The 63,330-nt window shown below is 41.0% G+C and overlaps 1 protein-coding gene and 1 pseudogene across 1 annotated transcript; both read left to right on the plus strand.

Moving 5' to 3' along the window:
• Positions 1-15,273: 15,273 nt before the first annotated feature.
• LOC132214657 (probable ribosome biogenesis protein RLP24) lies at positions 15,274-44,105 on the plus strand (annotated as a pseudogene).
• Positions 44,106-52,405: 8,300 nt separating this feature from the next.
• Positions 52,406-52,610, plus strand: LOC132214545 (large ribosomal subunit protein eL39-like). Its single transcript, XM_059661915.1, has one exon. The coding sequence runs from the start codon at positions 52,455-52,457 to the stop codon at positions 52,608-52,610; it is 156 nt and encodes a 51-aa protein (XP_059517898.1). The 5' UTR covers positions 52,406-52,454.
• Positions 52,611-63,330: the final 10,720 nt, after the last annotated feature.

The following is a 63,330-nucleotide window of genomic DNA, read 5'->3' on the forward strand; positions in this document are numbered from 1 at the left end:
TTTTTAAATATATTTTATTGATTTCAGAGAGGAAGGGAGAGGGAGAGATAGAAACATCAATGATGAGAGAGAACCACTGATCGGCTGCCTCCTGCCTCCTGCATGCCCCCAATGGGGATCAAGTCCGCAACCTGGGCATGTGCCCCGACGGGGAATCGAGTCATGACCTCCTGGTTCATAGGTCGATGCTCAACCATTGAGCCACACTGGCCGGGCATGAGCATCTTGTTTTTAATGCGCTCCCCAGGGGGTTCCTGTGCACAGCAGGGTTTGGGAATCCCATTGGTTTAGGTCATGGGAACTAGAAGAGATTAGAGGAGATGAATTGGCAACGCACATCAGGTTCACCCACGTCCCACTGGAGGTCGAAATAGGTGGTGTCCCAGCTTTTTCTAGCTGTGCCCATGGGTGAGTCTGAACATCTCAAAGCCTCAGTTACCTTATCCCTAAAATGGGACTGATGGCGGGACCTTGGAGCACTCATGTGAAGGTTAAATAGACAATGCCCGCAGAGCACTTGGCAGGGTCTGGGCACAGAGTGAGCATTTAACGAATGTCATTGTCATTATGGTCACTGTTAAGACTTGTAAAGAGGCGTGAAGGCTCCCTGACAAGGGTGTCAGGGACTAGCCCTATCCCACAGAGTCTTTCTCAGAGGAGGCCAGTAGACCTTATTCTGTCTTAGAAAAAGAAATTTTTAAAAAGAGAAAGAAGAGCTAGATTTTGGGTTGGGCCTGGGAATTCTAAAAAGGCAGAAGGAGGTTCAGGCAGCAGCTAGAGACCTGTGGGCCGCTGGTGGAATGGAAGGGCCACGGAGAGGCCGTCAGGAGACATGAGTCTAGGGTGGCTCTGCGTGTGCCAGGCTGTGGGTAAGTCACTTGACCACTCCTGGCCTTCTTTCCTCCCCCATTTGTAGAGAGGGGTTGCCCTCGATGACATCATCGAAACTCGGTTCACTGGATAATTTTCCCTGAGGCCCCTGAGGAATCACACTTCCAACACATTTTACAAAGACAGCTCACGGAATTCGGCTAAAAAATGTTAATATTTATTCAGTCTGGGAGATGAATACATAAATGGCTGTTGGAATATTTCTTCAATTTCCTGTACTTTTGAAATCTTTAACAGCAACAACAAGCTGGTGCCAGCTGATCGGTTCATGCTAATCCCAGCTGGCATGACCCCGATCAGAATGGGGAAGCAGGCAAAATAGCCTTTAGTAGCCTTCCCGCTGGGGGACTGCAACCCCTCTTGCCTTTGCGATCCCCCTGACTCTGCCAAGTTCTTCAGCCATCCACGTCCGCTCTTCAGGGGCTGCCTTCTCCAGGGTTGCCGATCTCACCGTGAGCCTGGTTGGAGCTGAGGTGTGAACCGCTGATGGTGGCTTAATTTCAATTCCTGCTTCTGCTCATAAACCAAAAGGCATGCGTGTCAGGCTCAGGCCCATGAGGGGAGAGGCTGGTGTGGACATTTTCCTGGAGGATGAAGGTGGCACACTGCCCCTGAGACTGCCCCGGGGACAGGGCTGCTCCCTCGTTGCAGGGAGAAGGTCAGTCCTGGCTCCTTGTCATGATATTCTGTCCTGCACAGAGCAGCTCGGAATGATGCCAAAACAACTGCTCACTTCAGGCATCTCTGTGTGTGTGTGTGTGTGTGTGTGTGTGTGTGTGTTGCCTGTCAGTCAGTTGGATGAAAAAAAAAGAAAGATGAGATGCCTTTCTGAAAACAAAATAGTTTATTGAGAGAGATTTTTCTATCATTTAACCAGTTTTCTTTCTATCAACTCACAAGATAAAAATCATCGTTAAAGGGAACTTGAAATTATGATCATAAGTGGGAAACTAGTATTACTTGCTGTAAATGGAAAACAACTATAAAAATAAATACAATGGAAAATGAAACGATGTTTCTAAATTCTAGCTGAATTCCCTAGTAAGAATCTCAGTCTAAAACTTGTTTCTCTATGTTTAAAAAAAGGAAGTGGCAATTTTAAAGCACATTAGCACCAAATTCAGATCCCCTCCCCCCCGGATTTAAATTTTAATGACCAATCTTGAACTGAAAAGCTAATAACCTGTTCTTTCAGCGAACACTTGTGAATGCCTACAGCAATCCTTTATACCACAGGTAGATACGTCCCACACTTGGGAGCTCTGGACGCTTGCAGATGGTCTTCTCATCAGATTACCTGATTCTATCCTGGCCTTAACTCTGACGCCCAAGCCACCCCCTCCCTTGTTAGCTTTGAGTGTCTTATCTCTCCCAAGGCCTTTGTATCTTGCCTCACCCTCCACTTCTTCAAGTCTGCACAGAGGTAAATTTTGCCCAGGGAGTAGTTTTCCTAACCCCTACCTCCAAATAATTCCAAGGAAGGCCGACAGGGTAGACTCTGGTAGCCTCCATTTCCTCATCTGGGAATGGAGGAAGTGCAATCACACTGATCTCACAGACTGTTGCAAGGATTCAATGATCCAATGAAGAGAATGTGCCTTGCACAATGGCTATAACAATGGCTATAGAAGCCGTAGCAATAATGTTAGCCATTAAGACATGAAGTCTGATCCCAGTGCCACCTACTCTCAAACACTCAGCTCTTAAGCCACCCCCTTAACCCTTGTGACATGCATTTACTGGCTCTTACAAATGCCAACAAGCGATTGGTTCACTTAAATTCTTGGTCAGTGATGGTTGACTGTCTGGAATGCCATTTGTGTTTGCATGGTACATCTCAGACCTGAATTAGCCCCCAAAGTCAAGTAGCTCGGAAAAGGAGTGTGATTGGAGGGCACGACCTAGTGTTCCCACCTGAGAGGCTCATAGCTTCCTGGGGAGACCTTTGTTTTTCCCCAATAGAGGATACGAATAGAGGGGCAGCTTCTAAGAAGGGATATGGCCTTTAGCCCTCAAGGGGCTTTGGAGTGGCCCTGTCATCCTGAGCAGTAGGCAATGCATTCATGGTGAGTTCAGAGTCTGTGTGAGTCTTTCTTTGCCTTCCACACTAGATTCTTGAAGCTAGGCTCATCCTCGTCTAAAAGGAAGCCAGGCAGAGTCATACAGTAAAGGGCGGTAAACATTCTTTTCCACTAATTTATCAATTTAACACAGCATGGTGGTGTTGGGTTGCAAGGTCAATAGCCAGCAGTCACATTCCTCAGTTGTTTGATTGGCGAAATGCATGAACAAACAGCCAGTGAAACTCCTTCTGATTAATCATGTTGATAAGTTTTTTGTAGGGCACTACCAGCTCTTTTAATTGAACCTGCTTGGACAGCAGCCCATTCTGGTGAAGTGTCCTGACTTATCTAAAGAGGCATTGATGAGAAGGCTACTGGGCCTGGAACTTTATTGTGAGAGCACATAATCATTAACGCATGTGGCTACTGCTTCCCTGCGTTTTGGTTCCTTGCTTGAAACGAAGAGAGTGTTTTTCGGGTGAGGGCATAAGGTAAGCGAGGATGATCCCCAGAAACGTGAACGAAAAGGAAGATGCTGTTATTAGCTGTATCTGAAAACATTGTCTTATTGTCAGGATTAAAAGTATTTGAAAACACTATTAATAACTTCAGTGGACACTCATCTCTTACAGGCAAAGGGAGACAAGTATGCATTTCTCTCAAAATGTGAAAATTCAGAACAGGGTTCTTAATCCAGCCACTATTGGCATTTGAGTTGGGCAATTCTTTGTTGTGGGAAACTGTCCTGTGCATAGTCAGATGCTCAGCTTCTACCCAGTAGATGCTAATAGTCCGCACCCCCCGCCCCCATCCTTTTGTGGCAACCAAAAAGGTCTTCAGTTGAGACCATTCTTCTAGAAGTAAAGTTCTAAAATCTCAAATAACCTATTATGACTCTCTGCTAATCCCATTCCATCATATTATTGAAGACAAATCTAAGCATTTAATTCTTCCAGGGCGCTCTTCTCTCCGGGACTGGTCTTCATCTGGTCTCTCTACACTGAGACCTGCAGTCTGTGTGTCTCCTCCTTCTGCTCCTCCTTCGCTTCTTCCTCTTCCTCCTTCTCCTCCATACACAGAACCCTGTTCTAAGCTGATATTCAATAGCAGCAGGCTAATTAACCAGGGAAATACTTATTTATTTGTTTGTTTATATAAGCAGTGCATTCTTTCTCCCTTAGGTTTGTGACCCTTCAGAGGCAGCCCATACAAAAATCCCTCAAATTATCCAGAGATAAAATGAAGATTCTTTCATTCAAAATAGGCATCCAGTGACAGCATTTTACTGGGGGGAGAGACAGCAGGAAGAAGTGGCAGAATTACTGAAATTAAAAATAGCTCACATCTATGCAACGCTGACTAGGTGCCACACACAGTGTCTGATTTAATTCAGGTGTTATGCCCATTTCACGGATGAGGAAATAGAGATTTGGTGAAGTGCTTTGTTTTCAATCCCCAGAGCTGAAGTGGCAGCATGTGGATTTGAACGCAGGCGGCATGACTCTGGGCTGGCACTCAGCCCCTATTTAAACAGCTGCGGTCCTGAAGGGTGGAGGTCACTGAGTGGGGACCAGGCCGAGGGGCGGCTTTTCAGGAGCTTCGAGAACAAGAGGGCTGAATTCTAGAGGCCCCAGCGTTCCGTGTCTGGGCCTATGCAAATCTTCAAGTGAATGTGGTCCCATTTCTTTGTTTCCATCTGTCTTAGTGAAACTGCCTCTGCTTAGCGGTGTGGAGTATTGCTTTCCCAGTTTAGAAAGTTAATTTATAAAGGCAGCTGAAGTGAAGAATATGGTTCAAGAGGGTGCCCCAGCTAGCAGGTGTTGGGGGAACAGGGTGGGGGCAGTGATCATAGGGCGGAGAATCGAGAAATAAATTGAAACTTAGACCTTTGAAGAATGTGGGAGGGGGGAAAAGTATGAACAGAGGGCCAAAGCCTGGGCAACATCTATCCCTAAAAAAATACACCCTACCAGTACTTCTGCTCATTTTGTATTTCTGATACAAAAGCACAAAGAGATAGTTGTAGTTTCCAGGCTCTTGGTGGCAAAATTGTATGCAAACATTGAAAAACATTTCCCTATGCCCTTCTATACCATAAAAGTAAACATGTTTACTGCAGAAAATTTAGAAACAAGAAAGAATAAAAATATAACTGACAATCCTATCACATAACAAAATCCACTGTTTACGTGTTATGAACCGTACTCTTGAGAGGCAAAAAGAAAGTCTTCAAGTGAATTGTAATCAAATGATTGGGGGCGGGGGGGGGGGAGGGGAGTGGGGAGCAGGGGAAGGGGGAGAAGAGGCCCTAGTGAAGGCAACATTAACAAAATCACCCCCTTTTGTCAGCTGCATCTGACTGCTGTAAGAAGCCTCATACACTTCAGGGAGCAGGGTGTCACTTCCTAAAGATGGGGCATCGGTGAGGCCCCCACTTCTCTACTGACCAGAGGCATCGCCTCCACTTTGCTGTACTCGCCCTCCCCAGCCTGGACCAAGGCTTCTTGAGATTCCTCAAAACCCCTGCACCCCTAGAGAGCCCTTCAGGAGCGAGTCACCTGTGTGCGCCTGCACAGGCTCCCCTGGCACTCTCTCCTGCCCGGTGCTCCAAGAGCCACTGCCTTACAAGTCTCTCAAACCCCTGCGTTCTCTCTGGAAACCACCCTGCTGGGCCTTCAGGAGGCTGTACCCCTGGAAGGCAGGGGCAGATGAAGTCCAGCAGTCACTGGGGGGCTTTGATTTGGGCTGAGATCTGAGATTCTGCTCTATTGCTGCTACATAACGCAAGGTTGTGTGTGTATGCACCCGTGCACACATCCATGGGTGTGCTCATGATGTGTGATCTAGATATTTTTTTCCTTTGAGGATGTGTTTTTAATAGTTATTATTATTAAAAATTATTATTATTATTTTTTTGTTAATCCTCACTAGAGGATATTTTCTCCATTGCTTTTCAGAGAGAGTGGAAGAGAGGGAGTGAGGGGGAGCGAGCAAGAGAGAAACATCTATGTGAGAGAGACACATCGACTGGTTGCCTCCCACACTCATCCCAACTGGAGCAGGGAGCAAACTTGCAACCTAGGTATGTGGCCTTGACTGGGAATTGAACATGCAATGCTTTGGTGCCAGGGCCAATGATCTAACCACTGACTCACACCAGCTAGGGCTAGACATTATTATTTTAAGAAACAATTTATTTATTGATTTTTAGAAAGAGAGAGGAAGGGAGGGGGGCGGTGAGGGAGAGAGGGAGGGACGGAGGGAGGGACATTGATTTGTTGTCCCACTTATTTATGCATTCGTTGGCTGTTTGTTGTATGAGCCCTGATGGGGATTGAACCCACAGCCTTGGCATATTGGGACGACACTCTAATCAACTGAGCTACCCAGCCAGGATAATAGATAATTTTTTAAAGCAATTTTAGGTTCACAGCAAAACTGAATAGACGGTACAGAGATTTTCCATATACCTACTCCCCCCCCCCCCCCCACACACACCCATGACCTCCCCATTATCAACATCCCAGGAGAGTGGTACATTCATTACAGCTGATGAACCTACATTAGCACATCATCATCACCCAAAGCCCCTAAGGTTTTGATGGCAGTAAGAACGCAAGTACTGGTTCAACACAGGAAAAGTGCATGGGGCTAAAAGCACAAGCTTCAGAGTATGCATTAAGAAACTGCCTGCCAGCCTGTACCTGGAAATAACAGGAAGAATTGCTGATACTTCTGAGTGGTTCATTTCTTAGACTTAATTTCTAGCGTTAAGTTGATATTTCATCACAATGATGAAGAAAATAATAACAACCACATAGCCCTCTATGAATAAACCCAGGATTTTTCCACTTGGAACACCTTCATCTCTGATGGACACTTAAATTGTTTCCATATTTTGGCTGTCATGGGTAATGCTGCAGTAAGCATGGGAGTGCATATATCTCTTGCATATCCTGTTTTCATTTCCTTTGGATACATACCTGGATGTGGAATTGCCCGATCCCATGATGGTTCTTTTAAGTTTTTGAGGAGCCTCCGTACGGCTTTCCATAGTGGCCCAACCAATTTACATTCCCAGGAACAGTGCACAAAACTTCTCTTTACTCCACATCCACGTCAACACTTATCTCTCGTCTTCTTGATTATAACCATTCTAACAGGTGTGAGGTGCTATCTCATTGTGGTTTTAATTTGCATTTCCCTAATGATTAGTGAGGTTGAGCTTTTTTTTTTTTTTTATGTACTTGTTGGCCATTTGGATTTTTTGGGGAAAAATATCTATTTAGTTCGTTTGCTTATATTTTAATGAGGTTGCTATTGTTTTGTTATTGAGTTGTATGGGTTCTATATCTATTTTGGATAATACCCCCTTGTCTGAGTTTATCTTGTATAATAGTATTAATAAATTTAATTTAGTGAGCACACCTGTGTGCAGGACATTGTATTGAGAATTTCTCCCATGTTGTTTTATTTAATTCTCTTCATAGTCCTATAAAATAGGTGTTATTATATCAGATTTTGACGTAGGGACAGTGACATTTATTTGACTTACCCAAGATTATATAACAAAGAAGTGGTAAAAGTGGGGCTTGAACCCTGCTCTATTTGTTTCTAGAACCTACACATATAACCACTATCTTATGTTTTGGGAGGAGAAGTCTCTTCAGTTTTGAGGTCTCTATCCTGACGTGGGCATCCATTGCACACATTGCAGACTTCCATAAAATACTTCTAGTCTCAAAACAAAACAAAACAAAACAAAACTTCCAAACTTGGAGGAGATTAAAAGTTCTCAGGTTTCCCTTTGTTAATACCGGTTGCCTTCAAGTATAACCGACAATCATTAATCCTTCTTGGGTAGGGTGGCCAACTGACCATTCCTTCTTAGTATAACTGCAATTCACACTTCTGTCACAAGCCCCAAACCAACCACGGTCTTTTATCTCTGCCAACCTCATTGCTCAGCTGAACAGCTGATATAAGAATATACAATAGCTGACATATGTTATACTTTCAACAATAAAGAATTATTAAAAAAATATACAAAAGCTCATAAGAATTTTTGTGTTTGACACATAGCTGTTCATAAGAGAGGACTAAGACAAGAAAATTGTATGTAATGGAATTTAAGGGGGATCAAAGATACTTCAGTTTAACAGGATGAAGAATGTAATTCTGTAGGAAGATGGAGCAAGAGATGGTGTAGTGAGAGATGGTTTTCTTGGTCCTAAGATCACAAGTATGATCAGGAGTTGATTTTTATTATTTTTTGCGTTGGATTCAAGTAAGATAGTTGGTTTGGAATTCTTGGTCAGGATGGTATTATATTTCACCTTTGAATCTCAGGATCCATATTTTTTTAAAGACAAAATCACCAGTAATAATAACTCATATTTGTCTTGCCTTTACCCTTGACTGTCTTAGGCACTTTTTGGATCTTCTTTCATTTAATCCTCACAATCATCCTGTGAGGGAGGTACTATCATTACCACATTTTACAGATGACAAGAAGGAGACCCAGGAAGGATAAATAACTTGCTCAAGGTTACAGAGCCAGAAAGTTGCAGAGCCTGGACTCTTAACCACTGTTTGATGTGTCCTCTAAATTCTTGTGGGGAAATTAAGAATGCTTATGCAATCCATTTTGTGTACAGAGTTTGTTAGGCAGTTTAGAATGCTTCTTGCTTACTTTTTATTTCTAACTAGAGGCCCAATGGATGAAATTTGTGCAAGAGTAGGCCTTCCTTCCCCCAGCTGCTGGCACTGGCTTCCCCCTGGCACCCTGGACCTACGCTTCCCTTGTAGCCCCAGCTCCGCCTGGAAGGTTGCCTGGAAGAACGTCTGGTCTAATTAGCATATTATGCTTTTATTAGTATAGACTAGAGGCCTGGTGCATGACATTTGTGCACTGAGGGGGAGGGGGTGTCCCTCAGCCCAGCCTGTGCCCTCTCACAGTCCAAGACCCCTCGGGGGGATGTCTGCCTGTGGGGTTAGCACTGCAGCAGAGGTGGGAGAGGCTCCTGCCACTGCCGCTGCTCTCGCTATCTGTGAGCCCAGCTTCTGGCTGAGTGCAACTCCTGCATTGAGCGTCTGCCCCCTGGTGGTCAGTGCGTGTCATAGCAACCGGTCATTCAGCTGTTTGGTTGATTTGCATATTAGGGTTTTATTATACCTTTTATTATAAAGGATAATAGGTTTCCCATCAGAACGCTCTTGGCTTCTGTCCCACCTTCACTCCTCTTCTAGGAAGATTGAATAAATTACCTGAGTGGAAGAGAAAAGGAAGCTGCATGGCCTTTCTTCTTTCTCTCATTCCCTCCTTAGGATGGAAAGTGCCTACAGAGATGGCACATTTTTAATCTGTTCTTCCAGGGGTAGAGCTGCCATGTGGGTGGGGGTGGGCAGGCCTTTGGTGGTCCAGTGATCCAGAGTATATAAGTCTGCCTGTATATGGGGTTTGGTATGGAGACTCCTTGCTCCATCTAAGCCACAATCTCCAAATCAGCTTCATAAAGGGGATACTTTGGCCCCCTATTTGATTATTGGTCTTCTTTCTCAGTTGATCTAGAACTGAGATGGAGAAGAGGGTGTTATGCATCCTCACTGCCCCCTCTCCCAAGAGCTCTTGAGGGAAATAAAGGTATACAGGTAAGTATATCACGTGAATTAAAGATTCTTGGTCTAACATCCAAAAAATCCATCCCCTTCCAAGATAACCAGTTCATCAGTTAAGCCAAAGAATGGAAACCTAGCAGGTACCTTGCTTACATGATTTCATTTAACTCCTGTAACATTCAGGTGCGGTGGGATTTATTATCCTGGTGTTATTAATAAGGAAACTGTATTTACTCACTCAATAGATACTGGGTGTGGCCCACAGTCCAGGCTTCGCTCCAGGATGCTCAGCAAGATAATGCGAATTGCTCGAGGAGGCATAGTTGGTCAGCGGTAGAACTAGAAAGTGAATGCAGGTCTGGCCAGTGCCACAGATTGGGCATTCTTGGAGAGAAGGAAGAATGGGAACAAATACAAAAGTGAAAATAAACAGGTACTGATCCCTGATTTTATACCAACGTGTAACTTTACACCATTCAGTGCTTTGTGCATTACCTCATTAAATCCTTGCATCACCCTTATAAAGCAGGTATCGTTTGTTCATTACATACACAAAGAGCCCGAGGTTCAATAATGCTAAATTATTTTCCAAGGCCACAGAATAAGTGGCAGAGTTCCAGTTGTAATCCAGGTTCTTCTCATGCCAAACCTTTAGCTCCTGAGAAGTACTGCCTTTGTTTTTCCAGAGTTTACAAAAGTAATTGAGAGATATAGCCTCTGATATGACATCAGAGCACCTTGAAACCATTAATTAACAAGTGTAGATAAACCTGGTGGGTGTGCATGGCTGTACTGATGTGCAGCGGTAGGGGAGGCCAGAGGAAGAGGTGTAGGTGAGAAAGGGGTGGCAGAATGATAGGTTCCCCCAGGCTTCATGGAGAAAAATTTCCAGCTACATTTCAGCTGATACATGCTTGATGATGGTGAAGAAAAATAATATGGCAAGTTTGAGAATCGGAGATAATTTTTGAAGGGCATGTTTTTGCACATGGGAAGTCAGTTGTAAAAAAATAAACAAAAGCCCACCCCTCTGAAAGTGAGAACTGCCATGGCAAGGTGATAGGCTCCATCCAGGTCTTGAGGATTTTGTTTGGGTGATCAACGCATTCAAGACTCTGAAGGCCCTGGATCTCCCCATGGCTTTCTGTTAACCAACCGATGGCAATGGGGAGTCATTTAATTTTTCTGGACCTTAATATTCTTATCTCTAACACGAGGAAGTAGAATATATGCCCTCCAGACTTCCTTCTAGAAATAATATTTTTTCTCCTCCCTTGCAGGGCAAGGAAGACTACCAGTCTTTCCCAGCATGTCTGGCACATAGATGATGGTCAATAAATTTTTGTTGAACTGAACTAATTAAAGACAATTATACTAATTGTAAAACAGATTCCTCCACATAGTAGGCATGTCCCGTTTGCTATAGTTTTGTTACTTATGTTTTATACTTCATCTCTCTTGCCTCTGAGCTATCAAACTTGTCATTTCCTTGTTGAGGAAACTTCTCCCCACAAACCACTCCGCTTCCCTCATTCTAAACTGCATCTAGAATGGGATCAATTACTGTGTGAACCCCTTGCATTCTTAATTATCCTTACATTGTCACCTAATTATCTAGTCCTTAGCTTCTGCGGAATTGGCTACATGCTCATTCTACATTTTTCATGCAACGGATGTGTGGAGAGTTTCATTTGCTTCTTTGGTAGCTGAACAAATATGTGTATGAGAATGTGAATAAAGCCACATGGTTGAAAGAGCGTCACCAAATGGCAGCATGCTTTAATTGCAGGCTCAGATTTTGAGGTTGATATTTAAAATTAAGTAAGTACAAGTGATAAGAATAACATTCCAAGGAGGAAAGATTCTCCCAATATCTGTTTCAAGCAGATATATTTAGTATTATGTAGATAAAACAACCATGTATTCGATGGAATTTTTCACTTTTCATCCACATGACGTAGCCCTGTGTAAGCAAAGCCTGAATCTGTCTGCTCAAAATTCCAACTTGAAGTAGATCACTTCCACCCAGGCTTCTGAGATTGAGTCAGAACCCTGGAATCCAGTTGACCTGGTTGTTTGGACAGTATTGTGGCAGACACTCCTGGTTGGCCTCCTGACCTCCAGCCTCCTGTTATTTCTCACGAACAGAGCTCCAGTTGTGTGGAGGGCAGCAGTGTGCCCATTTAAGAGCACGCACCTTTCTAGCTTCCCTGGAAGCGAGAGTGGCCACAACCCAGATCTGACCAAAGAGATATAGATGTTTCCCGTGTGGGGCTTCCAGGAAAACCATTGTTTTCTTGATAAAAAAAAAAAGGGATGAGTCCAATTGGCACATGCATTCTGCCTTTTACTCTTTTCCTTCTCTCTGCCTGGAGTATGGATACCATGTTGGAGGGGCGGCAGCCCACCTTTTCAATTCTGAGGAAGAAAGTTAGGCACGAAGTGTGGCAGCGAAAGAAGTTAGAAGGAGCCTGGGATCTTGTTGACTACCTTAAACAGCTGCCTCAGCCCTACCTCAAAATTCTGTCTTGAGAGAAAAAAACACCTCGGTTTGGTGAAGCTCTATGGTCAGTTACTTTCAGCCAAGTGAAATCGTAACTGATACAAATGTAAAATAAAGAAAAATCTGAAAATATTAGGCTTCAAGAAAAAATACATATCCTGAAGAAATTGGCAATCAAATGCACCAGGCCATAAATATATTTTGCTGAACTTTGGTCTATCCATATCTTGTCAGTGATTGCTTGAATCTTTTCCCTCCTCTTTTCTCTCCTTTCCGCCCTCCCTCCCTCCCTCTCTCTCTCCCTCCCTTTCTTTTTCCTTCCTTCCCCTCTTCCTTCCTTCCTCCCTTTTTCCTTATTTATTTTGCTTCTTCCTTCCCTTTTACTAGTAAAACAGATTTTGTTGAGCAGCTCCTATGCTATCTATGTGCTGGAGATAAAATGGTGAGCAAAACAGGCATGATTTCTGCCCTCAAATAACCATGCAAGTATATAATTATAAAACAATACAAATACAGTGAAAAGAAATATAGGGAAGAATGTGAACATAAAAATGAAAAAAACAAACAAACAGATCTGGTCTGGGGAGGTTTGTCTGAGGAGCTGAGTTCTGAGCTGAGACTGGAAGGATGACTAGGAATTTTTTTAAAAATATGTTTTTATTGATTTCAGAGAAGAAGGGAGAGGGAGAGAGAGATAGAAACATCAATGAGGAGAGAGAATCATTGATCGGCGATCTCCTGTACACTCCACACTGGGGACTGAGCCTGCAACCCGGGCATGTGCCCTGACCGGGAATCAAACCATGACATCCTGATTCATAGATTGACACTCTACCACTGATGAACTGACCAAGATGAACAGGAATTTATTAGGCAAAGGGGGTAGATGGAGTGAGAAGAAGAAACAGCGTGTGTAAAGGCCCGAAAGCTGTAGAGAGCACGCACTTTTGAGGAACTGAAAGTAGTCACCTGTGACTAAAATACTGAGAATAAAGACTAGCACAAAATTAGGCTGGAGAGATAAATGGGCCAGATGCTGTAGAGAACTGTAGTCAGTTTATATTAAGGGTTTGGGTCTTCATCCTAAAAGTCATTGAAGATCCTAAATCTTAAGTAACGACCTAGCCATATTGGAGTTTAAAAACCCAAATACCATTCTATCCTGGGGTCTCCTTGCCTCCAGCATGTCCTCTCCAGTGAACCCTAAATGGGAAACCAGAGAAGTCTTCTTCAATCACTGCTGTATCATGTCACTCTCTCTTCCACATACACACAAACTTTAGCTAGTTCTAAAAATGTAAACTATGCATATGGTCAACTCAGCTGTAGCTAAGAACTAGGAAATCAGAAGACCAGGTAAGAATAATTAAGAGTGCAAGGGATTCATAGACTGCAAAGGAGATATGAGGCTTGAGTTGATGTGGGGAGCCTAGTTGGAATACCAGATAGAGTGCAAGGTGAGAGATGATAATAGTCTGGATTCGGAGGGCGGGCAGTGGAGATGGAAGCAAGTTGTGGAGTTTGAATAAGATCTAGAAGGTAAAATCAGCAAATCCTGGTGATAGATTAGACACAGAGGTTGATGGGTGAGAGAGTGCAAGCAGGACTACTAGATTATGGCTTACAGAATTGGATGGCTGGTTGGTGGAGGTGGGGTCAGATGGGGTTGTGATGGTAGCATTTACCAAAAAAAAAGGAAACTTAGAGATGGCTTAAGTTGAGTGGGGGTCATTACAGTGAGTTTCCACTGAACACGTTGAGTGTGAGGAAACTTGAGACATCCATATGGCATGTCACATAGGCAAGTGTGAGTAGAGATCTGACACTCAAAGGAAAGGTCTGGGCTGCGGGCATCAGCCTTGGGATGGTGAATGAAGTTATAGCTCATGAGATTATATAAGGAGAGAGGACAGGGGCGAAAGAGAAGGGCATTGGGACCAAGTTGATATAAAGTTGAATAACCTAGTTCCCAATCTCAGGAAGCTCATGACTTGGTAGAGGTGATGAGCTACACACACATGTAATTATAGTATAGATAGAAAAGGATTTGTATCCTACCAGTACCATAATTGAGGCCTTCAGAGAAAGGAATACTAACCAGTTGAAGGGATCAGAAACTGTTTCATGGAGAAACACTCAAGAGCATCTTTGTTAGGGAGCTAGAATAAAGTGAGGTAGAGGAGGGGAGGAATGGACTTTCAGGTGAAGAGAAGAATGACTTCACAAAAGGTTTGAATGAATCAAAATGATACCAATTTTTTTGTCAGATCAACAAAAAGTATAGTATATATATTTTTTGGTGTGTCACAGAATTTTAGTAATTAGTTTATATGTGCCAGGGGTCCTCAAACTTTTTAAACAAGGGGCCAGTTCACTGTCCCTCAGACCGTTGGAGGGCCGGACTATAGTTTAAAAAAAAACTATGAACAAATTCCTATGCACACTGCACATATCTTATTTTTTTTTAATATATTTTATTGATTTTTTACAGAGAGGAAGGGAGAGAGATAGAGAGTTAGAAACATCGATGAGAGAGAAACATCGATCAGCTGCCTCCTGCACATCTCCTACTGGGGATGTGCCTGCAACCCAGGTACATGCCCTTGACCGGAATCGAACCCGGGACCTTTCAGTCCGCAGGCCGACGCTCTATCCACTGAGCCAAACCGGTTTCGGCACACATATCTTATTTTGAAGTAAAAAAACAAATGTTTTCGGCGGGCCGCATGTAGCCCGCAGGCCGTAGTTTGAGGACCCCTGATATGTGCTGTGAGATAAAAAAAAGTTGAAAATCACTACTCTAAGCCAATCCTTTACCACTGAATTCTGGAGGGATGGGTCCAATTACCCAGTGGACATATTTGGAGATTCACAGGTCTTGTTAAATTTATAGTGTCTCAAATTAAATTTGTCTTTTCCTCAAAGCTACTCCTTGTCCTGAGTTTCCTGTCTCAGAGAGGGGCTCTGTCATCCATCTGGCTCCTCTAACCCACCCTGGAAATTACCCTGAGGCTTTCTCTAGCTTACCATCTCCTACCCACTTTCAGTCACCAAGGCCTGTCAATTCTACTTCTTCCATAGCTATTGCATACCTTGTTTCTCTCCCCCCTTCCCCCTACCATTTCCTTGGCTTAGTTTACATTTCTTTTAACTTGAATTACTATGATTAATAATGACAATAATCTTTCTGCTGTTGAAATGGGCAAGTTTATGAAACCTGGGAAGGTGGTCCTGGACCCAGCTGGACACTACTCCAGACACAAAATGGTCATCATGAAGATCATAGATGATGGCACCTCAGATCCCCACTACAACTATGCTCAGGTGGCTGGAATTGACAGCCGCCATAGGCAAGAAGAAAATTGCCAAGAGGTCAAAGGTCAAGTCTTTTGTGAAAGTCTACAACTACAGTCACCTCATGCCCACAAGGTGCTCTGTGGATATCTCCTTGGACAAAACTATAATCAACAAAGACATCTTCAAAGACCCTGTTCTGAAAGGTAAGGCCTGATGTGAGGCCACAAGAACAAATGGTTTCTCCAGGAGCTATGTTTTTAGATCTTTTTTTTTTGTTTGTTTCAGTCATTAAAAATCCAAAATAAGTAAATAATAATGACAATAACAAGCATTTATTGTGCTTACTGTGTGCCAGGCCCTTCTATAAGATCCTTTCTAGTCTTATTGCTCTAATCCATCCTGATTCCAGAACAACCTTTATAATCACAAATGTAGCAGGTATAAGTACTTAATCCCTAAAATTCATATGATCAAGAATAATATATTTTTTCCTTTATAATTTCACATAATGATTATTTTAAGCTTTCATTTCATTTAATGGCAGAAAACATAATCTCAGATAATTCTGAATAAATAATTCCTACACTGTGCTTTTTCCTTTATAATTTCTTTTTAAATTTAACTTTTTTTTTTTTTTTTTTACTATATTTTTATTGATGTCGGAGAGGAAGGGAGAGGGAAAGAGAGATAGAAACATCAATGATGAGAGAGAATCATTGATTGGCCGCCTCCCGCATGCCCCCCACTGGGGATCGGGCCCACAACCTGGGCGTATGCCCTGATCAGGAATCAAACCCGCGACCTCTTGGTTCCTGGGTCGACGCTCAACGTCTGAGCTACACCCGGCTGGGCCCTTTATAATTTCTTAATATAATTCTTAGTACTACGATTGTTGCTGTTGCTGCTACTTCTACTGCTGCTGCTATTGAGACCATCACCACCATTTTCTTGGCAGCATAGTATTTCAATATATGAATGTATCACATATTTTAGCCAGTTCCCTATTTATGAAACTTTAGATCATTTGCAGTCTTTTGCTATCACAAAATCTTTGTGATACATCTTTGCATAACTGTTCCAGTATAACTGTTGGGTAAATCCCTGAAATGGAAATCCCAGATCAAAGGGTATATACATTTTAAATGTTGATAGTTATTGCTGAGTTGCCCTCCAAAGAGCCTATATTCCCACAAATATGAAAATGCCTGTTTCCCCTCATCAGCACCAACAGTGGGTATTATAAAACTTTTAAGAATTTGCTGTATTTTATCTTAAATGTATTTTTACGCCCCCCCCACTGAGTTTAACATGATCATCTTTTCATTTAAATAAATATTCATTATTCCAGATGTACCTTTGGTTTATTTCTAGTTACAAACCTATAATACCACACTATAATACCACACTATGATCAGACAGGATATTTTTTAAAATAAAATTCAGGTGTTTCTGACAGAATTCTTAGGTGGATTCTCAGCCCTAGAATAAACAAGAAGCCAAGTGTCAAAGCCAAAACAATATAATGTGAACCATAAATGCAAGATACATATGTAATTTTAGATTTTCTAACAGCTACATTAAAAAAAGTGAAAAGAAACAGATAAGTTTAATTCAGTAATATATTTTAACCCAATAGAGTTGAAATAGTATCATTTCAATATATAATCAATATAAAATTATTTTTTTTAAATTAAATCTTTATTGTTCAGATTATTACATTTGTTCCTCTTTTTTCCCCCCCATAACTCCCCTCCTCCCAGTTCCCGCCCCACCCTCCGCCCTCACTCCCCACCTACTGTCCTCATCCATAGGTGCACGATTTTTGTCCAGTCTCTTCCCACATCTCCCACACCCCTTTCCCCCCCAAGAATAGTCAGTCCATTCCCTTTCTATGTCCCTGATTCTATTATAATCAACAGTTCATTCTGTTCATCAGATTATTTATTCACTTGATTCTTAGATTCACTTGTTGATAGATGCATATTTGTTGTTCATAATTTGTATCTTTACCTTTTTCTTCCTCTTCCTCTTCTTAAAGGATACCTTTCAGCATTTCATATAATCCTGGTTTGGTGGTGATGAACTCCTTTAGCTTTTCCTTATCTGTGAAGCTCTTTATCTGACCTTCAATTCTGAATGATAGCTTTGCTGGATAAAGTAATCTTGGTTGTAGGTTCTTGGTATTCATCACTTTGAATATTTCTTGCCACTCCCTTCTGGCCTGCAGAGTTTCTGTTGAGAAATCAGCTGACAGTCGTATGGGTATTCCCTTGTAGGTAACTGAGTTTCTTTCTCTTGCTGTTTTTAAGATTCTCTCTTTATCTTTTGCTCTTGGCATTTTAATTATGATGTGTCTTGGTGTGGTCCTCTTTGGATTCCTTTTGTTTGGGGTTCTCCGCGCTTCTTGGACCTGTAAGTCTATTTCTTTCACCAGGTGGGGGAAGTTTTCTGTCATTATTTCTTCAAATAGGTTTTCAATATCTTGCTCTCTCTCATCTTCTGGCACCCCTATAATTCTGATGTTGGTACGCTTGAAGCTGTCCCAGAGGCTCCTTACACTATCCTCGCATTTTTGGATTCTTTTTTCATTTTGCTTTTCCAGTTGGATGTTTTTTGCTTCCTCGCATTTCAAATCATTGACTTGATTCTTGCGCTCCTCTGGTCTGCTGTCGGGCGTCTGTATAATATTCGTTATTTCAGTCTGTGTATGCTTAATTTCTAGTTGGTCCCCCAATATAAGATCGAGGGTCTTATTAGTTTTCGTGTAGATCTCATTAAGTTTATCGGCAGCTTCTAAACAGTTCTTGAGAGACCTTAAAAGTGTGGTTCTGAACTCTATATCTTCCATTGACAATTTTGTCCTGTTTCTTTGTCTCCGCATTTTGTTATGCTTCCTTGGTGCACCCCCTAGTGGTCTTTGTTCGCAGTCTTATAGTTAAATCTTGATTGTTGTAGCTAATTCCAGGGAGGGTTTGACCTCCAGGCCAAGTGGCTATGAGAGTCAGCTGTGTCAGCAGTGAGAGAACTTCTGTCCTCTAGGGAGGTGCTAATCTAGCCTTTGCCTGAGGCTATCTGGCAAATGCCTCTGTGCAGGGCTTGGGCGGGGCGGGTCGCACAGGATCAACAGGGTGGGCCGGAGAGAGCAGTTATGGCGGCTCTCAGTCCTGTCCCCAGGGGCTCTGCCTCTCTGAGTCCCAGCACCCGCTGCAAAGCTCGGAGAGAAAGCTGCACTCGCTCTGACCGAAGCCAGACAGTCCCGCTTCTCCCGTTTGAGTCTGGGTCCCTAAAGACTCGCCCGGATCTGGAGCTCAGAGTCTGCGACTCCCTCCCGATTGAAAACGCCAACCGCGCCCTCCGCCTCCAGCCCGCTCCGCGCACTCCGCACCTCAGAATTTGACTTCAGCACTGCGCCTCCTCTGAGTGTCCATGTGCGTTTCTCTTTCCTCCTAGTTGTAGGACTTCCACTCAGCCAGTGTTCCCGTGGTTCTGGGTGATGTCCCTTCCGTTTTTTGGTTTCACTTTTGAAGTAGTTGTTCAAAGCAGCAAACTCCAGCGTTAACCTATGCCGCCATCTTGGTTCTCCTCCTATAAAATTATTAATGAGACATTTTACATTCTCTTTTTGTTCTAAGTCTTCTAAACCCAGTGTGTATGCTACACTCACAGCACATCTCAGTTTGACTGGCCACATTTCAAGTGCTCAATTGCCACATGTGGTTAATAGCTACTGTATTGAACAGCACAGACTAGTAGGTGTAAAGAAACTTCCCAGTGCGTAGAAGCTACAACTAACACCCCAATAGCTTAAAATTGCACTTGACAGCCTGCCTAGTTTTGGAGGACAAGTTCAATGCCTCTTAGAAGGTACTCACAGTTTATTTTTCCAATTGAATTATTTTTATTTTTTCAATTGACTGTTTCTACTTGCTTTATGTAGATATGGTCAAAATACCTCATTGTAGCAATGAATTATTTTGTTAGTCATGAGACAAAAAACAATTCATACTTTGTTTCTCAGAAATGAGAGATGTTTTCAGAATGTGTTTTCATAAGATTTGCCAAAATTTTTCATCGCACAATAGCTTTCCCCCCCCTCTTCCTTTTGGACAATTGTTGAGTGGATGAAGCTTTTAAGATAGGTAAGAACAGATGTGTTGACTCAGTTTGGGAAGGTAAAAACAATTCTACTTGAAGAGAAGCCCTCAGAGAAATGACAGTCTCCCAGGGGTGTGTGAGATCCAGTTTTAGGAAATCATGAGCCTTCAGTGGACTCTGTGATTGGATCAGGAGTCAGCAAAGCTTGGGCAAACTCTGACAGTCAGTCCACGCATCACAATGCAGCATTAGGAACAAACTCCCTAACTTGGCATTTCAAAAGAGGATTTACATTTTAATTATTTGCTCAAAATTTGCCCCCACAATTGGCCCTTTAGGTAATTGTTAATCCCATTTACTTCTCTTTAATTTTAATACTCCAAAATCTACCGAATTATGGAAGGAAAGAGAAGTGTTCTGTGAAGTTATGTAAGTGCTTTATAATATGATGTGAGAAATTCCTTCCAGTCTAATGATATTAGTGTTCAACTCAAACCTGGAGGCACTAACACATTAGAAACGGACTTGGAGAATGCTAATTGGAACAGCCCATATGACACCCAATTCATTCCCCTTACAAATTAAAAAAATAGACTCAGAGAGGCAGAGACACTTGCTTAAACCATAGTTGTTCAGAGGTCTAGATTTCAGGCTTTCTGATGCCTGGACCAATAGTATGAATAACAGCATTACAATTTACTGAGCACTTGCCAAGTGCTAAGCTCTGGGCTAAGTGCTTTTCATAAATGCCAACAGTTCACAAAACCCTTGCAATATAAAGTATTTCAAATTTAAGACAAAAAAACCCCACAAAACCCATCACTCTTCTCTGACAATTTTTTTCTTGAAGCTTCTATTTGTTTTCTTAAACAGAAGTTGCTGACGCACAAGCCATTCTCCATCTCTAGAGTCAGGTCTGCAAAGGATGCCTAGGTATACGCCACTGGCTGTGTTTGGATAGTTAAATAAGCAATAAGTTATTCGCAACTGAAGCCCAATATATTTCTTTGAAGGCTGCAGAGAGCATAGCTTTTTTCCTCTTTTCCTTCCTTAGTTGGTTCACTAATGATTTCTTCCCTGCCTTCTTTCCTTCCTCCCATCCTTCCTACTCTAGAAAGTCAGGCGTTAAAGCCATTGTCTGCTGAGGTTCCATACTCTTTTTGATTTGTCTTGGACATGTAGAATGTTGGAAAGGCAAGGGCCTTCGGCATCATCTGAAGAGACGTGGAGGTGAGAGAGGCTGAGGATTTTATCTGCGGTCAGCCAAATGAAACCACACCCAGGTCAGAAGGCTACCACATAGCAGGAGTGCAATCAACCCCAAGTGCCAAGCCATCCGAATAGCAAAGGCACTGGCTGGCCGGCTCTGGAGGTGCCAACCTTTCTTTAAATAACTTAATTCAACCTCAAACCAGCAAGTTCTCCAGCTTCATTTGAAGGAGGTCAGGATCCATTACCAGGAGCCTCAGGATGAAAAGCAAATTTATAATCATACTCTGCACTTCAAAATCCCCTGGAGTTGAAGGTCAGATAGCCAGTGGGGCTTATACAGAATAGCTTGTCAGAGACACAAGGGGTCAGGACCTGGAAATTCGTACAAGAGGAGGAAACCAATTTTATTAACCTGTGCCTTAAAACTCTTTGAAGCCACTTGGTTGTGGAATAAGACCAAGACTAATAAGACTTAAAGAGGGAAAACTTGAAACTGGTTTTGTACTTTGGAAGCCAAGGTTTCCCCATCCTCAGTGACAGGCTGGTGAGGTTCTGAACACCTGGACATTGATTTTTCCATTTGAGTGACTGGGCCAAGGAACCGCCAAAGTCCATTTCTGGGTGTTACTTTCTTCTCTTGTAAAACAAGAGAATCGGTCCATACCTATATGTAAGAACCGTGTGATTATAATCATATTAAAATAATAAAATGACATGTGATTCAACTGCTTGTTAATTTTTCATCACCCTGATTTTTTTCCCCATCCCAGTTTGTGGCTTGGCTGACCTGACTGAACTTAGGGGAATACTACCTTATGCTCCAAATCACTTGTAAGAATTTCATCTCACATTAAAATTTTTTTTATCTTTATTGTTGAAAGTTATACAGATATACCCCTTTTTTCCTCATTGACTTCTAGTCTGCTCCCTTCCCCAACCCCGGGCCTTCACCACACTATTATCTATGTCCATGGGTTATGCATATATTATCTCACAATTTTCCCCAAAGAATGTTAGGGCTGCTGCATTCTCTTTGAGATCCTTGACCAGCAAACCATCTGGAAGCAGAGCACTATTAGAGGTCAGCAGTGTTCATGGAATGTTCCCCAATGTGCTCAGAATAAATCCAAACTCAAGGCCTCGCCTGATCTGGCTCCTCTGTACTTTCCAGGCTTGTATCACACTCTCTTCCTCCTCTTCCTCCCCCTCCTCCTCCTCCTCCTCCTCTTCTTCTTCTTTTAAAAAATATATTTTTTATTGATTTCAGAGAGGGAGAGAAACAATGATGAGAGAGAATCATTGATTGGCTGTCTCCTGTACGCCCCACACTGGGGATTGAACCCATTATCTGGGCATATGGCCTGACAGGGAATCAAACCATGACCTCCTGGTTCATAGGTTGATGCTCAACCACTGAGCCATGCTGGCTGGGCCCTCTCTCTTCTGATTTAATTTATTCTGGCCACACAGGCCTTGCATTAGTTCCTTGAAGGCACTGAGCTCTTCCCCAACTTGGGACCTTGATCTGGGCTGTTTTCTCTGCTGGAGCTCCCCTTTCCTCACTCTTGGTCTGCTTGGATGATCCTGGCCTAAATATCACATCATCAGGGAAGTCTTCCCTGACCACCCCATCTAAACTGAATTCAGGCCACTCTGTGCTTTTCTCCTCACAGCACCCAATATAATTTGTGATTTACATATATTTACATGCTTACTTCAATGTTTACCCTCCTGAATTAGACTGGAAAGAGAAAGTAGGAGCTTTCTTTTTCTTTGTTCACTATTGTATTTCCTAGCACATAGTAGGCACTCAATACATATGTGCTAAATTAGTGAATGAATGAATGCATTCACAGGAAATTCCCAGTACAGTCAGCTCTTATTGGTTGTTTAATTATGACACAATTTATGAGAACACTTAGTGAAATTGTCACTCTGACCCTGTTTTGATTGTGGAAATCCCTATTGGTCCTTCCGTAAATTGGCAACTATTCTGATAGTGTGTTTATTTAGACTTAATGGACCTCTTTAATGACTCAGTGGGAACACCATTGAACTAGTTAATGCAACCTCAGTTCTCTCAATCTGAGTCCTTGGTAAACTGCAGGGAAGTTCTCCTGGCCAAGAAGATACCTGAGATTTTGAGTTTGAGCTAAAATATCCTAAAGAGAGAAAAATCACGTGAATCTCAAGTGACTGATTTTGTCCATGAATAAAAATCAGAATTAAGTTCTGTGTAGAATTACTGTACTACACAGCCAGCTGACTGCTGACTGCAGTCAGATTTGCTTAGCTGTTGCTGGGACCACATGAAAAAGGGGTTATTTATTAAGAACGGAATAGTTCCTTTTAATTCTGTAGCAGTCATGTCTCTCTCTTTTTTTTCTTCTTCCAGTCCATGGAAAGTGTTATCTCAGGCAGCTTTGTGCAGGAAGTTGAGTTTATCACTTCCTCACAGTCGCAGTTTGTCTAGGACTTAACTACATGCTATCAGATTACATCAAAATGTAGGCCTTTGTGTGTTTAACTCATCAAAGGAGTGGACCCTCAGGACTTCATATCACTTCACTGCATATGCAGCCATGTAGCAAAACAAAGCCTATCTAAACAGGACAGAACTATTTCTGTTGTGCGGCAGCTCCGCTAGCTCGAGCTTGCAGAAATGGTCCGGTTTCAGGTGTCTGCAGTGTTTCACTTCTTGTTTTTATATTTATCTCTTTTTAGAATTGCAGTCATTTGCCTGGTTGTGTGCAAGGAAGGAAGACCCCAAATATTACTTACAAGGGAAGAGACAAGACTGCTCCAATCCACAGTGTCAGCTGGAGGCAGCACTTACCTTCCCTGCATCCTCTTGATTTTCACTTGAGAATTCCAGTTGCTGCTGTCACCGCCTGGCCCTTGGAGCTGGCCATGCAGAGGCTCCTTTCTCTGTTCCCTGGTTGCGTGTCCTGGGGCAGGTGACTTCACCTCTCTGAGCTTCACTTTCCCCATCGGATAATGAAGGAAATAATGACACCTGCCCCATAGCCTTACGATGGGGACTAAGTGGTAGGAATGAAATAATATGGGAAAAGTGCTTATGGAACACACTGCGCTCACCGCAGGGGGGATGGCAGCGCTGTCAGTCGCACTCTGCAGAGCGGCATGACCAGCTGGCAGGGTCCCAGCCTGGCTGAAGTTTCTCAGGCTGCACTTCCACCTCTGGGGCCTCGTGGCTATTTTCTTCTCCCTGGAGTTCCCTCTTCTCGGTGGTGGGCTGGCAGCCAGATGGTGCCTGTATTGGCAGCCACAGGAAGCCAATGCAACTCTGAAGTAATACTTCTGCCCCAGGGCTGGCTCCGCCCTGTTGACCAAGGTTTTTTTTTCTTCTTTCAATCAGCTCAGCCAACTCCTTCTAATGCCTTGCCTAAAAAGGACTTAATCACCCAGCTCGACTGCCCAGGGAAATGGCTGACTGCCCCGGAGGCTTCGGAGCAGCAACAGCTTTCGGAGGATAGCAGTGGCGAAGGAACTTCTCCCTGCTCAATGTCCAGGAGTTTGGGGGTACCATCTTACAGCAACTTTCCCATGTGATGCTCATTGACCAAAATCAGATGTCAGAGGAAGAGAGATGGGGCTTGATTCTATAAAACCCCTTTGAGCCAACAGAATCTAATGAGGCACTCTTTTTAAAAATTATTTGCATTAAGGCAGTATGCAAATTTTCACAGGACTATGACCGGAAAGAAATTAAGTTACACCTAAAAAACTGTATGCTTTAAGAAGGTACAGGTTGTTTCTTTCTTTTTTTAAAAAAAACTGAAACAATTTTAAATAGGAAATGGAAACAAGCCTAGTGCTTTATTGCTTCTTTATACTCGGGTTATTCACGGATGGTTCCCTATCTTCATTGCTTCCTCCTTTCTAGCCTCTGCGGTGCTGATGCCCTGTGAGCCACTTTGCCTCAGCTGTTCAGAGAATCACTTCAGAGGCACCAGCCACCCTCCATTCAGTGCCACCTGGCTTTGAGTTGGTGTTGGAGTTTCCTATCCAGTGAAGTCTGCCTCTCTGCCTGGCCCCTGGGGTTGAGTTCTTTGGCTATCTCTTTAGCTTTGTCCCTGGATGCTGTGTCTCAGAACTCCCCTTCATGGCCACAGGGCCAGTCTCACTTCACCTTCAAGCTCTACACAGGAGACATGTCCCCAAGAAGATCAGCATCTTGGGCTCCATGTTATCTGGGAAGAGTTAAGACAGTTGGCTACAGTCCTCTGAGGAGAGTTGTGAATACTAAGGGAAGACCAGCTCTTTCTGTAGATTGATAAGATTAAAAAGCAATTCCTTTTTTCTAATTGTGCACACACATACTCCTAGACACAGAGAAATGTACAAAACTGAAAATTGAAGGCCCTCATATCAACCTCCTTGAGGTTATTCTTCGTTGTAGAGTGTTCTAGAGTTATTTCAGTGCACATAAAAGTATTTTACATAAAAAATAAAAGAGAATATAATGTATATTCTTTTTTAAAAATACATTTTTATTGATTTCAGAAAGGAAGGGAGAGGGAGAGATAGAAACATCCATGATGAGAATCATTGATTGGCTGCCTCCTGCAAGCCCCCCACTGGGGATTGAGTCTGCAACCCAGGCATGTGCCCTTGACTAGAATTGAACCTGGGACCTTTCAGTCCACAGGCCAGCACTCTATCCACTGAGCCAAACCAGTTAGGGCAATGTATATCGTTCTGAAACTTACATGTTATCCTTAACTCTATATCTTAGATTCAAAGGTCAGTAGGCACAAATTTACCCCATTATTTTGTATGACGGTAGCTATTCCACAGTAAAGCAGACTATAATTTATTTACTCAATTCCTTACTGGTGGACCTTGGACTATTTTAGATTTTTTTTGTTTGTTTTTGGGCTTAACAAACAGTGTAGTACTGAACATCCTTCTGTAAATAGCTTTGTGATCATGTGAGTATTTGTTTAGAATTTTTGGGTTAAAGGGTATGCACATTTAAAATTTTAATAAACATTACCAAATTATATACCAGTGTACCAGTCTGCAATCTACCCAAACACTGAGAAGTCCTATTTCCTTAAATACTTATCAACTGCAGTATTATCACATTTTATAAATCTAATGGGCAATAGGAATCTTATTCATTTGTGTTTCTCTTATTACTAGTGAAGTTGAATATCTTTTAAGATGGTTTTTGGCTCTCTGTATTTCTTCTTATGTGAGTTTTCTGTTTGTATCCTTTATTCGGTTTTCTGTCCAGTCATTTTTTTTTTAATTGACCTGTGCATCAGTTGGAATGTTTGGGGCTATAATTACAGATTGCTTAGTAATAGGTGGCTTACATCTATTATTTACTATATTCTATAATACAACCTGGAGGCAGAGCATTCCAGCGTTGGGCAGTGGCTTAGGAATCTTGGCACAGATTCTTTTTTTGCTGTGTTGTTCTCAACTTATCCTCTTGGGGTTTCATGATGGCTGCCATAGTTCCAGTCATCACATTCTAGACAATTGTCTTCAAAGCCCCCCCACCAAAGCTCCCCTAGCCCCCCAAAAGCTTCCCTTTTGATCATAGAGAAAAACTCCTCCTGGCAGCTCAGCTATAGGCATCTCTCCCCAACCCAGGTCCCATTGGCCAGGATTGGGTCACATGTCCCTTTCCAGGCTGAGCTGCCCACATTGCTGTCATTTTTTTTTTCTTTATCAATGATGAGAGAGAATCATTGATTGGCTGCCTCCCACATACCCTCTACTGGGGTTTGAGCCTGAAACCTGGGCATGTGCCTTGACTGGAATCAAACCTGGGCTCCTTTAGTCCGCAGGCCAACGTTCTATCCACTAAGCCAAACCACCTATGGCGTGCTGCCATTTTTAATGAGATTTTCCCTATTAGTCTCCATGTTGTCTCCTGAATTCATTGAAGCAGGGAAATGCAACTTGGTTATAATGCAACAATTTGAATTTAGGGTCAAATGCTATAATATAAGACTGTCCTTGGCTCTCAATAACATATCTTTAAAGGCTCAATGTGTGACTGAGCATGGGCAGTCCAGCCCCTGAATATCTGACCACACTCAGCAAGTCATAATATTCAGTCAATAGTATCCAATGCAATAATTTTTAGATTTTCTTCATGGAAGTGTAGGTATAAGCTACCTTTGTTTTTAGCAGATTATGATGAAAAAACACAATTTGTCATAGCTATACAGAAGGCTTACCAGAAGATCAGGAGAGAAATTGACCCAGGGAGGGTCCACTCAAGCACAGCAATAAACCTGGATTTTTATTGATTGTTCTCTTTTCACTTTTTTTCGTTTCCTTTTGCATTTCCTGCCTCTAACACCATGTCAGTTTCCTTGAATCCTTTTTTTTTTTTTAATTGGAAAACAGCATGAGTAAGTGGAAGGAATGTGGACTTTAGAGTATAAATAGACCTGAGTTTCAACATCACTTCTGCCTCTTACTAGTTGTGGGTCCTTGGGCAAGTTACTTGCCCTTTCTGAGCTTCATTGTTTTCTTCTAAAGATTGCCTTTAAAAATATAAATAACATTCATTAGGCATCTAGCATAGTATATGGCAGATACGCAGTACATATTACCTATGATTATTACCTTTTTGCTTCCGACTTTCTTACACACATACTCTTTCTGTAATCACTTGTCATTCATTATTGGGCGTGAATGAATCTATACATTTATGATCTTTGAAAGTAGTAGTTTACCTCTTATTTCCCCTTAATTTTAGGTCAACAGTGTGATGAATCTGCTAAAAAATATAGCTTGTGCCATCTTAGCCTAAATTACAAGGGAGTGAACATAAGTTGACTGTATCCTGAATCATAGTATTAGAACCTGAATGCATGTTAGAGCCCAGTTGCTTCAACTCTTTATTTATAGATGAACTAACTGATGTAGCAAAGATAAACAATTTTCCCAAAACCCATAGCAAAGTATATGTAGATATTGAGATTTCCTCATTTCAGGAAAATAATTTTTTGAGGCAAAATTCATATAACATAAATGAACCATTTAAAAATGTACAATTCAGTGCCAGTTAGTACATTCACAATGTGCATCCACGACCTTTATCTAGTCCCAAAACATTTTTACCATCTTGTAGTCATTAAGTAGTCACTCCCCATGCTCCCTCACACCTGGTGATCACTAATCTGCTTTCCGTCTTTATGGAGTTGTCTATTATAGATATTTCACACAAAGGGAATCACACACTGTGTGATCTTATTTCACTATCATAATGTTTTCAGTTCATATTCATTGTTTAAAAATTCGAACATTGTAGACAGTTTAATGAAGAAAATAGACAATACTCTGTAATCCCACCTGCCATTGAAGACGACTATTAACAGTTTGGTGATAGTTGCTGTTCCCCCTGTCTTCCACATGAATAAGTTTACACTATTCACATCTTTTACTTGAATTTGTTTTTTCACTTAACACTATGATTGAAACAGCTTCCTGGATTGACACATACAGATCTCTTCACTCTCTTTTATTGATTGTCTGGTGTTTCATCACATGATAAGTCTCGGTTGCTTAACAAATCTGCTGATGAACATCCTTCTTCCCCTCACCCTACTCCACCCAATTCCTTGCTAAGAAAACAGTTTATATCCTAACCTGCCGAGTGTGAATTATTTTGAAATCCCAGTATTGGAAACAAACAGACAGGAATGGCTTCTGTTTCCCTGGGATCAGCTTGGATGCACTGGGGAATTCATGCATAAGTAAGAACTAGATAAGCTTTGAGATTGTTTCTAATTTCAGATTCTTTGATTCTTGGGATTAATGTAAAAATCATGGTAGTGATAGGGACATAGAGGCAAATGTCTAGGCCCGGGTGTTAGAAGGCCTGGGTTTCTCCTTCGTTTTGCTGAGGACTAGCTCTGAGCCTTTGAAAAGTTGCTTACCTCTTTGGACTTCAGTTTCCTCATCTGTGAAATGAGGTGAATGGGCTAGTTAATCACTAATATCATGACTTCAATTAGTTAGTCACTAATATAGTGACTTCAACTGAGGTCACTGCTCAAGTTGCAATGATTTCCCTTCTGCGGGAATAGCTCTGCTTCATCAGCGTAGGCTCAGTAACCATATGTTATGTGACCCTCCTATCTCAGCTATATCTGAATTATTGTCACAAGCCAATCCAATTAAAATAATTCTTTAAGATTTTTGAATATGAACCACAGAAAGTATGGGCAGTTCCTCTCTTGTGGTTAGGAGATGTGAGAAGTGAAACTTGGTAGCCATTGGTAACCATATTATCAGCGTATTGAGGTTCTAATATGGGGAGGGCAAGGGCAGGACTCCTGTGCCATGAGTTAATGGTGGAGTAATCACATAACAAAGGAGTGACTTCTAAGTGCAGTGTGGTATCCTAGATTGTATTCCAGAACAGAAAAAGGACAGTGGAAACACTGGTGATCCATGTACTCATAAAGTCTGTAGTTAGGTAATAGTATATGACAATGTTAAGTTTTTAGTGTTAACAAAGATGCCATGGCTACATACATGATATGAACCCTGAGGACTAAGAAAGGTTCCTGGTGGCTAACTGGGTTAAAACACACACACACACACACACACACACACACACACACCCCACAGAGCCTAGAGGCCATTTCTGCACAGGGGCCTCTCACCAACCTGCACTTCACTGAGAAGCCTCTGTGCTAAACTGCCTGTTTCTGTGCTGAACCGCCTACCTCTGCACTGTGCTTCTGCCATCTGAGTGAGCCCTTATAGAGGTTTCCCCAGCCAATCAGAGCTGTGCAACTCTGACCAATAGAGCAGCTCTATTCTGACCAAATCAGGACAGTGACTTTTGGGCCAGTCAAACTTCAAGGATGTGGCCTCCTCATTTGCATGAGGAGGAACCAATCAGGGGCCATGGGCAGGGACTTCTGTTCATACAAGCCAGCTCCCATCTGGCTTGGGGAGCGCCCTTTCCATCAAGACCAAAGAATACGTTTCCCTCTTCCAGAGCCATGATGTTTTCACAGCCACGTGTAGCACTATTGAGCTGGTCCACAGCAGTGATGTTTTCACAGCCATGCTGTATCACTGTTTGCACTGAATAAAGTTTCCTTCTTCCCCCACCCCAAATTGGGGATTCCTATTGGTGTTGAATTAGCGCCACTGACCATCAGTTGACAATGATAACATTAAGGGAAGCTGGGTGAGAATTCCCTAAACTATCTTTGCAATATCAACATTGTATGCTCCCAGATATGCTTCAATGAGATGGGCACAACATTTAAAAAAATATAGACCTGACTTTAACCATGAGGAACTTAACCACGAGGAAATATTGAGAGACATTCTACAAATGTCTAGATAATGTCCTTCAAAAAAGTCAAAGTTGTAAAGGACAAAGAAAGACAGGACTTCGCTCAGATTTGGGAAACTTTTAGTGAAAACTAAATGCAATGTGTGATCCTAGATTCCATCCTAGACCCCCCAAAAAAGACCATTTAATGAGGTAATTGGAGCCATTTGAATAAGAACTATAGATTTGCTAGTAGTATTGTATCAATATCAATTTCCAGGTTTTAATAATTGTTCTGCAGTCATAAAATATGTTAAGATTTGGAGAAGCTATAGAAAAGTATACAGGAATTCTTTCTACTATTTTTGCAACTTTTAAAAAAGTCTGAAATTATTTCAAAATACAAAATTAGAACACATACTAAAAGGCGACATCATCAAAATGGTGTAGGCAGCTCCAAACATCCCTCCACAGAAACATTAAAAAAATAAATAATTGTCAAAACAAACTTTGTCAGAACTCTGAAAAGTAGTAAAATATTGAGAACAACCAGGGAAATGCTGAATCAAGACAAAGGCAACCTAGAAAAGGCAGGACCTTTCTGTGCTATTTTCACTTGCCCTTGACTCACCCACTTCTTGGCAGAGTAGCGGTCTTGAAGACAGCAGCCTGCATTCCCAGTGTGGGACCCTGGCCCTCATTCCAGAGGGAGTAGAGCAGACTTTATTCAAAAATCATTGTGTTTGTTCTAACCTGTCTGGAGGTTACCTGAAGGACTAGCACAAGGTATGTCTCTGTTTCACCTACTCTAAACTTATTCAGGGCAGAGAAGTGGTGAATATTGCTTGAAATATTATAAGGTGAACAAAACAACAGCCACAGCAACAACTCTGCAGCTGCCTGGGCAAAAGATTATAGTGGAGACATACACCAAACTGCCCAAACCCTGGATGGAAGAGCTGGAGAGACTTTCTCTGGGAAATTAGGCCATTCAAAAAAGCCCATGTATACTGAGGATTTTAAAAAGCCACAAGCATGCCCAAGACAGAACATATCCTCAGAAAAGATATTTCTCTCTCACATCTATGTTCCTCTGTCTTTTTCTCTTTCTCTCTCTCCCATTCCCTTCCTCTCTCTCTCTAAAATTAATAAAAACATGTCCTTGGGTGAGGGTTAAAAAACAAATTAAAATATTATTGAGGGCAAGATAAACTGGGTGAGGGAATAGGTGGAACATAATTGGCCATCGGTTTATAATTGAAGCTGGGTGACTTGAAGCACGAAAGCTCATTGGACAGACTTACATATAACTACTCAGTCGATGACCTTTCACCATCGTGGCTCTTGAGAAGTTATCCCACTTTTGGGTGATGACTCCCCTTCTTGTGGTATAACGACTTTTCACTCTAACACACTCTAAATAAATACACCTTAAGAAGTGCTATTCAACATTATGGTTTTAGGCCAAGACATGCTCATTTACTCAGCAACACTTTCTAGTCAGAGAATATCATATGGGACAAATTTGAATTGCCTGCCTTGTTTGGATGAACCCAAACCAATTTGCTTTGCAAGAGAGAGATGAAGATGTAGTGCCATCAACAACTCTCCCGTCTGTTCCATACATGCACTCTTTTCACACGTAACCTTTTTTTCTTCCACAGGTGGCTTTCTATGCCATAGCCCAGTGGTCGGCAAACAGCGGCTCGCGAGCCACATGCGGCTCTTTGGCCCCTGGAGTGTGGCTCTTCCACAAAATACCACGTGCGGGCGCACACGTACAGTGCGATTGAAACTTCGTGGCCCATGCGCGGAAGTTGGTTTTTGGCCTGGGCGAGTCTATTTTGAAGAAGTGGCGTTAGAAGAAGTGGGGGTACGTTCGCTGAGGTCGACCCCTCAGGTTGAGGACGTTTTTAACGTTTTTAGCAAAGGCCAACTTAGGAGTACCCTAATTAAGTTAATAACAATGTACCTACCTATATAGTTTAAGTTTAAAAAATTTGGCTCTCAAAAGAAGTTTCAGTCGTTGTACTGATGATATTTGGCTCTGTTGACTAATGAGTTTGCCGACCACTGCCATAGCCTATTTTTAAGTGCAGGTGGAGTGTAAGATGTTTCCAAGAAGTGCATTGCCCCTATCTTTCTTCCTCTGTGGGTAGGTACACTGAGCTCTCATTATCTTACATGTTATGTATGAATGGTGTTTATTTACTTTACAATTGCTTATTACTTACTGTGATAGGCTGAATTCTGAGTTGTGTCCCCTCAAACTCAATGTTGCGTCCTAACCCTCAGTACCTTGGAAGTGACTGTATTTGGAGAGAGGACCATGTAAAGGGTAATTAAGTTAAAATTAGATCATTAGGAAGGTCCCTAATTCAATAAGACTGGTGCCATTAGAAGAAGAAGAAATTTGGACACGGACCAGTAAAGTTGGATGCCTATAAGTAATAATCTAAAGCTTCAGGCATTGGCCATCTCTGACACATGAATCAAGATTACTCCACAATTAGAAGATTTGGTTGGTCCTGCACCTCATGACCCATCTGTACAGGTCTATTTCCTATTCAGGGGGTTGGCTTGCAGATAAAGCAATGAGGCAAAGTGGTTCAGAGCATTTTCTAGGAGTTGGACAGACCTGAGTGTGAATCTTGGCTCCACTACTTACTCTGTGAATGACTGATCTTAAATAAATGATCTTTTCTATGTCCCAGTTTCTTCATCTGGGAAAAGAGGTGATGACACCTGTCTTTTACAGTTGTTAGCAGGAGTACATGAGATCATATATGTAATGCATTTAGCACAGTGCCTGACCATTCTTACTTTGCTGTCTTAAAAAGATGTGGCAATTCAGAATGACTAAATCTTTGGTGTATGTCCATCTGATAAAACCTAGGCTGAACTGTCACTTGTGTCATTTTTTTGTGTGTTACCACTTCTCTTAAGGTGACTGAAGTCAGCAGGCATCCTTCCCTTTTTTTGCAATTTTAAGCCTCATGTGAATGAACCTCAGGAAATGAACAGATTTCAACACACGTAGGGAAGTAGGAAGATTCAAATCAGAAGAAAATCTACCTATCAGAGAAATTCAACAGAGGTAAAGAATCATTCATTTATTCAACAAATCAAAAAATATTTATTGAGTGCCCAATATATGCTAAGCACTAGTCTGTATGTTGGGGATATGGTGGTGGACAAAACTGACCAAAAATCTAGCCTTGGCATGACAGTTACATTTATGTGGGGCACTGACGCTATGCATTTAGTAGGTGACATTTACTGAGTATACAAGTGGTTAGAAAATATATGGTAAGTTTCCTGTGATTGAACCAGTGATCAAATTGCTCATGAGGGTATAAAGTATCACAGGAGAGGTACAATTAATGAGGCATGAGTAAATAAATATGAATGACTGAAAGGATAGTGAAACTCAGAAAAAGAGTGTGGTTTCTAGGCATAAAGGCTCAGGTTACACTGTTTCCTGGGTACACATTTTACATCATCTTTTTATTCAGTGTTCTAATTCCCATTGTGATTCGTTTTATGTTTAGACGACAGCCAGGTAACACCCTTTCCCTTTCCTATCAGGCATATTTAACATTCTCATTAGGAAAGATGTTATTCAAAGTTTAGGCCTTCTTATTATTTATTGGAATACTACATGAGAAAATATGAATCAGCAAGGGAATGGTGTAACTTACTACTTTTTCACACAAAAATGGAGGAAATAAAAAGTGCCTAGGAATAAAAATGTACAGAAAATGTGTAAGACCCTCATCCCAAAAATTGTGAATCTTCCCAAAATATATCAGAGTAGACCTAAATAAAATAAAAGATATGTCATACTCATAAATGGGAGGAATGAGTATAATAAAAATATTAATTCTTTCTAATTTAATCTATAAATTTAATGTAATTCTAATAAAAATTCCAGTAGGCTTTTCATAGATCTTGAGGAGTTCAAAAATTTATATGAAAGAACAAATATCCAAGATTCACCAAGACAATATTGAAGAATAACATAGAGGGACTTGTCTTATTAGATGTGAAGACTTGTTATGAAGCTTTAGAAATTAAGATGGTATCATGTTTTCCCAGAGGCAGACAAATGAAATAGGATTGAGAACCCAGAAATAGACCCATGCACATAAAAAAATGTGATATAGGATAAAGGAGACAGTATAATCAGTGGGGAAAGAATGGACCAGTCAGTAGATGTAGCTGAGCCCTAACCGGTTTGGCTCAGTGGATAGAGCGTCGGCCTGCGGACTCAAGGGTCCCAGGTTTGATTCCGGTCAAGGGCATGTACCTTGGTTGCGGGCATATCCCCAGTAGGGGGTGTGCAGGAGGCAGTTGATCAATGTTTCTCTCTCATTGATGTTTCTGACTCTGTATCCCTCTCCCTTCCTCTCTGTAAAAAATCAATAAAATATATTTAAAAAATAGATGTAGTTGAACCAACTATTTATTCATACAGAAAAAAATTTTTTTTTACTTCAACCACATATCATAAACAAAAATAAATTCCATGTGGATTAAAGACCTGGACATGAAAATAAAAGCACCAACAATAAAGAAAAAATTTTTTTAAAAAATGTTTTTGTTCATTTCAGAGAAAGGAAGGGAGAGTGAGAGAGGGATAGAAACATTAATGATGAGAGAGAATCATCCGTCAGCTGTCTCCTACATGCCCTTCACTGGGAGTCGAGCCTACAACTCAGGCATGTGTCCTGCCTGGGAATTGAACCTGTGGCCTCTTGGTTCCTGGGTCAATGCTCAACCACTGAGCAATACTGGCTGGGCAATAAAGAAAAAAATGGACAAATCTGACTATATTAAGATGTAAAACCTGTTTGTCAAAAGAATACTACAAAGTGAAAAGAGGTGCACATTGGACAAATATCCCCATTTGCAGCGCAATAAGTGCTCAATGATTAATAGTGAAAATATTTGTAGAACTCCTATAAATGAGTAAGAAAAATACAAGTGACCCAGAAGAAAATTGACAAAGAAAGAATCTATACAGGCAGAAGAGGAAATGCAAATAGCTAGTAAGCAAATCCAAAGATGCTAAATCTCACCTGTAATCAGGAAATCAAATGAAATCAACAAGTAGTTTTTCACACAGATAAAACTGGCAAAACTTTAAAAAGTCTACAAATCCAGATGTTGATTAAAGTATGCTGTGGACTGAATGTTTGCATCCCCATAAAATTCATCACAGGTGATGGTATTAGGAGGTGAGACCTTTGGGACATGCTTAAGTCATGAGAGTGGAGCCCTCATGAGTGGCATTACAGTTGACCCTTAAACCACACAGAGCTTAGCGGTGCCAATCCCCCACATAACCAAAAATCCACGTATAACTTTTGACTCTACCATTGGCCCTTTGCATCTGCAGGTTCAACAACTGTGGATGGAAAATACGATTGGGAATCCACCATTGGGAATGCAGAAATACTGTTTTCCACGCGTGTTTTGTTGAATCCCTGGATGTGAAACCTGTGGATTCAAAGGGCCAACTGTATTTATTGAAAAAAATCTGAGTTGCGGGCATATCCCCAGTAGAGGGTGTGCAGGAGGCAGTTGATCAATGTTTAAAAATCTGAGTTAAGTGGACCAGAGCAGTTCAAACCTGTGTTCAAGGTTCAACGGTAGTGTCTTATAAAAGAGGCTCCGAAGAGATCCCTCACCCCTTCCACTTGTGAGGATACAGTGAGAAGTCTGCAACCTGGAAGAGGCCTCTTACCAGAACCCAGCCATGCTGGTACCCTGATCTTGGACTTCCAGCCTCCAAAACGGTGAGAAATAAATGTTTGTGTTTATATGCCACCCAGTCTGTAGTATTTTGTTTAGCAGCCCAAACAGGTGTAGAGCAATTAACTTTTTTAGTACTTTGATGAGAGGGAAACTTGATAAAATCACTATGGAGAGAAACAGTGCTCTTTCCTTGCACCTGATTCCTGCCAGCGGTTTTTAGGAAAATGGACAATGCTTATGGTAAGTTTTGTTCTTCAATATTCCTGAATTTTCTCTCCTTCCAGGAGCACTGGAAGACTTCTCCCCAATTCCGTGAAGATGGGTTGGCCATGTCATTTGCTTTAACCAATGAAATGTGAGTGTAAGTAATGTGCGTCACTCCTGGGCAGCTCTCGCAGCTGGTGTGCTTGGTCTCCATGCTGTCATTTTCCTACTGCTATCATCTTGGGAATGTGTGTATGGAGATGTCGTAGACGGAAGCAGTCTAGAGAGAGGAGCTAGCAGCTGCCCTGGAGAGTCACCTACACCCACAATGGACTAAAAGAAGCCTTTTAAACTACCGACATTCTATGGTTGTTTGTATTGCAGCAAAAACTAGTTTTCCTGCCTGACAAATGCCTCCCCGATGACCTAATGCTACTTCCGAGTATATATTTTAGAGAAGTTCTAGCAAATGTGCACAAAGAAATGTTAGATATTAATAGTAAACAATTAGAAAGTACCTAAATGTCCATCTAACAACAACAACAAAAATGAATGAATGAATCGTATATTCTTAATATTTTTTGGGGGGAGGTTGCACCTTATTCCCTAAAGGCTGGAACAGCAACTTGCTTCTAACAATGGAATACAGCAGATAAAAACAAAACAAAACAAAACTGAAGGGAATGGAAGGCAAGGAGCCGATGGAAGTACGTGACTTTAGGAAACAGTGTTTTGACTGAAACACTGTAAGGCTAATGACAAATGATCTGTATACAAACACTGAACTGTAGTTGGCAAATTTGTTTCTCAGGGATATGGGTTAGGAACTCTTGAGATTACTTTGTTTTCATACTACAGTTGATATATACATTTGTCCTTAAGAAGTGAAAAAAAAATTGGTAAAATCTGAATAAATTCTGTTTTTTAGTTAATAGAATTATACCAAGATTAATTTCTTAGTTTTCATAAATATTCTTTAGTTATTTAAAATATGTTCATAAAATTGAATACTGTATTACAGTTAAAATTATTCATTTACATAGATAAATCTCAAAGAAAAGATGAGCAAAAAACCCCCCTAAGATACGTAAGTATTCTTATAGCTTAATTCTATTTATATAGAGTTTGAAAATACGCAAGAAAATTTGGTTATGAATATTTAATGTACATAGTGAAAGTAGGAAAACATACAGGCAATGGTAGAAGTTAACTTTAGGTTGGTGTTTCCTCTGCAGAAAGAGATACATTAAAGGATGAATGGTTGATATATATTAGTCTTTGATAAGTTTGTAAATTTCGTAGTAATATTTTGTTCATTCTAAATCTTGTTCAGTTATGTAGGCTCAGATTGCATAGTTTTTTTCATTTCTTTTTAAAGGAGTGTATCACTCATACAACTTGGGTTTCAGCTGAATCTGCTTTTTAAAAAATCCCTTCAGTTAAATCTCTGCTCAAACTTTGCCCCCTCAGAGAAGCCCTCCTTTATTTAAAATAGTACCCCAATACTCCGCTACTATTTATTCTCTTATCTGATATATTTTTCCTCATAGCATCTCTCATCTCTGACATGTTATTATAGATGTTTACTATATTGTCTGCAAGGACTTTGCTTATTGCTATATCCCTGATGCCTAGCACACAGCTGAGCATATGGAAGACACTCTATAAATATATATATTGATGGGGGGGGGGCTCAATGGGGAAAACAGGGGAGCATGTGTAATACTTTCAACAATAAAGATACATTTATATGTATAAATATATATATATGAGGGAAAGATGGAATGAATGAATATTCACGGAGGCAAGAGGAAAAGTACATATCTGGTCTTTGTTTCTGCTTCACATGGCTCTTCAACAAGATGGGAACATTCCAGACCAATGTTACTCCAGCTGGGAGAGGGCCTTCCCAGGGAAGTTCTGAGGGAGCTGGGCTAAGACCTGCCAAGGTGGGGTGCCTTTTCGTTTAACCTCTTCCCTAATGACCTCTCCACAACCTTGGCAGCGCCCTCCTTTTTTCCTTGTTGAAGACTCTTCCTCAGTGGGTTTAAATACCACTGGACCTAGGACTGACCTCTTAAAGCTTTCCTCAGTCCCTTAATTAATGAGGATCTTTGCCTTTCCAACCAAGAACAATGTCACCGAACTCCTGTTTCCTGACCTTTCAGAAAACTCAAGGATGTGGGACAAAAGTCACACTATAATTAGCCAGATCGATTCTGCTCTGCTGCCGTTGCTCTGTACAACCTGTCTTGTTAGCCTGACCGGAGTTTTCTTAATAAAGTCAATATCATGTACTCTGTTTTCTTGTGAAGTTTGAACATTGGTTGTATTAATTTTTTTACCCAGTATTTCCTTGGGCACTAAAGTTAAGATTACTGGTATTTTTTCTTTTTCTTTTATAACATAGTCATCACGTGAATCTTTTAAAATCTTTAGTATGAATTTGAAAACCAAGTGTGGTATAATAAGTATGACATTTTATTTATCTAATATCATTCTTTTAAAAAAATAAACTTTAGTGTTTAGAGCATTTTAGTTTCATAACAAAATTGAAAGTGCAGAGATTTCTCTTATACCTCCCACTTCGACAGTCATAGTCTCCTCAATTGCTCATTTCTTTCTAGTGTGGAATACTTTTTCATTGTCTGCATTACTGTTATGAAATAATTCATTCAATTATGAAGGAAATTTTGGTTGCTTCCAAGTTTTGGCAATTATGAAAAAAGTTGCTACCAACATTTGTGCACAGGTTTTTGTGTAGACATATGTTTTCAACTTGGAGAAACATCAAAGAATACAATTGCTGGATCATATGGTAAAAATATGTTGAATTTTGTAAGAAACTGCCAAACTGTCCTCCCAAGTAGCTATACCATTTTGTATTCCCAGAAGCAATGAATGAGAGTCCCTGTTGCTCTGCCTCCTCACTGGCATTTGGTATTGTTTTGACCATTTGGGTAGGTGTGTAGTGGTCTCACATTGTTCTTTTAATTTGCAAAGGAGTTCGAAGTAGAGGAGTACCATTAAAGATGATCCCAAACTCCTTTGCATGATAAAAAATGAACATGTGCCCAGCCGGTGTGGATCAGTGGTCAACCCATGAATGAGGAGGTCATGGTTTGATTCTTGGTCAGGCCACATGCCTGGGTGGCAGGCTCAATCCCCAGTAGGGGGCATGCAGGAGGCAGCTAATCAATGATTCTCTCTCATCATTGATGTTTTTATCTTTCTCTCCTTCTCCCTTCCTCTTTCAGAAATCAATAAATGAACACGTAACTCCACGCTCAACTTTGATAATTTCATCACTCTGCACCTCTAAATCTCTAACCTCAAAAATTTCTCAAAATCATCTTTCTTATGAGTTGGGGCACACTTGTTTATAAAGAAAAAAAATAAGCCAATCTTCCTACCTCTCCCCAAAGTCATTAGGTTAAGTATCATATTGGAATGTTTTGAGACCAGGTTAGAAGATGTTGCCATTGCTTTGTGTTTTCCCAGAAAAAAACACATCATTCCTAAACTTGGAAGTCATTTACTCTGGGGAAAAACATCGAAAAGTCAGCTCCTCATCTCAAAAACCCCACTCCCATCGGTCATCTGTTAAAATGTTCTCTGCATCTATGAGTCTGCTTTCATTCTACCCATTCATCCATTTTGTTTTTGTGATTCAATTGTTGATAGATATGTATTTATTGCCATTTCATTATTCATATTTTTACCTTTCTTATTTTCTTCTTCTTCATAAAGAAGATTCTTTAACATTTCATGCAATGCTGGTTTGGTGGTGATAATCTCCTTTAGCCTTTTCTTGTCTGAGAAGCTCCTTATATGTCGTTCGATTCTAAATGATAGCTTTGCTGAGTAGAGTAATCTTGGTGGTAGGCCCTTGCTATTCATCACTTTGAATATTTCTTGCCACTCCCTTCTGGCCTGCAAAGTTTCTGTTGAGAAATCAGCTGACAGTCTTATGGGAACTTAATTATCCATAAGAGGTAATTAACTGCTTTTCTCTTGCTGCTTTTAAGATTCTTTGTCTTTAACATTTTGCATTTTAATTATGATTTGTCTTTGTGAGAGTCTCTTTGGGTTCATCTTGTTTGGGACTCTCTATGCTTCCTGGACTTGTATGTCTATTTCCTCCACCAAGTTGGGGAAGTTGTCTGTCATTATTTTTTTAAATAGTTTTTAAATTTCTTGCTCTCTTTCTTCTCCTTCTGGCACCCCTATGATGCAAATGTTGGTATGCTTGAAGTTGTCCCGAAAGCTCTTTACACTAGCCTCATTTCTTCTTCTTCTTTTTTTTTCCTGTTCTAATTGGATGTTTTTTGCTTCTGTATATTCCAAATCACTGATATGATTATTGGCTTCTTGTACTCTACCATTGATTCCCTGTAAATTATTCTTTATTTCAGTTAATGCATTCTTCATTTCTGACTGGTTCTTTTGTATGTTTTCCATGTCATTTTTTTATGCTGTTGAAATTTTAAGTTCATTGAGCATCCTTATAATCAGTGTTTTGAACTCTGCATCTAATAGATTGTTTGTTTGCATTTTTTTAAGTTATCTTTCTTGAGTTGTGTTCTGTTCTTTCATTTGGGACATGTTTCTTTGTCTCCTCATATTGGCAGCCATCCTGTGTTTGTTTCTATGTATTAGGTAGAGCTTCTGTGTCTCCCAAGCTTGGTAGAGTGGCCTTATGTAGTAGATGTTCTGTAGGGTGCAGTGGCACAGCCTCCCTGATCACCTAAGCTGGGCACTCTAGGTGTGACCCACTCTCTGCTGTGTAGGTTGTATACTCCTTTCTGTTGTAGTTGAGCCTTGATTGTTGTTGTAATGTCAATGGGAGAGATTTACCCCTGTGCTGATTTACCCCCATGCTGATTGGCTGCAAGGACTGGATCTGACCACCAACAACTGTGGAGGATCAGCTGTACAGGGGCCCATCCCACAGAGCAGGACTTACTTCAGTGGGGCTCTGGTACCTGCTGAGTTTGCCATTTGAGTGTGTTGCTTGTGGAGGTGGTTGAGTGGTGCTTCTCTTCCTGACACTGGAACCCTTTGCTGGGGAGCCTGATATGAGGCTGGGACCCCTTGCATCTTAAGGGAGACCTTCCCAGTTGAGGTATTCCTCCCAATTTTTCCCCACTACATGTGGGTGTGGGACAGGTCCATGCCACGTCTCTGCCCCTCCTACCAGTCTCAATGAAGAAGCTCCTTCTTAGTTGTAGGACTTCCATTCAGCTAGATTTCAGGTGATTCTGAATGATGGTAGTTCTGTCGTTTAGTTGTAATTTTGATGTGGTTGTGGGAGGATGTGAGAACTGTATTACCTACCCTGCCATCTTGCTGGGAGCCTGGTATATTTTTTTCTCCATCCATTTTCCTTAAATCTGTATGTGTCGTCTATTTAAAGTGGGTTTCTTGTAGACAACATAAAGTTGGGTCTTGTTTTTTATCTACTCTGACAATCTCTTTCTTTTCTTTTTTTTAAATTAAATCTTTATTTTTCAGATTATTACAGTTGTTCCTCTTCCCCCCGCCCCATAGCTCCCCTCCACCCGGTTCCCACCCCACCCTCTGCCCTTAACCCCCCCCCCACTATCCTCATCCATAGGTGTATGATTTTTGTCCAGTCTCTTCCCGCACCCCCCACACCCCTTCCCCCCTCCGAGAATAGTCAGTCAGTCCACTCCCTTTCTATGCCCCTGATTCTATTATATTCACCAGTTTATTCTGTTCATCAGATTATTTATTCACTTGATTTTTAGATTCACTTGTTGATAGATGTGTAGTTGTTGTTCATAATTTGTATCTTTATCTTTTTCTTCTTCTTCCTCTTCTTAATCTCTTTATTTTCATTGGTCTCTTTATACTATTGATGTTTAAAATTATTATTGATATAGTTGGATTACTTTATTTGCTAGTTTTCTATTGATTGCCCTTGTTCTTTGTTCTTCCACTATCTAATGTTATTTTTTAAAATATATTTTTATTGATTTCAGAGAGGAAGGGGGAGGGAAAAAAAAATTGAAACATCGATGACGAGAGAGAATCACTGATCAGCTGCCTCCTGCACACCCCCAACCTGGGCATGTGTCCTGACTGGGAAATGAAGCATCACTTCCTGGGTCATAGATCAATGCTCAACCACTGAGCAACACCAGCCAGGCTACCTAATGTTATTTTAAATATTATAATAATGTTTATATTTACAATTTATTGAGTATGTGCAGGTGCTGTGCCAAGAGTGTTACATTTATTATCTTACTTAGTCCATTTCATAATTCTATGATAAGAGTTATAATAACTAGCACTTACTATATACCTGTTAAACTCATCACAAACATTATTATATACATTATCTTATTTAATTTTCTCAACAACCCTATGTTAAAGGTAATGTTGTTATCGCCACTTTACAGATGATTGATCTGAGGCTTAGTAAGGGCATGTAATGTATCAACTGTAGTCTTGTTTTCCTGTTAATTTTCCAAAGCAATCCCTAGTGTCCCCACACTGCCTTTGACAAACATCTTCCTTTAGTGCCTAAGGCTGAGCCCTGTCACTGCTTACTTGTCTCAACAAATGATAACACCTGTATATCCTTTCTTTAAGTTTGCTTGTCCTTTTCTAGACTGTGAAGGCTTCTTTTGCTCCTATTAAATTTTTTTTTTAAAAAAATGTTTTATGTATCTGTGTAAGTAGCAGTGAGCATAAAAGCTGAAGTATAGTGTATAAAAAGTCTCTTCCTTGGCATTGCTCTCTCTCCACTTCCCTTCTCCACTATAGTAGGATGCTATTGGTTAGTCCGCAGCCTGGGTTTGGTAGTAGATGGCCAGGTAACCAGCCCTTCCCTTTGACCTCACCACACCTGCACCTCTGCAGTGCTGGAGCCCTCTGTGGAAAAGGTCAGGACATTCGCTCCTCTCCTCCTATTCTCACACTTCCTATAATAACTGTCTTCTCCTGTTTCAGCTCACGGAAAAGCTTTCTCATGCTCATCTGCTCACATTCAATGCAAGAGCAAGCCACATTGTCTTTGCTGCAGGAAGCCACAGACACCTGCAGATTTACCCCTGTAATCTGGCCCTTGCTCTCCAAGTGTGGTCAGAATCCCTTGGTAGCTTGTTTAAATGCACATTCCCTATTATCACTTTCACAGATTTTGATTCATAGGAATAGGTGGAATAAGGAATCTGTGTTTTAATACCCCTTCTCCCTCAGAGATCTTACTTTAAATATGTTCTTATTGATTTTTAGAGAAAGGGGAAGAGAGGGAGATAGAAACATTGATTGGTTGCCTCCTACACGACACCCATTGGGGATCAAGCCCACAACCCGGGCATGTGCCCTGAACAGAATAGAACTAGCAACCTTCTGGTTCATAGGTCGATACTCAACCACTGAGCCACACTGGCTGGACCAGAGATTGTACTTTAAATTCCAAGAACCAGATAAACCCTGGCCACGGCATGATGTTCATTTGCAACGATTACAAGGTGTTCAGGTTCTGTAAATCCAAGTGTCATTAAAAACTTGAAAAAGAAACACTAGCCGGTTTGGCTCGGTGGATAGAGCGTTGGCCTGCGGACTGAAGAATCCCAGGTTCCATTCTGGTCAAGGGCACTTGCCTGGTTTGTGGGCTCGATCCCCAGTGGGGGGCGTGCAAGAGGCAGCCGATCAATGATTCTCTCTCATCATTGATGTTCCTATTTCTCCCTCTTCCTTCCTCTCTGAAATCAATAAAAATACTTTAAAAAAAAAAAAACTTTAAAAAGAAGCACAATCTTCCCAACGGTCAGGTGGACTAACGCATTCCATAAAGCAGCTGGTAAAGAGCTTACAGTGGATAAGTCACTTGAATTTGAAAAATGTAGAAATGAACCTGTCAAAGACCAGCGAGAGCTGTGGAATAAAACGATTGATGCAATGAAGAGAGCCAAAGAATCAAACAGAAACATCAAGCTAAATTTGTAATGAACAGGTTGAAGAAAAACAAAGAACTACAGAAAGCTCAGGACATCAAAGAAGTCAAGCAAAACATTTACCTCATCTGGGCCCCTTTTGCATGCAAAAGAAAGCAGCTGAAAGACAAAATGATACAAAACTACAAGAGCATGTGGACATGGAAGTTGTTTCTGACAATATCACTGTTTCACCATTTCTATGAGTGCGTTGGAAAATCTCCTTTAGAGACTTAGAGCATCTATTGATTTATTTTCTACATAAGGTAACTCAAATGAAAAGGTGATTAAAAATGCATCTCTTCCACATTGCTATCTGCAGAACATCAGGAATTATGGATGCTAGATTGCATGTCAATATTAAACCTTCACTGGTAGATCATGAGAACTCTGTAAATACTGAGTGAATTGTGGAGATAAAATGATCATGCCATTTGGATAATGGCATCAGAGAGCATTTATGTAATAACTAATGACAAACACACATGGCTAGTGATATATAAAATAAAGTTTTCTTTGCAGAAAAAAAAAATTCCCAGAACCATTCATTGATGCAGGCCCATCTGGTCTAGGAGAGTGTGAGGGTAAAGCGTAATGAAAGCACACCCTCACTGCTGTTGCCCTTGACTCCTCCTTTGGCCTTCTCATGTCCCTCTCTACCCCAGTTCCATGGGTCTTTGCATAACTGGCTGCTACCATGATGCCTGGCTTTAGGGCTCTCCCAGCCCCTTGGCCTACATAGTCACTTTATCCCAGTGTAGCTGTGATGTTTATCATTTTTTTCTAGCCCTTGCTTCATTGCCAATAATTAGCTCACACCACGTTCTGACCCCACTGATTGGGAGGAGCCCAATAGCCCATGGTGCTTATGCTCTGGGCCATGCAAATTGGGGGGACCTGACTTCAAATCTCAACTCCACTCAGTAACATGATTATGTGACTTAGTCAGATACCAGATCTCTTTGGGCCTCCTCTTTCTTTCTTTCTTTCTTTCTTTCTTTCTTTCTTTCTTTCTTTCTTTCTTTCTTTCTTTCTTTCTTATTTTTTCAATATATTTTACTGATTTTTTACAGAGAGGAAGGGAGAAGGATAGAAAGTTAGGAACGTCAATGAGAGAGAAACATTGATCAGCTGCCTCCTGCACACCCCCTACTGGGGATGTGCCCACAACCAAGGTACATGCCCTTGACTGGAATCGAACCCGGGACCCTTCAGTTCGCAGGCCGACGCTCTATCCACTGAGCCAAACCAGTTAGGACGGGCCTCCACTTTGTAAAATAGAACGAGGATATTTGCTACACTTATGTCAAAGAGTTAATGAATGGAAAGAATGGGCTAATGATGCATCCTAAAGGGAAGGTTGTGACATTTCTGGTAAAAGAAAATATTCAAATTAGTTGGAATGATCTTTTAGAACATTCTTTTATGTTGAGAGAACCTAACCCCCAGGCAGGGGTCTATAAGTAGTGGGGAGCACGGAGAAGTTTGCCTTTTTACAAAACGTTTAAAAGGGCTCCTACGAAAGCTGACAACCTACCATGAAGCCAAGATCAAAGCTGTTCTCTTTTAAATGAAAAAAGAAAAGATAAAGATAACTTGTTATGTTTGTCTTTCTTCATGTGGGGTGCCTTCTCAGAGCTTGCTACTTTGAGAGTGGGAGCCAATGCCTTTAAGATAAAAACCAACATTCTCGCTTGTGAAATTGAAAGGATCCCCGCAAATGATGTGTTAGTGTCGGGGAGAAAACTGTTCTTGGGGACCTGGAGGCCTTCACAGCTGCCAGGTGAGGCCCTTGAGTCTGCTCAGGCTACTTCCGAGGAGGCCCCAGAGAAACATGGAGCACTCAGCATCTGGGCTGCTGGGAACCAGAAAGTGGTGCCTAGCAAGGCTCTGTCAGGCCTGGAGTTCTCTCCTCCCAGACCCGACTGCTGAGGGTGCCCTCTGGAGGTTTATTCGCTCTTGAAGTATTTGGCTCCTGCTTTTAACAGAATTGGTAGGTGTACACAGTTAAGAGTCTAGCATGTGGCGGGTGCAAACCGCAGGTTGCAATTCCACGCTTTAATTGTACAACAGGACTTTGAAGCAGGCCTTTCCCAGGCTGGTGGCGTGCATGGGAAATGCCTTGTAGATATGGCTCACAATAGGGAAATCCTCTCCTGTAGACTTGTGATTGGGGCAGAAAACCTCAATAAAAGGCTGAGCTGTGAGCTATTTTAAAAGAGAGATTAACACTTATTGTAAAAGTGCTAATCACTGATTGAATTAATCAAGGGCCAAACTACAAGGTGTTAACAAGAAAGATTAGTGACTTTGGGTGTGAATATTCAAAACCAGGGATTGTGAAATCTGGGACCAGAGGTTTTCCTGGGTACACAGCAGAAAAAGAACAAAAAAAAAAAAAAAAGAAAAAAAAAAAAGAACAAATAGAAGGCAAGTTAATGAACTGTTACTTTTACCTAGCCGTTTTCTCTTGAGCAGGCTGAGGAATCATTGTGAAAAACATTAAATGCCAAGTGCATGGAACAGTGCTTGGCTTATAAGAAGCACTTTATTGTTACTCTTTTCTTGTCTATTAAGGTCTACTGTTAGGACTATCAACTGAGGACGAGTGTGAAACTTTTGTTTTCTTTAGAGAAAGAAAAATGCCTGGCTCAATTACTTAAAAACAAAACAAAAAAAAACTGAAGCCTTATTTGCCTGCAGGAAATTGAACAGATCTTAAATGTATAGTTAATCTCAACTACTTTAATGTTATCATACACGTAGTTGAGCTTAAAGGACTGGGGGAAATGCTTCAATGCTACGATATATGCTAAAATTATGTTCACCTACTTTCTGGAAAAAGTGATCTGTACTCCAAGAATCAAATAGCCAAGAAAATGAAACTTGAAAGTGAAATGAGAACATATAAGGAAATGGTTGATTCAACTAAACAGCTGTGTCCAAATCACTAAAACTAGATGAAATGGTTCCCTAGGAAGTCTGTATTTGCAGGGAACACAATGGGAGGGCAAAGGGGAGGAGGTGGGCACCTGGGGGCAGTTGCTTGGAGAATGAGGAGCTTTGGGAAAGAATATGATGAAAAGGCTGAACAAATCCAGAAGGAAAACAAAGAAACTGAAATAGATAATATATTAAGTGGAGTTAACTTGAAAAAAATCATTTAAAAAAATCCGTGTGGAGCAATCGATAGTTGAATGAGTGCCTTTTTAGTACTGAATTGAGGAAGGAGGAGGAAGGCACTAACATTTATTGGGACTTACTAGGGTCATTGAATGGCTGGGAAGAGTAAAAGGATAACTTGGTTTAGGCCTCCAGCCCAAAGATGACTTCACATTTAAACAGTTCCAGACTAAGGACCTTAATTAAATAGGCGATCCATCCCCTTTAAAAAATTATCTTTATTATTGAAAGTATTACAGATATTCCCTACCCACCCCCCATTCACCCCTTCCACCCCCCCAACCCCACCTCTCAGGCTTCACCATAGTTGTCTGTGTCCAAGGGTTATTTATGCATATAAGTTCTTTGATTAATCTCTTCTCACCCTCCCCCTCTCCCCCCACAACTTCCCTCTGAGATTCATCAGTCTGTTGCATGCTTCCATGTCTCTGGATTTATTTTGTTCATTAGATTCCACATATACATAATAATAGGTGATCCCTTTTAATCCTCACTATAATCCTACAAGATGGGTGATATTACAGCTAGAGAAACTGAAGCTCAGTATGAAGTCCTGGAGATATCTACTCAGAATAATTTTTTTGCTATAAATCAAATGGATCCAAAGTTGTTCAAGCAATTATCCAAATTTCCTTATATAGAAAAAATGTGTTTACTGTTTAAATTAAGTAGAGTTATTCAGGTAATTGGCATGTTTAAAATTTTCGTCACCTAGATCAGCACTGCCCAATAGAAATGTAATGTGAGACACATAATATGATTTAAAATCTTCTAGTAGTCACATTTTTAAAAGCAAAAAGAACAATTTAAATAATATATTTTATTTAATATATAATTTCAACATGTAAACAATATACAACATTATTAATGAGCTATTTTAATTTTTTTTATATTAAGTCTTTGAATTCTGCTGTTAGATTCAGGCTATTTCAGTTTGGACTAGCCACATTTCAAGTGTTCAGTAGCCACATGGAGCAACCCCATTGGACAACAGACATATCAGACTATGTGAAGTGCACTGGTACACGTATCAGGCTAAGTACACTGGTTCTAACTTTTGGAGATAAATGACCCAGGAGGCCACAAGTATGAGAGGCCCCTCAGGATGCGAATGGGTGAATGGTGAATACCTCCTTTTTTGCTTTTCCAGAGGAAAGGCCATAATTTGATTATTTATTTGTTAATTTATTAACTTATTTATTTATTTAGTCCCCAGCACTGATACATATAAAGCAAAAATCATGTTTGATCCAATGGCCTCTGACTGGTCCTCAACCCCCTCTGGAACAGCTACTGTTAGCAGTGTCATGCTTCTAGGTAGATTTGTATGCGTTTACATACATGCATACATTCAGAAATATTTTATTGACATGATTGTTTTCAAAAAATTGGTGAAATAGCACATACGTTGTTTCCCAATTTGCTTTTCTCATTTAGCAAAATGGCTTTGAGAACTCTTCATGTTGGTAGGTTTATCAACCTCATTCTTTTAAACTGTTGCATAGGAGTCTATAATTTATTTAACCATTTCCTCATCAATGGATGGGCTCTTCCTAATTTACTATTGTTATTAGAACAGCAATGGATATAGTGGCCTCTCTTTGATGGTGAAAATACCATCATTTTCAGAGAGGAGGACGGCAAGTCTGTAGAGACTGAGAAATTAAACAAATTATTCAAACTGTATGATTGAGGGCCACTGACAATGCCTCTTTGACTTCCCCAAGCCCTCTCTTAAAGTTACACCATTTCCCTCAGATGTTCAAAATAAGTTAGTGCAAGTGTTTCTTTGCTAGAGGATACCTCCATTTTTCAGGGTTTTGGAACTGGGATAGAGAATGAATAGAAACAAAAGAATTAAAGCCCAGAATAGGTAAAGTCTCCAGCCAGAATGACAGTGTGATTCCAGTTTAGAAAATTCACTGGGATTCTTCACATCCTGGCCTCTGTCCTCCAGGTCCTCACAGCCCTCACATTGCTTCTGGCTGCTCTCCGATGTCCTGACCCAGGCCTGCCTTCTCCTCTCTTCCCCACTAGTGCCCCATGTTCCAACATTCTTCATCACTGTAATCCTCCCGAGGGATTATATTAATTAATTTAGTATTTAATTCATACACAATTATGACAATTACCAAGAGTCCTCTAACCTTCCTAAGGAGACCCATACTTTAAAAGATGTGTTAAACTGATGATTTTTCTATCTCTTTATCCATCCATTCATTCAACAAACATTTAGTGACTATCTACCAAGTACAAAGCACTGGTTTAGGTCCTGGAGTTGCAAAGATGAAATAAGGTCTTCTGATACTGTCAGTGGGGCAGTAATCTTTGGGGTGGCCTGGGAGGAGTGTGTTATAAGGGAGCCATCTCAAGGTTCTACCCAACACAGTATTTAAAGATAGTAGGGAGATAAAAGTCCTTGTAAAGGTGTTCGAAATGGACCATACACTCTTCCACTCCACACCGTCCCTAGGTTTCCGTCCCGCTTCCTTTTGGTCCCCATGTCCTGGCTGTGGAAGTTCCTTTGCTTCTCTCTCCGCAGCACCGCTGCCTCTCATTTCAGGTAAGGAACAAATCTGGCACCTCTGGGGCAGTGGCACCAAGAGCCCACGGTGCAAAGGCATCCTGTGATGAACTATTAAGTCTCATGTGTGAGACAGATTTCCATGCCAAGCATATACTGCTTAAGTACGTGATAAGTAACTTCTTCCCCACTGAAGTTCTTAATAAAATCATTAACATACTATGTTTAATAGTGAATTACACATTGTAGAATTATACTAACCTAAAATATGTTTACAATAGGTTTCTGCTTCCTCCCCTCCCCCATGTTGACCAGATAGGCCTGGCATGGACCCAAAAAAGATTTTATATTAGTGAGGTTGTGTAAAAAGAGCTTACCTTGTGCAAAAGGTACCCCCTCTTCCATGAAACAAAAAGGCCTGAATGACCACAACTCATTTAAAGTGAAGATTAAACATTTTAACAAGGACAGTGCCCTAATTCAGCAAATTTTATTTAGGTCCAAATGCATTGCTATTGGCAATGAAGAGCAATTCGAGAAGCCATAACCCAAGACAATTATTGTGAGGGCCTTTAGAGTTTCCTATAAATTTCCCCCGTTGACCTCAGAGCCAACGCTCGACCACATAGTCAAATATTTGTATTAGGTGTTCCTGTGTTTAACACACTAATTAAAAAGATGGAATTCTTTGATTCTATCTCAAATCATTTACTTCTAATCTCTTTCTGGAAAAGCCTGCTGGATAAATGGAACTAAGAGTACGCTTTCTAAAAGGAGGCCTGAGCATGTTGCAATAAATCCAGGGGCGAAGGACATTAATGTACCTGAAGTGCTCTTAATGAACCCATGGTAGCGATCATCCTTCCAGGCCTGTTTCAGGGACCTTTATTTGGAAGGTTATAAATCCTTTGAGAAATGACTATAATGGGGAAAAGCTTTACCAAAGGAAACTTGAGTTCAAACAGCTAAATGCGCTGGCCAGAAAGGCAGGTTTAAGGACAGGTGAGGAAGCCATGACACTTTGAGGCATTAACTCAAAAAACTTGTCTTTGGTGAGGTTACATGACTGGTCCTGAAATGTATCCAGAGGAACCAAAATACCATTTGGAATTCTCTCCATTGACCCTATAATAATGTACTTCTCTTCCCTTCTTTCCTATGTCCAGTTAGGGATGGGAAGGACTTACAAAGAGATGCCATCCAAAGTATGGGAGGACCACTTGCACCGAATCACCTTGAGGGAATTACCATGAATGAGCACTCCTAGGCCCAACCTCATTCCTACTGAGCCAGAAACCTTTGTGCTGGTGGTAGTGGTGGCAGGAGTGTGTGTGTGTGTGGGGGGGGGGTGGAGGTGGTGGTGGTGGTGGAGGGGGGTGTTGGAAGACTTGGATTCTGATTTTTTTGTTTAAAAATTTTAAATATTTATCAATGTAATTTAAAATAACAATAATAAAAGCATTACATGCTAACATACATATCTCATGAAAAATAATTATATTTTCCAAAACAACAAATACTTTTGTGAGAAGAGTGGTATTATTTTATATTTTTTCCAACCTCGTTAATATCTAGCTTTAGTTAAGGACAGATGAATTCTCTTTTCTATTTCTACATTGAATCTGTTAAGATATGTTGTTTTGGTTGAAGTCTGGCCTCAAATATATTTTTATTGATTGCAGAGAGGAAGAGAGAGGGAGAGATAGAAGCATCAAAGATGAGAGAGAATCATTGATTGGCTGCCTCCTGCATGCCCCCACTGGGGATCGAGCCTGCAAACCAAGCATTTGCCCTTGACCTGGGACCCTTCAGTCCACAGGCTGAGGCTCTATCTACTGAGCAAAACTGGCTAGGGCTATAACCTTTAATCTTGTGATTAGATTTTTAAAACCTACTCCTTTTAAAAGTTTTATTATTAATTTAGCTAGTCACTATTCTTCTTGATTCTTGTGGTTTTAATTTGTTTCATTTTTCAAGTTTATTTATGTTAAGTTTACTTAAGTTTTAAGTTTTTTTCAAAGTTCAGTCTTAAATTTTTTTTGTTTAACTTTTTCAGTGTTAACTTGTTTTTCCCTTTGTCAATATGTCATAATTTTCTTCTTTTGATTTTTAGATTTCTGGTTTTATTACTTTTGCCTATGTTTTGTTTTCTATCTAAATATCTGAATTGATTTGTATTCACTGCTCTTTATCTGTTTGCTTTAATGTGGAAGTATGGCCACACGTGTGATGCCAAGGTATCCTGGCATCTATTACCTAATGTGCTTCTCTGACTAGGGGTATGTTGATTAGAGTTTGAAGGCTGAGAGAAGGGGAGGAGTCTGTAGTTTCTTTAGTGGGTAAAAGGAACTGGAGCTAAAGGATGAATATGGTGCATTTTCTTGAAGGATCCATTTTACTCAAAGTTCTGGGAGGGGGAAAAATTCAGATCCTTGGAGAGAAATTATCAATATGAAAAGTGCTGTCAACTTTAAAAAATTCATCCCACGCTTCAAAAATTGATAGACTCAGTGTAGCAACATCTCCATTGTAAACCAGTGAGAAGTGTCCAGATGATATTTGTGTCAAATTTGTTAACCCAAAGGCTTCTGCCTTCTATTTCCCCTTTTTAATACCCCCTTTAAAATTAAAAAGGCCCTCTCTCATTCAGGCTTGCCTTTGACAATCCCTTCAGTTTCCTCCTGACTTGCTAATTTTCTGTCTTTCCATAACAATTGTCCCATGAAGCATCAGTTTCTCCTCCTGGGCCCAGCTCATAGACAAAAGTATGGGTCTTAAAACACTGAGCTTTCATTCCTTCTCTCTCTTTCTCTGCCATCGAGGTGCATGCGTTTGATTCTCCTTCACCATGTCTTCCCACAAGACTTTCAGAATCAAGAGGTTCCTGGCCAAGAAACAAAAGCAGAATAGGCTCATTCCCCAGTGTTTTCAGATGAAAACTGGTAATGAAATCAGGTACAGCTCGAAGGGGAGACATTGGAGACGAACCAAACTGGGTCTATGAGGAATCACACATGAGGGATGGCTCACATATTTATGCGGTATCCAGGTTGCCTGCATCTTTAAATGATTGAAAAGATCACTACTGTCTGGACAGTTGGGCATTTTAATTGGGAAATTATTGGACTCATGCTTTTGCTCTGTTGATTTTCTGTCTGCAGTAGTAGGTTGGTTCAGTAATAAATGTGTGAGACCTTTAAGAAAAACAACATTGAACTTTCCTTCTGTAACATGTCATCCTCAGTGTGGCAAGGAATTGTGTTTTTCCCATGTGTTGCTCTGCCATAGCACAGTACTGATGCACTATAGGTGTTCAATGAATGTTAAATGAACAAGAGAACGAATGAATGGGTGCATGGATGAATGCATGCATGTAAGGCTAGATGGCCAGCATTTAGGATCACCCTTGACTTCTTTTTTTTTTTTTTTAATATATTTTATTGATTTTTTACAGAGAGGAAGGGGGAGAGATAGAGAGTTAGAAACATCGATGAGAGAGAAACATCGATCAGCCGCCTCCTGCACATCTCCTATTGGGGATATGCCCGCAACCCAGGTACATGCCCCTGACCGGAATCGAACCTGGGACCTTTCAGTCCGCAGGCCGATGCTCTATCCACTGAGCCAAACCGGTTTCGGCCACCCTTGACTTCTTGACTGCCAAATGTAATGACCTATTCTCAGTTCTCATTATTGCAAACCTTTCTACAACATAACCTTCTCAACTTTCTCCCCTGCCTCTTATCTCTTTCTTAAATATATTTTCCCCTTTGGCTTTCAAAATAAAATGCTATTCTGGCATAACCACAACCCCACCAAATACTTAATTCTACATCCTTTACTGGTTCTTATTTCTTCTCCAGGCTTTAACTGTGGACATCCCAAGGCTCAGACACTGGACTCATTCTTTATTTTCTCTCTAGTTCTACCTGAATAGTTGTCACAGCTTCAACCCTCACCACCATGCTGATAACCCCCAAATCTATATCTCTAGCCCTGACCTATCACCTGAGCTCTGGCCTGTTATCTCTGCCTGCTTACTATTGGAGACATCTGCTTGGATTTCCCACTACCATGTATCCCAAACCAACTTCTTCAGATTACATTTTCCCTCAGGGGAAAAGGTATGTGTGTATGTCGGGGGTATATTTTACTTGCTTTGGTACTACTGCAAACAATAATAATAATAATAATAATAATAATAATAACAACCATATTCTTATTACCTATTATCCATCAGGTTATTTAACCCTCATAACAACCCTGTAAGGTCAGACTTATCTGCCTTTTTATAGGTAAAGAAACAGGCTCAGAGAAGTTAATCTGTCCAAAATCACAAAGCTAGTTATGTGAGATTCAAATTCAAGATTGAATCCCAAATCTCAAGTTCCTTCTGCTATGTCACACAACTATAACATTTTAAAATTAATAGCTAAATTCCTTGAAACGTGGGAACATCAATGATTTCCATGAGTCCTTGGATTTTGGCATGACCTACACATCCCTCCATTCACAATGTTTGCCAAATAACAGATGGTGATTAAACATAGAGGGCAGACCTGGGTTCAATCTCAGTGCCTTTAGACTTAGGCAGACTTGGGTTCAATCTCAGTGCCATTATTTACATGAGAGGGCAGGGTAGTTAACCTTTCTAAGGCTTTTTACTCATCTGTGAAATGAAGACACTCACACCTATCTTCCAGGAGTATTGGGAAGAATAAATGAAAGAATATACATCTAGAATTAAATGGAATCTCCATCAAGTGATGAATGGATAAACAAAATGTTATATCCTATATAATAAAAGCCTAATATGCTAAGTGTCCGGTTGTCTGGTCATCTGTTCAACCAATCAAAGTGTAATATGCTAATGATATGCTAAGACCGCTCAACCACTCGCTATGATGTGCACTGACCACCAGGGGGCATACAGTTAACCAGTTGCTATGATATGCATTGACCACCAGGGGACAGACGCTCTAACCAGTAGGTTAGCTTGCTGCTGGGGTCCGGCTGATCAGGACTGGAGCCCTCCCACAGTCCCTCCCCAGCTGGCCAACCTCCCGTGTCCCTCCCTGGCCCCGATCGTGCACTGGTGCGGTCCCTCGGCCTGGCCTGTGCCCTCATTCAATCTGGGACCCCTCGGGGGATGTCAGAGAGCTGGTTTCAGCCCGATCCTGCAGGCCAGGCTGAGGGACCCCACTGGTGCACGAATTTGTGCACTGGGCCTCTAGTATTCACATAATGGATTACAGTTGACCCTTGATAGGGGCTAGGGGTGTGGACAGTCACAAGATTGAAAATTTTCATATATCTCCTAGCTGGCTCTCTGCATACTCAAGATTCCCAAACACTGACTGAAAATATCATTTGGCAACTAAAAGCAATGGCGTTCTGATGCACTCTACAACATGGATGAACCTTGAAATCATTATGCTAAGTAAAAGATAAAAGACCACATGTTGTATGATTCCATGTATATGAAATATCCAGAATAGGCAAATCTGTAACACAGAAAGTTGATTAGTGGTTGCCTGGGGCTGGAGGTGGGGTGGGAGAAGTAATGGTGTGAGGGGAATTGCAGTGACTGCTAATAGGTACAGCGTTTCTTTTTGGAGTGAGACTATTCTAAAACTGATCGTGCACAACTCTGTGGATACATTAAAAACCCCCCATTAAGTCAAACACTTTAAATGGGTAAATTATTTGGTATGTGAATGATAGCTCATCAAAGATGTTTGTTTTTTTCCTGCAAAAAGCTTTATTGTTTCATTTGGTCCAATGCATGGGAGAGGGCTTCAGGGTGGTTAAAAGAATGGCTAGTAGTTTCGGGGTGAGGATCAGGTAAAAGACTGACACCAGAGGATGCAGAGGGGGTCCCTCAAAGGCCTCTGGGCTCCAAAGGCTCCTAGTTGTGCTTGAGGGTGAGCCTTTCTAAGAGATACTCGCCCAGCCCAGCCCGGGGCCGGCAGCCTGTGGATATTAGTCAGGTCATCTTCTTGATGAGCTTCACCTCCTCGCCCAGGAAGTGGTTCTCCTGGAAGTCTCAGAGCTGAGGGGCTGCGCGGGTAGAACCAGGGCCTGCAGCTCCCATTAGGGCCTGGCCAGGTTCCTCTCCAAGGCCAGGGCGCCTTCCATGGCCCTGAGTTTCACCCACTCATCTTGGGGAGGCTCAGCACGTCCTGGAGAGAATGTGGCCACCACGCTGGTTTTGCAACTTTAAGAGCCGCTCAGCGCCCTCGCGCTTCTTGTCCTCCACTCTCGGAGGAAATGGCCCGCGCCCTGGAGAGCCACATCCTCGTGTTGGAACAAGAAGCCCAGAGAGAGGTAGGTGGGAGCCTGCAGATGCAGGCCAGGCGGTTGACGGCAGCCTCCCCCTCAGTGGAATAATTCTGACGGGTTTGGGAGCTCATGGTTGTTCGGCAATAGGAGTTAAGGTAGGAAAACGCCCGGTGTGTTGGCTGGTCTCGAAGGTGGCTCTGAAGGTGGTGTGGGGATGAGACGCTGGAAGGTGGTCGGAGGCTGGAAGAAGGGGCGTCCCTGTGTCTGTTCCATCCAAACACTGTTGAAGCAAGAGTCAGATCCAGGACGCTGAGGGCACTGCCCAAAGATTTTTTTTTTAAAATGTATGTCAAAGGTTTAGCACATAATTGGTACTCAGTAACTTCTCACTGTTCTGACTTTTTCCTCTTTGCCTGGTTTGACTCCAGCAATTGATTGTGAACATTTGCTCCTACTTGCAATGCCCTGGCTTTTCATTAACTTAAGTACAGGCTCTCTTTTCGCCCTGGTTAAACACCTGGTGGACTGACTTTGTCTCCTTTACAGGCACTTTAGGATTCGGGGGCAGTCTGCCTGCTGTTCCTTATTGCTTGATTTCTGTGGTGGCCTGGGCTCTCCTGAATGTGCCCTCCTTCAAAATCACCTTCCTGGTCTACCTTTCAGACCTTCCCCCTCTCCTCCTCAATCAGCAAACACTTGATAGGTAACAACCTTATGCAGAGCACCACTAGGCATTGCGGGTGGTGCAAAGGGCTCTCTGACTGTGGTTGGGGAAGTAGCACACATATAAAAACACAACTGTGATGACAACACATGCCTGTTAAGTATCAGCTGTGTAATTCCCACATAGGTGCTACGGAAGTTTAAAGAAGTGGGAGATCATTGGTCAGGGAAGTCTTCAAAAAGCAGTTGGTTTTTAACTGGGTAAGCTTCACATTGGTAGAGAGAATGGGGTGTGTGTGTGTGAGCAAAGGCATAGATATGTGTCTTTCTTCTTCCCTTTCTCTTACTGCCCAATACATTTATCAGGCACACATGGTAATGCTACACCCTGGGGTTATAAAAATAAAAAAAGGGTAAGATTGAGTCCTGCCCTCTGGGAGCTTAGTGGTGTGGAGAAACTGGACACACAAAGAAATGACAAGAAATCCATGAATATAGAAGAGCAAATAAGATACTTTTCTGAGTTTGTGAAGACATCACAGAAGAACTGACGTTTGGATGTTTAGAGTGAAGAGGTGAGGAAGCAGGTGATGTTTCAGGTCAGGAAGAGGTGAGGAAGCAGGGTACCGCAAAAGCAAAGGCCAGGGTCATGCAGGCTGGGATCAAAGGCTGGGGGCTGAGGCTGTTAAGGTGTGTTGGGGCTTCATTGTGAAGGCTTTGTGTTTTGCGTTAAGGCAGTCAAAAGGGTGGACCACCCTTTCCACTTGTTTTAGGCAAAACCAGCTAATCTCAGTTCTTTCTTTCTGCTGTCTCTTGAACATTAGCCTTGTTTCAATACTTTCTGAAGCACGGGCGCTTTCTTACTTTCATTAAACGCTGAATGCTGTCAAGCCATCATCTCTTGAAGCCATGCCATATGGGTCCTCAGGGAAGGCCTTCCTCATCTTTTACACGTCTTAATGGAGGGCAGGGAGGGAAGCTTGATAGCAACCTCTGGCAGAGACACCAAATTCAGAATCAAAATCATGTTGATCCTGCAGGTTTTTACCTGTGGGCAAATGCAACATGTCTGTTACATGCCTTTCCAGATTTTATTTTGATTAAAGCATTTTAAAATGTAGGCCCAAACCACCCAGCAAATAAATCTTTATAATGTTCCCCAATGAAATTAGTACACTCTTTATGAAAATTTTCTTTCTATATCCTGAAAGATTTAAGATATCTTTCTAAAAAAGTAAATCTCTTTGTAGATAACTGAGGATTAGTAGAAATGTATGTAACACACTCAAATGTACTTGAGAAGTATTTTTAAACGGAGCACTGTACAGATATTATTTCTACTACCTACAAAGCAAAAATGAGATTGTAGTTTCCAAACAAAATAAAAGGGTGTTTGTTGACTGAATTCATACTCATTTATCATGTTTTCCTGTATGTATTAATATCTTTAACTGGCCAGTCAATCATACAAAAATTAAATCCTCGGTAAATCTTATCAGTACCACAAAAATAATGGCATTTCTGTTTACAAGGTGTTCAGAGCCTTTGATAATGACGGCAGACAGTCAATAAACACTGAGACATTTACATGGTCAGTAGGAGCCTGACTAAACTATCTAATCTTTCAAAAGACAGTCAACACAATGAACTCTAAACCTAATCCTCTCAAATACTGGAGAGACAGTTTAGTGCTTTAAATACTACTCAACCCCAAACCCCACACTAAAAAGAACCATTAAGGCTTTCTCTTAAACTCACAGAAGAGGGACGTTCTGATTTCAGTTCTATTTTCTGATGGCAAATCTTTAGTTTATAATCTAAGTTCAACATCTGTGATTTGTGAACAGTGACATGTATTTCAAGTATTGTAGGACTTGACTAAAATGGAAAAGAGGAGTGGTATTTGACACTTATTTTAAACCTTTAAAATGCCTTCTTTTTTTTTTTTAGATTTCAAGAAAGTAAAACACATTACTTGCTGGTTTTGTTTGCTATCACCAAGTAAACTCGCATTAACTCAGAACTCCTGGATAGTTGGTGCTATATTTATTGCTGCTTCTTTTTAAAAAGATGCTGAAAGGAAAAAAATTCTATTAATTACCCATTTTCTTTCCTAGGCCTGTGTAACCCAATGAAGATAAAGGTCTGAAAATTCTAAAATCCTGACAAGAGGTTTGCATAAGGGAAGTTGAGAATCCTGACTATCCAGCCATCAATTTGGATATTAAAAGAAATTTTGGGTTTTCAGTGCCAGAGAGAGAAGGAGAAAGAAGAATTTCAGCATGACTTGTATAAATACCCTCTGAACAGATTAAAAAAATGTTTTTATTGATTTTAGAAAGAGAAAAAGGGAGAGCGAGAGATAGAAATGTTGATGAGAGAGGAACAGCAACATCAATTGGTTGCCTCCCGCATCCCCCTACTGGGGATGGAGCCCACAACCTGGGTATATGCCCTGACCAGGAATTGAACTGGGGACCTCTTGGTCAACGCTCAACCTCTGAGCCACACCAGCTGGGCTTGATGATATTTTTGTGTTGTTAGTCAATCATATGATGATACTTGGGAGTGCATTTGTTAGTTACTGGCTGGAAAAAGTGAGCCCTGACATTCCACTCAGAAAGCGGTTTTCCTGAGGTGTTTTCTATAATTGTGCACTATATTTTTTCTTGTACACCATTCTGCCTGTTCCTGTTTAAAGAGTCTGGTCAGAGAGGTTCTGATTTATTGCTCCATTCCACACCTGGGACAAGAGTGGGACTCTAGGAAGAGTACCCTTGCTGCTGGTGGAACAGCTTTGATGAGCCACTTTCAAAACAGATGCAGCCTTGCCTTGGAAATTGTCTAACACAATAGAGCGCCTGAGGCCTGATGTTCAATGCTCTTCAGGCTGTAGAAACGAGAGATTGTTTGGCTGACCTGGCATTCTGCCATGTCCGAGAGCCCACTGGAATCTCGACTTTGTTATTTGCAGGAAATGGCTGGAAGTCTATGAAAATCTGGAATCCAGGAACAGGATTGAATCATGCCACGTTATGAGGTCACTCTCTCTCTGTATCAGGTCGGTGATTGAGAGGGAGGAGGCTGGGTGAGTGGGGGAACTCACATGGGCAAGCCCCTAATTCTAGCATCTTTGGTCATCAACAAGGCTTAGATTTAAGAATTTCAGGCTTTTTTGTTAGTGGACATACAAATACTCTGTGAACTTGTGGATGAAAAAAAGGGGGGAGATTTCTATGGAAAGTAATCTCACAGGGGGATCTATCTGATCATAAATTCCTAACTGGGCATGTCATGGTAGGTAGTCATGCCCCAGGAATATAACTTCTTTACTAAAAGGCTTATCTTTGCCTTAAACCAGCCCTGTCCATTGTTTTTGTGACTCTGGGTTAATACACCTTCGAACTGCTCTGCATTCAAACCCCTCATTCTAAAGCAGGCACGGGAATACATATTATTAATTATCCTGCAATCCAGTCATTGTCTTGCTTTCTTTCAGCTTCATGTAATCTTCCTTAGGTTCCCTTCCTAATTTCAAATGCATAAAAGAAACTGAAAACTGTTGTTTTTGGAAGCACTTATCTCAGTCTGTTGAGATCTTGCTTCCAGGTGTATCCTCTGTTTGGCTCAAATACATTTTTGTAAAAATTCTCCACAGTTTGGACATTCTTATGTCGACAAGCTCCAACAATCCTTTGACTCCATTAGAACCTAAAATCCATTGAGTCAAGTATATTTTCATTGCCCCTCACTCCTTTCATGTCCTTCCTTCCTTCCTAACGCAGTTTAAATCTGTGGTCGAACGTTTTAATAACGCTGTTGAATATACTCATACCTCCCTTGTGCCTAACCTTTGTTAAATTCAACTTTCCCCTACTTCATTCACATGGTTGAACTAAGCTGAAAAAAAAAAAAAAAAAAGCAAGCATACTACCAAGCTGACTGGTCTCCTTTTACATTTCTGATTACACATTTAGAGGAACCTTCAAGCTACCTAGCAATCATACTATATTTCCCTAGGCCTTGCATTTGTTCACTCTACTGGAAGACTTTGCTTCCTATATACTGAGAAAATGGAAGCCATCAGAAGAAAACTTGCATAAGCTCCCACAACCACATCTACCCACCTACCAGCATCTGGGCTCATACTCTGCCTTCCCTCCTGTTCTTCTAGGTGAACTCTCCACACTCTTTACAAAGGCCAACATCTCTACCTCCCAAACAGTCAAGTGTAGTGCTGCAGGTAATCCTCCTCTCTCTACTACATCATGAATTTCTCCGTCTCTTTCCCAGTACCATATAAGCATTCTCTCATCATAAAAAACACTATAACCCCCAAACCCAAATTCTTTTGATCCCTCTTCTTGCAATTTACCCTTCCCCATGTTTCTCTCCTTTCCTTTACAGCAAAATTCTTCAAAAAAGTTGTATCTTCTTGCTGTTTCCAATTCTCTCATTTCTTCTTCTTTAACTACCGCTATCCACTGCAACTACTCTTATAAGGCAACCACAGCAAATCCAGTGGTTGATTTTCAGTCCTCATCTTACTTGACCTATCAGTAGCATCTGAAACAATCACTCTCTTCTCATATATTTCCCTTACCTGGTTTCCATGAACTCCTGATTTTTCACCTGCCTCATTGCTTCTCATTCTTCTTGCTTGGTTCTTTTAGTTTCCTTGATCTCTCTATGTTGGAGTGCTCTAGGATTCATTCAGTCCTAGGATCTCTTCTCTTTTCCATTTATACTTACTACCTCAATCTCACCCAGTCTCAGGGCTGTAAATGTTATATATTACTTCTAAATTTATATTTCCAGTCTATGCCAGTTCCCTGTGCTCCAGACCATACACCCAACTTCTAATGTAATGTCTCCACTTGGATATCTAAACAAATATTTGAGAATCTGATAACCCACCTTCATCCAGAGAAATTCCCATAATGTTGCCCTTCTCAGTTGGTGGCAGCTTCATTCTTCCAATTGCTTAAACAAACAAACAAACAAACAAACAAACAAACAAACAAACAAATCTTGACATCACCCTAACTCTTTAACACCTCACATTCTAATTCATTAACAAATCTTTCAAAATACATTAAAAATATGACCACTTATTATCATCTCCATTATTACCACCCTGATCCAAACTACCTTGTAGCTGATCCCACTTCTGCTATATCTGGTAAATATCAAAGCTGTGATTCAAACCCAGTTATTCCATTTTGTCTGGGCTCTGCTGTTTCTCTGCCTCTTTACCTTGGTGGCTGCAAATGTAGGAACCTCCCCTATATCCTTTCCCATTCTTTCCATTCCCCCTTAGTAATGGAATCTTACTACATTCAAAATGACACTGTGACCAAATAAAGACTATCCCTCTCAGCTTCATGTACAGATAGATTGGCCATGTGACTAAGTCCTGACCAATGAGATAAAATCAGATGTTGCTTGGTGGAACTTCCAGAATAATTACCAAAGTAAGGGAAATACACACACCCTTTTTGCTTTTCCTCCACCCTTCTTTCTGCTGCCTGAATTGAGGACTTGGTGGTTGGAGCTCCAGTAGTGTTTTTGTATCCGGAGATGACCTTGAGTATGTATGGAAGCCACTTGCTAAAAAGCAGACATGTAGAAGCAGTCTTGGTGCCTCGTGACTTTATGGAGTTGCCACATCAGCCCTAGACTGTGCTGGTCCATATCTGGACTCTTTCACTTGGACAAACAAAGGCCACTGTAGTCTCTTCTCTGTGACTTAAAGCTTAACATAATTCCTGTTAATTTACCTTGTTATATATTTCTTCGGGATCTTTTACAGAACCTACAACAATTTTGACATTACAAAATCTAGGATAAGAAGGCGATAATAAGATTGTCTATTGTGTCAGAATTTTATGTAATGTTTATGACTTATAAAAGAAAACAACTTATAGTCTTGATCTTTCCTGTTATTGAGATATCTTAAATCTCCAAATCACAAATCTACCTCAAGGCTATGAATTGTAGGCCTATTTAAGCAGAGAAGCATTTGAATCTTACAAATGTGGAAAGTTGGTTGGGAGGTGGTTCTGTGTAGAGTCCCTCTTGAAATTCAGGCCATAGGATCCAGATATCATTTATCTCTAAGATGAATTTTGATTGATAGAGCATGTCTTTCAAGTGCTGTCTTTCACTAGTGTCTGGACAAGTTATTTATTATTATGTTTATTTGTAGAACAGATACCAAAAATAGCTATTCCATTGGGCTATTTGAGATGATAAAATGAATATTAGAATATATGTGAAAGGGCCTAGTTCATAGTAGTCACTCAATAAATATTTGTTCGTTCGTCTTGATAATATATTACATTTTATAAATGCTTTCGAATTTTAAAAACGTTTTCACATTCTATGCAGTTACTGTCAAAATACCAAGCACCAATGGACACATCATCTAAGAGCTTTTGGATGGTTGTATTTTAATTACTTTAGGATATGACCAACTTTTGTAGAGTGGAGTTAGTTGGCTTTACTGTTCCCCTGCAACATTTCCTTTGCACTTGTTGATTTCCATGGCTACATGATAATTGCTTCCTGAGAAACAAAGGAACACATGTGTTTAGAAGTAAAAAGGAAGCATACAGATCACCTATTGAACCGTAACCCTGTAAAACCTGATATAAATGGAAACTTTTCTTTTTATCATAGTGTGTTTGAAGTGAAGGAATTCACATTACTCATTCGCTCAGTTTTTAGTCTATGATAGATGTCCTTGTAAGGGGACAGATTGTGTCAGGCCTTGTGAA

This window comes from Myotis daubentonii, chromosome 13, assembly GCF_963259705.1.
Source record: "Myotis daubentonii chromosome 13, mMyoDau2.1, whole genome shotgun sequence".
In the NCBI taxonomy this organism is placed as follows: domain Eukaryota; kingdom Metazoa; phylum Chordata; class Mammalia; order Chiroptera; family Vespertilionidae; genus Myotis; species Myotis daubentonii.

What these genes read in the sequence shown, in the direction of transcription:
- LOC132214545 (XM_059661915.1), top strand. Translation starts at nt 52,455, where the DNA reads ATGTCTTCCCACAAGACTTTCAGAATCAAGAGGTTCCTGGCCAAGAAA.